Below are 60,000 nucleotides of genomic sequence, written 5' to 3' on the forward strand. Positions count from 1 at the left end.
ATGTATTGTTAATAATTCGTTACAGTCAGGTGCTGTACCATTTTCAAAGTTGCACATGTCAAACCCCTTTTGAAAAAACCTGATCTAGATAAAGATAACTTAAAAAACTATCGCCCTGTCTCTAATCTTCCTTTTCTCTCTAAGATCTTAGAAAAGCTTGTTTTGAAACAATTACTGTCTCATCTTAAAAATAATTGTCTTGAAGAAAAATTTCATTCTGCTTATAGGCAACATCATTCGACGGAAACCGCACTTGTTAGGGTTGTTAATGATCTCCTCTCTGTTATAGACAATGGTTCATGTTCTTTGCTGAATTTGCTTGACCTATCGTCTGCTTTTGATACTATTGATCACAATCTTCTTCTCAAACGTCTTGAAATTACTTATGGCGTGTCTGGTGCAGCGCTTGATTGGTTTAGGTCATATTTGTTTAATCGTAAACAGATTATTACCGTGGATGAATATAGATCGGAGGAAATATTTCTTGATTGTGGGGTTCCCCAGGGTTCAGTACTTGGACCCGTTCTTTTTGTTCTATACGTTGGTCCTCTGTCTAAAATCATCAGAAGTTTCGGTCTGTCTTACCATCAATACGCTGTTGATACGCAATTGTACTGCGTCTCCAATACGAGAAATTTACAAGAAATATCAGTCGATAGTAAAAATTGTATCCAAAGTGTTAAGAAATGGATGAATGAGAACAGACTGAAACTGAATGATGATAAGACGGAGGTGCTGTATGTGGGGAACAGGAAGTGGAAAAGTGAAACAGATTTGAAGTTGGGGGATGCCTCCATTCAAATTGTTGACAAAGTGAAAAACCTTGGCACATTCTTAGACTCTGGACTGTCGATGGAGCATCAGGTTGATAATTTGGTTAGATCTCTCTTTGTCCAACTAAAAAAGATTGCTTCCATTAGACGGTTCATATCTGAGGATGTGACCTAGCACCTGGTTGTGTCCCTCGTACTATCGAAATTGGATTATTGTAATGCTCTGTGGTTTGGCGTTTCGCAATATAATCTGAGACGTCTTCAGATTGTCCAAAACAGCGCTGCCAGACTAGTATTCATGAAGCGTAGGTGCGACTCTGCCGGACCTCTGCTTCATGACTTGCACTGGCTGCCTGTTGAGAAAAGGATTAAATTCAAAGCTTGTGTTTTAGTGTATCGTTGTCTTGAAGGTACTGCCCCTTCCTACCTTTCGGAACTTATTGAAAGATATTCAAAACCCGGCCCCTTACATTCGGCCAGTGATTCCACAAAACTAGTCGTCCCTCGAATTCGGAAAAATGCTGGAATGAGATCCTTTTCTCATTTCGGACCCTCTGTTTGGAACGCCTTACCACAGAGCATACGTGAAAAAGAATCTTTGTCTATTTTTAAACGTTCGCTTAAAACATATCTGTTTCGATTTTAGTAGATGGTATGAGAAGCAAGATAGGTTTAGTTTGTGTTGTGTGTTGTTTGTGTGTGTGTGTGTGTGTGTGTGTGTGTGTGTGTGTGTGTGTATGTGTGTGCTTGTGTGTGTGTGAATGATTATGTTTCAGCCAAAGTAAATTTGTAATTTAAGCGCTTAGAGTCTTGGTATCTCGGAGTTATAGCGCTATATAAGTTTTCAGCATTATTATTATTATTATTATTATTATTATTATTATTATTATTATTATTATTATTATTATTATTATTATTATTATTATTATTATTATTAGTATTATTATTATTATTATTATTATTATTATTATCTTCATATCTCTTTCATTCCATACCCAAAACAATACCATGTTGACTCGTTAGACACATCCAACCAAGTCTGATTATTCATTGTTAATTTCCCGATTTCAAAATTCTATGCCAGGCAACCATTAGGTGTTAATTTCCCTATTTCAAAATTCTATGCCAGGCAGACCATTAGGTGTTAATTTCCCTATTTCAAAATTCTATGCCAGGCAGACCATTAGGTGTTAATTTCCTTATTTCAAAATAAAATGCCAGGCAGACCATTAGGTGTTAATTTCCTTATTTCAAAATACTATGCCAGGCAGACCATTAGGTGTTAATTTCCTTATTTCAAAATTCTATGCAGGCAGACCATTAGGTGTTAATTTCCTTATTTCAAAATTCTATGCCAGGCAGACCATTAGCTGTTAATTTTCCTATTTCAAAATTATTCTATCACAGGCAGATCATTAGGTGTTAATTTTCCTATTTCAAAATTCTATGACAAGAAGACCATTAGTTGTTAATTTCCTTATTTCAAATTCTATGCCAGGCAGACCATTAGGTGTTAATTTCCTTACTTCAAAATTCTATGCCAGGCACACCTTTGGGGCTTAATTTTCATATTTCAAAATTATTCTATGCTAGGCAGACCTTAAGGTGTTATTTTCCGTATTTCAAAATTCTATGCTTGGCAGACCGTTAGGTGTTAATTTTCCTATTTCAAAATTATTCTATCCTAGGCAGACCATTAGGTGTTCATTTCCCTATTTCAAGTTCTATCACCGGCAGACTATTAGGTGTTAATTTTCCTATTTCAAAATTCTATGCCAGGCAGACCATTAGGTGTTAATTTCCTTATTTCGCTTTTCCAGGCTTTGCTGAGGAACACCATTAAGTGATAATTGTCATATTTCCCTATTCTAGACTTGGCAGACCATTAAGCGACAATTTTCCTATTTTCTTTTTCCAGGCTTTGCAGACCACACTGAGTATTAACATTTCTAGTCCCCCACTCGAGGTTAGGAACACCATTAAGTGATAATGTTTATATTTCCCTATTCAAAGCTTGTCAGTTCATTAGGTGTTAACATTCCTATTTCCCTCTTCCAGGCACGACGGACGCATTATACACATGCCCTCTTGCTTTTTCTGAGGACAGCAATGTCCAGGTTTTTGGCACCAACTGTTACCAGTTCATTGTCTACGAACTCAGAGACTTTTCAGGCGCGCAGGACGTCTGCAGACAAAATGGAGGAACTCTTGCGATTGTCAGAAATGATGACATTAACAATTTTATTTGTGATACACTTCAGAGTACCTACAGAATGTATCACCCCGATATCTGGATTGGGTTAAAATATCATCCACAAGAACAAATTTACAAATGGATGGATGGTTCGAAACTTGGAAATTTCCAGAAATTTGAGTCAAGACGCTCATATCATGATGACGTTTGCGTGGCCTTGAATCCTCGAACGAGGTTGTGGCATCAATACAATTGTCATTCTGGATACATTGCACCATTTAGCTTTACGACAAGAAACATATTTATCTGTGAATACCCAGCTATACCTGTCACTAAGATTACCGCCCCGCCGGTCAATCCGCCAAACAAAGGGGCGATAACTACCGATGACTGTCCTAAACTAGTTCTTAGGGACAAATATCTTCAGGTATACCGTGGCATATGTTACTTGTTTGTATTAAACGATTTGAAAACCTTCGACGAGGCGGATGCAAGTTGTCAACGCGATGGTGGACGATTGGCGTCCGTTGATTCTCAAGAACTTGACATTTACATCCAAGAAAATTTACATCACACGTACGGACTAAGAAATCATGCAGCCTGGATTGGTCTGAAATACAATTCCCGTCGTGGTGGATTTATGTGGCTGGTCAGAAGTAAACGTCCATTTACTAATTTCAAGTTCAATTACTTTTATTATTCTGACAAATGTGGGGCCATAGATGTGGACGATGGAAAATGGTTGACAAAGAAATGTTCAGAGGAGCGCCTACCCTACATTTGTCAATTTGTATCAAACCCAAATCCCATCCGGACTAAAAGTCTCCCTACCATTTCCACAACAACTAATCTGAAAACCAAAACACATGTAAGGAAAGAGGACTGCCCTGTACAGCCTATTGGCAAAAATAACCTTCAGATTTACGGTGGCTTGTGCTACTTGTTTGTATTAAACAATTTGAAAACCTTCGACGAGGCGGATTCAAGTTGTCAACGCGATGGTGGACGATTGGCGTCCGTTGATTCTCAAGAACTTGACATTTACCTCCAAGAAAATTTATATCACACGTACGGACTAAGAAATTATGCAGCCTGGATTGGTCTGAAATACAATTCCCGTCGTGGTGGATTTATGTGGCTGGCCAGAAGTAAAAGTCCATTTACTAATTTCAAGTTCAATTACTTTTATTATTCTGACAAATGTGGGGCCATAGATGTGGACGATGGAAAATGGTTGACAAAGAAATGTTCAGAGGAGCGCCTGCCCTACATTTGTCAATTTGTATCAAACCCAAATCCCACCCGGACTAAAATTCTCCCTACCATTTCCACAACAACTAATCTGAATACCAAAAAACATGTAAGAAAAGAGGACTGCCCTGTACAGCCTATTGACAAAAATAACCTTCAGGTCTTCGATCACAAATGTTACTATTTCTTTTTACATTTTGAACAAACATTTCAAGACGCTGAACACACTTGCGAATTACTTGGAGGAAGTTTAGCATTGGTAAAATCAAAAAAAATAAATTCATTTCTGCACAAACATCTCTTCATTACACACCTTAAATATTCTCTTTTCGACGAATATTGGATTGGATTAAGATATGACTTTAAAGAAAGACAATATTATTGGGTTGACGGTACGCCACTGACAAATCCTAATTTTGCATTTCTAAATAAAGGCGAGTGTGTGACTTTGAATGCTGTAACGGGAATGTGGGAGGAAATGGAATGTCATTCATCGCACTGGGCACCGGCAAAGGCAAAGAAGGGTTTTATATGTGAGGCTGACGTGAAAGCCCCTGTAAATCCTTCACCAACAGCTCCGAGTAAGACAAGAACTACGCCAAAATCTACAACATCCACGTCCACAACCAAAACTACTAAAAGCACACCTACAACCACAAAAACCACATCCACACCTACAACTACCAAAGCCAAACCCAAACCTACCACAACTACACCTACAATTGCCAGACCTTCGATCAAAATCAGAAATACACCCACAACCACAAGAACCACACCGACAACTACCAAATCGACAACCACACACACAACTACCAGAGCTACTACCAAAACTACCAGAATTATGTCCACAATTACTAGAACATCACCTGCAACTAGCAGAACCACACCCACAACTACCAGAACCACCACACCCACAACTACCAGAACCTTATCCACAACTACCAGAGCTTCACCTACAACTACCAGAAGCTCGCCTAAAACTACCAGAACTACAGCCACAACTACTAAAACCACACCCACAACTACCAGGATCTCACCTACAACTACCAGAGCCACAGCTACCAGAACTACGGCCACAACTACTGGAACCACATCCAAAATTACCAGACCCACAGTTTCATCTACCAGAACTCCAGCCACGACTACTATAACCCCATCCACAACTAACCAAACCAAGCTGAAAACCTCCAAAAGCACACCAGAAACTACCAGAAACACACCGACAAATACAGCAGCCGCAGCCAAAACCAGAACCACTCTCACAACTACTAAAACTACACCCACAACTGCCACGACCAGAACCACACCAATAGATACCACAATCATACCAACAACTGGTACAAATACACCTTGTGCTTTCATCATGTGTGAGTTAGACTGCGATTTAAAAGGATATAAAAGTGCCATCAATGGATGTTTGCAATGCATATGCAATTCCTAATCTTTCCAAGCAGATAACATCTTCAATGTTAAGAATTATGTTTGATGCTTTTAATGGTTTTACGGCGCTTGCGACACATATATGTCCTTTCAGCGCCAGTAATAAGGAAGAAAATGGGATAGATAAAAGTTATAGATTTAAAAATTACTAGTGCACGAGAAAGGGTTAGGACAAAGAAGAATGGTTCAAATATGGAACATTTGTAAATTTTAAGAGCGCACTATCAGTGTATTTAGTATGAGATCACCTAAACGTCTCATCCAGACACAAGCACGGGTCCCCACTAATAGGAATACAGTCAAATGTTTACAAACCATTATAAAACAAAAATGAAACAATACATAACAGAGAGATGATTCACAATGAAAAAAAATACCATCTTCCAAAACCACAGCTCTACATTTGGCTGTTTCCCTATCTGTCAAGGGATCCGGCCTGGGCTAGGACAAAATCAAGTAAATCTATTTCCAAGACAAAGACAGACAGCAAACTCAGAAAAAGAGAAATAGGGGTATAGAAGATAGGAAGGGACATCCCTGCCCACTATGGGAGATATCAGGGAGACCATCAGTTATTATGTCAGGAATGAGTGGTCGCCCTTTCTCTATTTCAACAAAAACAGAGACACCGAAAATCTCTTCTGCCGTCCTGTATTAGGCTTTATAACAACAAGCAATGTCCACTTCATATAATTATTTCGATTTTTTTACTTTCAAATAATGTAAATATTAATTTATTGAATAATTTGTTTTGCAATCTTTTCAATTTTCAATTTATAGTGACAGTTTTAACTATTTTACATTGTTGAAATTATTCATATTAAGCGCGGCTATGGTTGTGGAACTGCTCCTTGTAAATATGTTTATATATACATCATATTTCTATTATCTTTTTATCGTATTGTATAAATTATAACACGTCTGTACATAAAAAATCCTTCTTGGGATGCAATAAAGTATTGTTATTATATTATTATTATTATATTATTATTATTATTATTATTATTATTATTATTATTATTATTATTATTATTATTATTATTATTATTATTATTATTATTATTATTGATTATCAGAAAATATCACATTAAAAAATTAAGGAGCAAGCACCAGTGTAAGACAAAGATCTGAACAAGTGTGTATGAAAGGTGCCAGACAAAGCAAGAAAGAAAAATACAAGAAAAAAAAACCATCCCAAAAAATCAGTCTTTCTCGACTGGGGATCGAACCTCAGATCTTCTGAATATCGGTCAGACGTGCTACCATGTCTACCATGGTCACATACACAATTCCAAGGATTTAGAAACCAGAAAAGTAGACGGTGCGACTTTTCTTCCCAATTCGGCAGTAGATCACACAGTTACAGTAAACAACACATAGGCCATGTGGTCTTGTGGTATGACACTCGCTTTCGGATCGGAAGGTCCTGGGTTCGAGCCTCGCTCGGCGCATAGATAGTAGTAGTAGCGTATGGCTACACCTCCAGATTATGTTTGTCGATCTATGATGTCAGGTCATCTCCGGCTTCAAAGATTGTTTCGTACCCCCTTCTAATTTTGTTACTGGGCATTGCAGGACCAGATAGGCGCATAGTTCTGTCCTTGGAAAAAGCACTTTACTCACATTCTCTCATCGTACTCAGGTGAAATGAGTACCTGGCCGTTAACAGCGTTGTCGCTGTCGGAAAAAATTCTAATATCCCCTAACAGGCGTCATGTCTTGTTCTGGTACGTGTTGCTGTTGGTCACGGACCTCTTGTAAAGCTCTTTGAGCACGTATATAGTGTTATGATCCACCTTATAACCCAGCATGACAAAATATGTTGTCCTCGGTCTTAGGATCAGACTAACCCAGATCGGAGACTGACTCCGACGACCCGGCACTGCCGTCCTCTGCCGTCTTCCGGATAGAGAAGTCGGGCACAGACAAAATACTAAGAGTAAAGAGAAGACCTACCCAAACCAAGCTAAAAAAAAAAAAAAAAAAAAAAACAAACAAAAAAAACAACAGAATAGGACGTCGGGTGCTTGGTATGGGTCGGTCGAGCGGCTCTTCTCTTTATTTTTAGTATTTTGTCCGTGCCCGACGTCTTTATCCGGAATACGACAGAGGACGGCAGTGTCGGGTGAGTTAGCCCACACTCGACCAATAACAGTGCTAGCCATCACGTGACTGTATTTAGTCAGATCCCGAATGACGACTTGAGTCAGTTGTCATGTGACACAATGGGAAGTGACCGCGACTCCAACACCAGACCAAAACTGACCAGTGGTGTTTTTTTTTTATGTCGCTCGTCCTTTTTTTAAACAATTATTTTATTTCAAGTATAATTATGATCAAATTCTACAATATTCATCACTTCCTGTTTCGAGTATTCGCACTCATCAGGAATGCGAATGCTCGAAACAATATTGTAGAACTTGATCATAATTATACTTGAAATATTTTATAAATAGCTCCTTTGTAGAAGTTGATGATAATTATTGTTGAAATATTTTATAAATAGCTCCTTTTATCAAAAGATTGAGCACTATTATTTGATGGTTTTTGTTTTTATAATTTATATAATTTAAATATTTTATTTATTTATATTTACTAATACTAAAGTCGAGCACTTTTATTTCGTGGTTTTTAATCTATTCCTTTTATATATATATAACATATATAAAAATATATATAAAAAGTACATATGCATACATATATCCGTACACAAACACACACACACACATATATATTCAATATGATTAGAACTACATATATATATATATATATATAATATATATATATATGTAGTTCTAATCATATTGAATTTGTGTGAGCGAGGTGTGTGAGCGAGGTGTGTGACAGTCCTCAATAGAGAGAGATTGTGAGTCAGAAAGTATGAGAGGCAGAGGGTGAGAAAGACAGAGATTAAAAGACAAAAGATATAATTATGAATAAATATGATATACTATGTAAACCCAATAGTTTTATTTCACTGCGTTCCTGCATGTCACTACATTCAGTATTCAGCCGGTACTCTGGAAAAACCCATATTTTAACATTTGGCCAGAAAACTCGTCCTTCAAATATCGATCGATTTAAATGACCCTCCTTTTGCCAAACCTGGAAAAAGTTTTTTTTTTAATTTCTTTTTTTGTTGTTTTTGTTTTTTTGCTAACATGGGGGTCATTTAAATCGATCGATATTTGAAGGACGAGTTTTCTGGCCAAAATTTTAAAATATGTTTTTTTCTCCAGAGTACGGCAGTATCATCGTTGTGTCCATCCTTGATCACCGCATGTTCCAGTTCTTGCCAAGAGCTGATCTGAGATCCACGAACCCCTCCATCCTGAATAGATAAACCGGGATCAGCTCCAATCGATTCGAATCCTTGATCGGGCGATAGACAGGACAGTGGTGGTAAGGATGACATGACAATAGTGATAACGAGAGTAATAGTGATGGTAACAATCTGGTCTGCCAAACTTCATAATTTAGAAAAAATCGTAATAGGGTTCGCCAATCGTGACGTCACTTCCCTCGTAATGACACATAGTAACTTTGCAACTGGTTCTAAACTATCGGAACAATGACGGACGCCCTTATAAAATACTTGTTCGACGAACATAAAAGTGTATCCAGAGGAAGAAAACATTATAAATCGGATCATGCTTTGACTTTTATACATTCTGATCAATGACATGTTAAAAAGTTCTAGCCAACACGAAGAATAAAAAGTACAGATTTTCTTTGTTTCGAACCAAACTGCTTGTTGTTGGGCGGACGTGACATCAGACTATTGAATCCTAATCTTAAAAGATGAAATGTGACCCTACGCCTCGAAGCGGTATTAAGTCGGTATTTGGAAAACGAAGAAAACCGGTTTTAAAGTGGAAATGGTCAAAATGATCAAATTTCAATTTTTCTACATGAAAACATAATAATTCAACATAAGTATTGACGATAAGTTATATATATTTAAAGTTTAAAAAAAACAACTATCAGTGAAACATTCAAAACAAGAGTTGACTTTCTCTCAGAGAGCCACCATTTCCAAGGCTTCACTTGCCAATAATAGCTAGTAACAAATACTTTGACCTCAAACTTTATCCTCGTTGGTTTTTAAAGTTCGTGCTCTCTACTTATCACTTGATGCACTTTTAGCACTATCTCTCTCTCTCTCTCTCTCTCCTCTCTCTCTCTCTCTCTCTCTCAAACACACACACACACACACACACACACACCTATCACCACCACCACCGCATCTTCATCACGACCACAACTACTACAATCACCACCACCACCACATCATCACTGCCACTACTACTTCAACCACCACCACCACATCATTATCACTACTACTACAACCACCACCACCAGATCATCATCACTACCACTACTACTACAACCACCACCACCACATCGTCATTACTACTACAACCAGTACCACTACATCATCACTACTACTACAACCACCACACTCACTCCTACTACAACCACTGCCACTACTACAACCACAGTAACCACCACCACCACCACCATATCATCATCACTACCACTACTACCACTACAACAGCCATTATGACATCATCATCATCATCACTACTACTACTACTACTACTACTACTACTACTACTACTACTACTACTACTACTACTACTACTACTACTGCTACTACTACTGCTACTACTACAACAACAACAACTACTACTACTACTACTACTACTACTACTACTACTACTACTGCTACTACTGCTACTACTACTACGACTACTACTACTACGACTACTACTAGATACTACTACTACAACCACCAACACAACATCATCCTCACTACCATCATTATGTTTTGGTGCTTTTCGTCACTTGAAATAAGGAAACTTTGGGGTTGTATTTGGCAATGTGTTCATATATCAGAAAATATTTGTAATCAGTTATCTATTTAGATCTATACGATATGTAAACACAATACCAAATATCATCCCAATTCCTTTTTTGTGTGTGTGCGGAAATTCCACTTTCGGCATTGAAATTCCTCCGAGTGGTGTCTGAAATTCCTGTGAGTCAAATTGAAAATTGGCGTCTCTGCAAATGTTATTATTCTCGTCAAATCTGAGGAGTTGTCTTTGCCCATTGATTTGATTATGTGTGAAAACGGTGCCTGACTTCAAAGTCGATTTTCTCAAAACTTGGTTTTTACACTCCCTACTTCAAACGGTCATAGTTGGGCAATGAATAATCAAAATTTTATAAATTTGGTATCAAAATTTTAAGCATAATATAAGCTATGATTGGGAACCAAAAACCCAAAATTGAAAAATCCGACTTAATACCGTTTCGAGGCGGAGTGTCACAAATTACTAGTGGCTATAATTAACTCTAAAAATCATCAACAAGGAATAAATGAGTTCCAAAATCCTTAAAATGATAAATTCTGGCATCAACTTTCATTTTCAATAAGTTTTAATGACAAACAGGATGCCCCGGTCTAGACGGATGAGGTTAGACCTCTTGATAGGTGTGGGTTGTAGTGCCTCGATCTGTCGAAGACAGGTCATCAGGTCACAGGGTGCCTAAAGTCAACCCAAGTGCTGTGGCTACCAGTCTTGAGTGGAATTGCACCACCACATCTCAGAAGAGAGGAACAAAACCAAAGGTGGATTCAAAAGGCAGAACAAAACAACGATACCCCTCTATGCGAAATTTACAAAAATGCCCCTACCTGCTCAAGATTAAAATCCAGATCCCCTTTCTACCTCTCAAAGAAAGATTACTACAGCATCACTGATGAATGGAGAAAAGAATGGGCAAATAATACCCCAACAGGAGGCCAAATTATTGAAGACCCTACCAATGAAATTCCTGGCTCACAGCTTGGTAGGAAATACTGGGTGGCTGCAAATAGGCTACGCTCCAGACATGCGAAAACAGCCGCAAAAATGAACAAATGGGGTCTAAACAACTCAACAGAATGCCCCAAATGCCAAACTGACCCCCAAGATGCAGATCACCTTGTGCTCCACTGTCCTGTTACCAAGCTGAGTGGAGGTTATGAAACCATTCACAAATGTGAAGATGAATTCAAGGCTTGGCTCGACGCGACAGATCTGAAAGTGTGACCCCACCATACGATACTACTACTACTACATCAGGATACTATTACTTACTTTATAAAAAGAAAAACAACGCCAATGTTCCAGGCCCTTTTGCTTTTTTTGTTGTTGTTATTTTGAATCTCAATTCACTAATCGTGTACGAAATTGACACATTGCACCTAACAGGCGTCATGTCTCGTACTACATGTACAGTGTTGCTGTTGGTTAGGGAGGGACCCCTTGTAAAGCGCTTTGAGTCAGTTTAGTGGATATATATTGCACGATATAAAAGCTCAATTTTTGAAAAGCTCGTAGAGTGCGATATCGTCATTACTATTATTATTATTATTATTATTATTATTATTATTATTATTATTATTATTATTATTATTATTATTACTATTTATATTATTATTATTACTTTTATTATTATTACTACTATTATCATTTTTATCTTTATCTTTATTATTATTATTATTATTATTATTATTATTATTATTATTATTATTATTATTATTATTATTATTATTATTATTATTATTATTATCAATAATACCGCCTTGACACGGTGGGTGTCCTTGCACCAAAGCCTCAAGGGGTAATTACATTAAGTTATTTGGCATTAAACATACAGGATTTCTATTAATCGATTCATATATACACGCTCAAAAACACACAGACATACACACACACACACACACAGACAGACAGACACACAAATACATAGACTGTATACATATAATATACATCCATTGAAGATACCGGACCTAAATATTAAAAGAAAAAATGAGAAAAGACAAGCAACAACAGCTATTACACAAAAACACAGAAGAAGAAAATTAAAATAAAAATAAAACATAACCAAAAACCAAAACAAAATTAAACTAAAAAAAAACACACACAAAAAAACACAACAATATAATTTATATAAGATAAGATAAGATGAACTTTTTAAAATCCACTTCTGGAAATTTACACTGGGTATTGCCATCTTCTTCTTCTTCTTCAAGTACCAAGTCTGTGCCAGACATCAGTGATCATGGGACGCCATTCATCTCTCTGATCAGATAACCTCAGAAAACTAATATAACTCTTCTCTTTCTTTGTCACCCAGCTGTTCAAACTATTCAAATATGTTTTTCTTTACTCTTTTTACCTTCTATCTTTCCTGTGAGAGCAAGATGTTCAATACATTTATGTCGATTTAGGTGCATTTGTCCTTTTCTTATTGTACGAATTAATAACCTTTTAGTTTCAGCTTGCTCTAATACTTCTTCATTAGTTTTCTTCTCTGTCCATGAGATTCTTAACATCCTTCTAAGAAACCACATTTCTGCTGCCTCCAGTTTCTTTCTAATGTCTTCTGTAATTGTCCAGCTTTCGCAGCCATATAATAATACTGACCATACATAGGCCTTCAAAACCCTATGTTTTGTTGTCATTGAGATATTGTGGTTTTTAAAAATTAGACTCATTTTATTAAAACTATCTTTAGCTATTGCGATTCTTCGTTTTATTTCTGTGCTACATCTGCCATCTGAAGTTATTATGTATCCAAGATATCTAAATGTCTGAACTTGTTTTATAGTTTCTCTTTTGCTTATTAAGTTACATGTTGGGTATCTTTCTCTCCTTGATACAACCATGCATTCTGTCTTTTTACATTTAAATATAACCCCATACGTCCACTCTCTGTAACTCCTGTCCTTTATTAAGGAGTAATTGTAAATTTGCTTTTGAGTCTGAAATTAGTGCTGTGTCATCTTCATATCTTATATTCTCACCATTGATCTTAATGCCTGGACTATCTCCTAAAGTTCTGATGATTGTTTCGCTGAAGATATTGAAAAGGTCTGGTGACAAAACACATCCTTGTCTAACACCTCGTTTTATTTGTATATATTTACTTATTTCTCCTTCAATCCTGACGGCTGCAGGGTATTGCCATAGACTGATGAATTTATGAAAATAATTTCTAAGTAAATAAATAATATAAAGGAAATGCAGTAACATAGAAGTAAACCGACAAAAAGCTGAACAAAACTAAACACATCTCTCATACCTCCCAATTTCTCTCTCTCTCTCTCTCTCTCTCTCTCTCTCTCTCTCTCTCTCTCTCTCTGTCTCTCTCTTTCTTTAAAAAGATAGCCTCATATAAATATAAGAAAAAAATATGAACGCTGTTGTTATCATCCGGCAAGTCAATCTATAAACTTTAACTAAAACGGGAGTTTTTATACAGCGCAATATCCACTAAACGTGCTCAAAGCGCTTTAAAAAAGGCATCTGACCAACAGCAACACGTAACACGTAGAACGAGACACGACGCCTTGTTAGGCGATATTACAATAATTGTGTCCGACAAAGACAACACTGTTGTGGGCCAGGTACTCATTTTACATCTGAGTACGGTGAGAGAATGTGAGTAAAAAGCCTTTTCCAAGGACTCAACCATACGCTGATCCAGACTCGAACCTAGGACCTTTCTATCCGAAAAAGCGAGTGTCATACCACAAGACCACATAGCCGCACACCAAAAAAAAATGCAATGAAGAATGCAATGAACCCTTCGAATATTAAAGAGTTAGTTCTCATGTTTATATTAGTAGGCCTTTGCCGCCAGACATTATGAATAAGATTAGATTCTCCAATGAACAAACTGCAACAGATTAAATGGATTACAGTACTCGCTTGATTATAGGACGCTCTCGGAAGATGCCAAGATGCGTGGTTTAATCCGAGCCTCTCGAAATCCGATTCACATGGGAGTTAACCAAAAAATACTCTGTACTTCAAGTAGTATTTACTGCTTTATTTCCCTTATACCGATACCGCTTGTTGGGGATGAAGGACTGGGTTTCATGCATAGAAACACACAAACACACACATACACACACAAAGACACACACACACACCAAACACATACACACACAAACACAGTGCTCATTCAAAACCAGGTACAACCATGTACAAACAGCATACGGCTTCCTTCAAAAACATACACAAACGGCATTCTACTACACTAAGCAAACACATTGGGAGCCTCAAAGAAAATAACATACGATCTAAAAAAAGAGCTTCTATATAGCCCAATATCAACTAAACGTGCTCAACTCACTTTAGAAAGGGTCCCCCCGACCAACAGCAAATGTAACATAAATAAGTAGACAAGACGCCTGTTAGGCGATAATACATTGCTTTCCGACAGAGACAACGCTGTTCACGGCCAGATACTCATTTTACACATGAGAACGGTGAGGGAATTTGAGTAAAGAGCCTTCTCCAAAGACTCAACTATGCGCCGAGCGAAGCTCGAACCCAGGACCTTCCGACCCTAAAGAAGGTGCCATACCACAAGACCTTATAGCCGCTAGATCTAGATGCTATTCAGAAGGAAGACTTCTTAAAAGACTTAACTGCGCATCCCGACAGCTGGACTGGAACCAGGCACTTGCCGATCACATGCTGGGTATACTCTTTGCACAAGGTCACCAAACCTCAGACACATCGTTAATTTTTTTTTTTTCGTCCTTTGTGCGACTATGTGGTCTTGTGATATAATTTATAATACTCGTTTTCGAAGCGGAAGATCCTGGGTTCGAGTCTTGCTCGGCGCAAAGTTGAGTCCTTAGAAAAGGCTCTTTACTCACATTCTCTCAATGTACTCAGGTGTAAAATAAGAACCTGATCGGTAACAGCGTTGTCGCTGTCGGAAAAAAAGTTTTAATATCGCCTAATAGGCAACATGTCTTGTCCTACATGTTAAGTGCTGCTGTTGGTCAGGGACCCCCCTGTAAAGCGCTTTTATCACGTTTAGTGGATATTGCACTATATAAAAGCTCAGTTTTTTTAGAGCCCTTAGGCCAATGGCGATTGGGGAGTTTATCCCGGTTTCTATAGCGTGAAACGGACAATAGTAATTGCTTGCTACCCTTTGGATAAGCCGGGGGTCTATCGCATAGTACTTTTTGCCAGATCTAACAGACCCAGCTTTTTTAGCCAGCCATTTTATATGTACTCCTCAATCGATTTTATCAACAATCAGACTATAAACGTAAAAGGTTACACATAGTTTTGTTTGTTGGTTCGATATATCCGTCTGGCGGATATTGTGAGTAATTTGACTAAGCACAAAGTATCAATTGTCTGATTAATAGTGAGAACAACTTATAAAAAATGGCTGGCTAAAAACAATAATAAAGTGCTCAGCCATCATCGTTAACAGAAAGCCTAACACAAGAACCCTCTAGGACTTACAGTTTGACGTCATGTTTAAGGTTTGTACAGCGTCTAGTGAGTTGTCGTTAGTAGAGCTCAAGGAATCAAGAGATGCGTTATTTTTTGGTGTCCGGCTATAAGTTCACGATGGCTACGGTTCTTGTGGCTATAAGTTAGCGATGGCGACGGTTCAAGTGTCAGGATATAAGTTAACGGTGACTACGGTTCTAGTGTCAGGCTATAAGTTCACGATGATTACGATTCTAGTGTCAGGCTATAAGTTAACGATGGCTTCGGTTCTAGTGTCAGGCTATAAGTTAACGATGACTGACTACAGTTCTCGTGTCCGGCTATTAGTTAAAGATGGCTACGGCCTGCTAGCACTGAGCCAATCCCCGAGATCCCCACTGGTCCTGTCCGGTGTTATTCTGAGGGCCACCTTGGGAGGACAGACCTCTCTGCTTTAGGTCCCTCTCTATGGTACGCCTCCGTGTCTCCTTGGGGCAGCATCTCTTCCTTTTTTCATTATAATATAGTAATACTGAAAACTTATATAGCGCTATAACTCCGAGACACCAGGCTCTAAGCGCTTAAATTACAAATTACTTTGGCTGAAACGTACTCGTTCACACACACAAGCATACACACACACACACACACACACACACACACAACACTTACAACACAAACCAGACAGACATATCTTGATTCTTATACTATCTACTAAAGACGAAACAGATATGTTTTAAGCGAATGTTTAAAAATAGGCAAAGATTTTTTTTTCATGAATGCTCTGTGGTAAGGCGTTCCAAACAAAGGGTCCGAAATGAGAAAAGGATTTCATTCCAGCATTTTTCCGTATTCGAGGGACAACTAGTTTGGTGGAATCACTGGCCGAACGTAAGGGGCGGAGTTTTGAATATCTTTCAATTAGTTCCGAAAGGTAGGAAAGAGCAGTACCTTCAAGACAACGATACACTAAAGCACAGACTTTGAATTTAACCCATTTCTCAACAGACAGCCAATGCAGGTCATGAATACTAGTCTGGCAGCGCTGTCTTGGACAATCTGAAGACGTCTCAGATTATATTGCGAAACGCCAAACACAGAGCATTACATTACAATAATATCCGTCAATGACTATAGCAAGGTACTCATTCACACATGAATCGAATGTGAATGTGAATTTTATGTGATAATGTGCGCAAAATCAGTTTATTTAATAGGGCGCAGCATCGGCACCAGAGTTTTTCTACGAGCACTGTCCCCTATTAGGAAACTGACACGTTTAACATCGTTTGAATTTACTGACGAAATGAGACATCGGACCGTTGAGCAACCGAGCCAAAAACAAAACAAAACAAAGCTAGTTACGTACTGGTTTCGTGTTAAAGGATCATGACGTAAATATATATGTTTCTGTGTCAACGACCATGTTGGTGAAGCTGCTCATTCTCATCATCTGCGTGTCTGTCGTAGGTAAGCAGAATTTAAATAGACGAAAACCTTTTGTTTAAAAGTAACCTTACTCTGACACATCACACCCGAAATATCGTTTTAAAAGAGCGTTTACAAATTAGCCTTGAATTCAGAAAAACACTGGAGACTTTGTTAGTAGAATATAGAATTTATTTAATCAACAAAATGTAACACTTTAATCTAAACATCAAATAGGAAATAATGAAATAAAATAGGAAAATGAGAAGACAACAAAATGTATGTAACGCTCGAATTCAATCTAAATGGATATAAGCAAATGAAAAAGAAAACGAGAAGACATTGAAACATTTAAGTTGAAACTACAAATCTAAATAGAAATAAAGAAATGAAAAGGAAAACGAAAAGGCAACAGAATGAAACACTTGAGTTTAATCTACAAATCAAAATGGAAATAAGGAAATGAAAAGGAAAAGAAGAGGTAACAGAATGAAAAACTTGAATTTCATCTACAAATCCAAATGGAAATTGAAATGAAAAGGATAACGAGAAGGCAATAGATGAAACATTTAAGCTTCACCTAAAAATCTAAAGAGAAAAAAGGAAAGGGAAAAGGAAAGAATGGCGTCACAAATCACACTGGCATTTTAGACAACCGGTAAAGGCATCTAACTTGTACCCGTCCAAGCCACATTCTAAATTACACATGATAAAAGGACAAGGGTGGGTTGTTGGTGGCGTTGTTGTTCTTGTTGTTGTTGATGATGATGATGATGATGATGTTGTTGTTGTTGTAGGTGTTGTTGTTGTTGCAAATGTTGTTGTTGCTGATGAATTTGTTGTAAGTGTTGTTTTTGTTGTTGCTGCTGTTGTAGATGTTGTTTTTGTTTTTGTTGATGATGCTGTTGTAGGTATTGTTGTTGTTATTACTGTTGTTGTTGTTGTTGCTGACGATGCTGTTGTAGGTGTTGTTGTTGTTGTTTTTGTTCCTAATGATGGTGTTGTATGTGGTGTTGTTGTTCTTGTTGTTGACAATGATGATAGTGGTGAATGCGTTAGAGCAGTGGTTTTAGAAGTTGAATGTTGAGTGGTCTCAAACTCACAAACATAGGGCAGTCTTTGGGAAGCACAATCCATATTCAACCAATGTCCATCTGATGAGCTAATAGCAACACATTTGTGAGACGATTTAAAATTTCCGAACCGGAAGTTGACGAAGCCAATGGGGCTTCCATCCAACGACAAATGGACATTTCTTGACTGGCTGTATCTGAGACCAATCCAGGCCGGGTGCTGACGTAATCCATACGTGTGATACAATTCTTCCTCGATAAATGTGTTCAGGTCTTGAGAATCAATAATCGCTAAAGTTCCTCCAAAACTTTGACATGACGATTTTGCCTGGTTGAAGGTTTTGAAAGATTTTGAATGAAATGTGTAACATTTTGTACCATAAACTCTAAAATGCTTATCATTGGGAACAGTGTTGGGACAGTCATTAACAGTTATTACCTTCTGTTTTGGTATCATGGTGGTTGGTTCAGCGTCAGTTGTGAAAGGAATAGCTGGATATTCACAAACGAACATTTTTTTTATTTGATAAAAAAAATCAAGGAAACCTTTAGCACATTTGTAATGACTCCATTTTTTTGTTTTTGTAATCATAGCCACGCAGTTCTCTCCCTTTACTGGAACTCTCATCATGAAATTACTGTATTCACCTATTTCCGACCCATCCATCCATTTGTGGTAACCTGAAGAATGTCGTAGGCCAATCCAAGCTGAGGCATCTCCCACATAGTGATAGGTCTCAAGTACCTTGCCAATGAAATCGTTTACTTCTGCACTCTTGATTATTGCGAGATTCCCTCCAAAACTCTTGCAGTATTCTTGGGCATCTGAGAATTCCATCAAACGATGAACCATGAATTGATAACAGCGTGACCCAAAAATCCGGACATTTGTATCTTTGGAGATTTGTGGTGGACATTTGTAAGACGAACCTGCTAAGCCTGAAATCAAAAAATGAATAAAGAAACAGCATTGATATGCAAAATTCGATTATTCAAATCCAGGACAATCCGATCCGAAAGTAGTGTCATAACATTAGACCACATAGCGGTATATATATCTACGGCTATGTGGTCTAGTGGTATGACACTACTTTCCCCAAGACCTTATTACATATATATATATATATATATATATATATATATATATATATATATACATTCATACATATATATATATATAATAATATATATATATATTATACATTCATACATATATATATATATATATATATATATATATATATATATATATATATATATATATATATAATATACGGCTATGTGGTCTAGTGGCATGACACTACTTTTGGATCGGAAGGTCCTGGGTTCAATACTCGATTGGCGCATAATTGAGTCCTTGGAAAAGGCTCTGTACTCACATCCGCTCACAGAAATCAGGTTAAAATGAGTACCTGGTCGTTAACAGCGTTGTCTCTGTCCGCAAAAATGGTAATATCGCCTAACAGACGTCATGTCCCGTCCTACATGTTAAGTGATGCTGTTGGTCAGGGACCCCTTGTAAAGCGCTTTGGGCACGTTTAGTGGATTTGCCCTGTATAAAAGCTCATTTTTAAAATATATCCTTATAAGCATATAAGGATTTTATTTTTGAGGTTATAGAAAGTAAAGAGCAAAGTTAGAGTGAATTGCTCTGCTTAATGAATGTGCCTATTAAACTTGAGCTTTTATAATATAGCGCAAGATCTACTAAACGTTCGCAATCGCTTAACAAAGTATCCCTGACCAACAGTAACGCGTTACTTGTGGAACGAGATATGACGCCTACTAGGTGATATTATAATTATTTTTTTCCGTCAAGCTAACACTGTTCACGGCCAGGTACTCATTTTACACCTGCGTACGATGAGAGAATGTACGTAAAGAGCCTTTTCCAAGGACTCAACAATGCGCCGAGCGAGGCTCGAACCCAGGACCTTCCGCTCCGAAAACGTGACCACATAGCAGCATGTCTCATTCAGCTCCGACAATGCTTGTGATAAGCATGCCTCAATATATGAATTCTCAACTGTTGTTGGTTGCAAGTTTAATGACATTAATTCTGACCTATCAGGAAGGTCCTGGGTTCGAGTCCCACTCTGAATGGCGCATTGGTGATTCCTATGAACAGTCTTCAACAGTCGTGACATCACTTCCCTCATAATGACGCATAGTATCTTACTAACGGGTTCTAAACTATCGGAACAATTGCGGACGCCCTTATGAAATACTTCTCCGACGAGCATAAAAGTGTATCCAGAGGAGAAAAACATTAGAAATCTGATCATGTTTTGACTTTTATACATTCTGATCACATGGCGTGTGAAAAGGGTTCTAGCAAGCATGAATGATAAAAATTACCGATTTTCTTTGTTTAGAAACAAGCTGCTGGTTGCTGGGCGGACATGACATCACAGACTAATGAATTCTGTTGCATAATGAATGTATCCAGTCCACGGGAAGAGTGTTTTTTTTAAACTTCCAATGACAAAGAAACCAGTGGTTGTTTTTTTCCTCACACTTTTCTTCACTTTTGGGGATTCATGGTTGCGCATGTTTGCAGCGGGAATACCCAATTTTTAAAATTTGATTGCACATCTAGACATCTGACTCTAGTCGTGCAAGTGCGAAAAAAGTGTTTTTGAGAAAAAAATACTTAACATAATTTGTATTTCGATCACTTGAATAATCTGTCCAATAAAGGGATTGTGATAATAATAAATACCATCTCTATAGATAGAATGCGCTTGGCTAAGCTCAAAACATTGCCATCCGGAAGTATAACGGGCCAACACTCAAAACTATATGTAACCATGAACTTTTAAAGCCCGGTTATTACAGTTTAGTGAGAAGTACTCCTAAACGTGGATGGCAAAAAAAAAACAATAACAAAGACATGAGTGACGTCATCTTCGTTCTATCTATAGCACATAATCATGACGATATTGAGCTCTATGCCCCGCTGGCAGACGTTGAAAGTAATTTACTTAACCGCATAGTATAAATATCGTGATCATTACTCACTAACTGCCAAGTCACTAAGTACAGATAGTATGCGCTTGGCTAAGACGCTCGCAACATTGTCATCCGGAAGTATAACGGACCAACCCACAAAACTATGTGTAACCATGAACTTTTATAGTCTGGTTTAGTGAGAAGTACTCACAAACGTGGATGGCAAAAACTAATAATCAGACCTTCGAACTATATATAACTAAGTGCCGAGACATCGATCTATACATAGAATGAAGTTGACGTCACTCAGGTCTTTATTATTGCTTTTTGCCATCCGCGTTTATGAGTAATTCTCATTAAACTGTTTTAACCAGACTATAAAAGTTCAAGGTTACACATAATTTAGTGTGTTGATCCGTTATACTTCCGGATGGCAATGTCGTGAATTTCTTAGCCAAGCGCATACTATCTATAAAAGTTTAAGGTTACGCATTGTCTTGTGTGTTGGTATGTTATATCTGGCTAGCGGAATGTTATGAATTTATTTTAACTAAACGCACTGCATCAGTAAGCTAAAAGTTTGTGTTCTTTTACGCGCTTCACGGTTAAGAATCGGATCATAGCGTAGCCATCGATAACTTACACTAAGTCCACTAAGACCTATATTTTGACGTCATTTGTAGGTTTGTGGACCGCCTAGTGAGTTGTCTTTAGTAGTGGTCAAGAAACAAGGGATCCCATTGGTTGATCTGTTGAATACAACTCACAATTTCTTTTCTTTTGTGGCCAAAGACTTGTCTTTTGACGTCATTTGGGGGTTAGTATCAGGCCATGAGTTTACAAAAGGCTACGGTCGGACCGTAGCCATCGTCATTTTTAAGTCATTTTTAAGGTTTGTGCGGCGCCTTTTGAGTTGTCGTTAGTAGTGCTCAATGAAACACGTTTTCGTATTGGTTGGACTCCTGAATACAACTCACGATTTGTTTTCTTTTGTGGCCAAAGACTTGACTTTTGAGGTCTTTTTTTTGGTCAGAGTCAGGCCGCAGCCATCGTTAACTTATAGCCTGACACTAGAACCATATAAGACTTAAAGTTTGACATATTTTTAGGTTTGTGGAGTGTCTGGTGAGATGTCCTTAGCAGAGCTCAAGGAAACAAGTGGTATCATTGGTTGAACTATTGAAAACAACTCACGATTTTTCTTTTGTGGCCAAAGACTTGTCTTTTGACGTAATTTTTTGGTCAGTGTCAGGCTATACGTTTACGATAGCAACGGACAGGCTATAAGTTTACGATGGCTACAGTTCTTGTGTCAGGCTGTGTGTTAACGATGGCTATGGTTAGTGTCAGGCCATGAGTTTACATAAGGCCACGGTCGGACCGTAGCCATCGTCAAATGACACTAGGACTTATATTTTGACGTCATTTTAAAGGTTTGATCAGCGCCTCGTGAGTTGTCTTAAGTAGTGCTCAATGAAACAAATGATCCCATTGATTGGACTATTGAACCCAACTCACGATTTGTTTTCTTTTGTGGCCAAAGACTTGTCTTTTGTCATCATTTGGAAGTTAGTATCAGGCCCTGAGTTTAGGAAGGCATGGTCGGACGCTCTTACAAAGTTTGTTGGTTTTTTTTTTGTGTAGGAAAGTGCGAAAAAAGTGTTTTTGAGAAAAGAATACTTGATATAGCTAATTTGTATTACGATCACTTCACTAATATGCCCAATAAAGGGATTGTGATAATAATAAATAACTATTATGTAGCGCATGACCATGACGACGCCGTGGTCTATGCGCTTAAAACTTGAGTTTGTATTTCTTCTTCTTCAAGTACAAGTCTGTCCCAGACATCGGTTATCATGTACGCCATTCATCTCTCTGATCAGATAACCTCAGAAACTAATATTACTCTTTCTTTCTTTGTCACCCAGCTGTTCAAACTATTCAAACATGTTTTTCTCGACCACTGTCGGACCGTAGCCATCGTTACTTTATAGCCTGACACTGCCCAAAAATGACGTCAAAAGACAAGTCTACAAGTAAACAAATCGTGAGTTGTATTCAATAGTTCAACCAATGGGATCACTTGTTTCCTTGAGCACTACTAACAGCAACTCACTAGACGCTTCATAAACCTAAAAAAATGACGTCAAACTATACATCCTAGAGAGTTCTAATGTCAGGCTATATTGTGTTAACGATGGTCGGACGCCCTTACATAGTCTTTTTTTGTGGAGGGAAGATTGATCTGGCGAGCAGAAATTCTGAGAATTCTACTTAAACGCATATTATCAATATATCTACTCACCAACTGCGGACACACAGGCCAAAAGCAGCAATTGAGACAATAGGGTGAAGGGTATAGACTTCTTCATTCTCTAACGAGCACGCCAAATGATTATAAACTACACACTTTCTGGCTCTAAGAAACAGTGAATTGTCAACATGTTCTGAGCACCCTTTATCTTTTAACTAGGTAACGCCATACCCTGGAAAAGCATATACAGCCCACTCCGGATAATCGCAACCCCTTGGGATCAACAAAAATGTTGCGATTACCCGAGGTTGCAATTAACCGAAGTTGAGTTTCCTGTTCACAATACGCTTCAACAGTTGTGACTTCACTTCCCTCGTAATGACGCATGGTAACTTAGTAACTGGCTCTTATGAAATAATTCTCCGACGTGTATAAAAGCGTATCCAGAGGGAAAAAATACATTATAAATCTGATCATGTTTTGAGTTTTACACATTCTGATCACAAGATATATGAAACGTTCTAGCCAGTATGAAGAATAAAAAGTACCGATTTTCTTTGATTAGAACCACGATGATCGCCGTTGCTGGGCGACGTGACATCAAACTATTGAATCCTATTGCAACATGTTATACATATAAGGTAAACTCAAACCAGATGGTGTAGACATTGTTCCTAGTCAACAGAGACTGAGGAATTTGATTGAATCAAAAACAATATGGCAGGTCTGTATAGATTTGTCAAGCAAAAGTAGCTTTGATGCAAGCTGACATTTTATTCAGATTTGATTAACATTCTCTCTTTTGTTCTCAATATTTGTTGGAGTCAAAGAGATAAGCCGTGATGAGAGACAATAAGCTCTCACCAATCATAACACAAAGGATATCGCTCAGTCTCTCTTTACAATCATTACCTACCTGCTGTCAAGACTATGCCCAGCTCCCTCGCCTCCTATCTAATGGTCACAGAAGACCTCACAAACCCATACTGCAAAGTCCCGCCCTCTTTTGTCTCTAATAGCGTGGTGACACATCCGTGTAGTATTAAACCCTGCCCACTCTCGATTCTTCAAACTGACATGATTTCACCAATGATACAGTTTAATAATGGAAATTTGTTTGTTTGATATTTTGAATTTGCCACTTTTTGAGGTAAAAAATTTGTTGCAATTAACCAGTGACTTTTATATAGAATTAATTCTGTTTCTTGGGAAATGTTGCGATTAAACGAGTTGCGTATATCCGGAGTGGACTGAATTTAGAAATTTGGTCAGGAAAACTCGTCTTTCGAATATCTATCGATTTAAATGATCCTCATCTTGGCAAAAATCCCTCAAACCTGGGACAAATGAAAGACCTCGCGAGGTCCCAGGTTTCAGAGTCTTTGCCAAGACGGGGGCCATTTAAATCGATCGATATTTAGAGAACGAGTTTTCTGGCCAAATGTTAAAATACGTCTTTTTCCAGAGTACGGAGTGAACTGGATAAGGAAAATTGTTGTTTTCACTGAATATTCCATCTGTCCCCTTCTCAGCACTTAAAGACGTGAACTTTGATATGGAGCAATATCCACTGCTACTTGTGGGTTGACAATCGCTTTCGGTTAGGAAGGTTCTGGGTTCGAGCCTCGCTCGGCGCATAGTTTAGTCATTGGAAACGGCTCTTTACTCACATTCTCTCACCGTACTCAGGTGTAAAGTGAGTACCTGGCTGTTAACAGCGTTGTCTCTGTCGGAAAACTAAATTGTACTATCGCCTACCAGGCGTCATTTCTCATTCTCGTTCCCTTGTAAAGCGCTTTGGGCACTTAAGTGAATATTGCGCTAAATAAAAGCTTAAGTTTTTAAAAATTAACTTTTCCGTCCTCGGTAAGGAAATTGAAAAAGAAAATTCATAAAATAATTTTTTTTTTAATTCCCTTTATTCATCCCATAGGAGAAATTTGTCCCTAGGTCTATTCCAAGGGACGACTGGAATGACCCAGGCGAAAGCAAGCAGTGCTGCGGCGCAAATTGAGCTAGGGCGAGGTGACTTTCTCTCACATCCAAACAAGAAACAAGAGGACTCACATATTGTTCATTTAAAACCAGATACAACCTGCATAAAGCTTGCTTCAAAAACATACGCAAACTACATTCTACTACACCAAGCGAACACATTTCTAACCTCGAAGAAAATAACATACAACACAGCATTACGTGGAAAACTATCTCCAGAGCACAGTCATACTCCCCTCATCTAAGTGCAGTTATGTGGTCTTGTTGTATGACACTCACTTTCGGATCGGAAGGCCCAGGGTTCGAGCCTAGCTCGGCGCCTAGTTGAGTCCTTGTAAAAGGCTCTTTACTCACATTCTATCTACGCACCCAGGTGTAAAATGAGTACCTAGTCGTAAACAGCGTTTTCTCTATCCGAAAACATTGTGATATCGACTTACAGGCGTCATGTCCCGTCCTACATGTTAACCGTGTTGCTGTTGTCCTGGGAACCTCTTGTAAAGAGCTTTGAGCACGTTTAGTGGATATTGCGCTATATAAAAGCTCTTTAAAAAAATCTCAAATCTAAAACTTTGCAAAAACTTGAAATCTTTTAAGGTCCCAGGTTTGAGAGTTTTTGCCTAGATGAGGGTTATTTAAATCACGATATTTGAAGGATGGGTTTTCTGGCCAAATTTTAATATCTTGTGTGTTTTTTCCCCAAGAGTGCGACCGCCAGTCGAGTTGGTTTAGCGGCATGTTAATTTTGTCACAACTTACGAAACATTTGCTGTTTATTTCCTAATGTTCAAAAATAAATATCTATGTGTCAGTGCATGAAGGAAGGTGAAAATTTAGGATTTGCAATTTTTTTTTGCATTTTATGAAAGAATATGCTCACCATGGCATTTTAATTTTTATTTGAAGTAAATCGGGTGATTTTTCATAAAGTTATGGACAGATGTCTGGGAATGGTATCCAGCAACTTTTCTCAAATTCCATGTTTTTTCAACTTGACTAGCTGTAAAATATATTTAGAAGTGAAATTAAGCGCTGATATTTCCCGAAGATGTACAAAAACGGTTGTTGTAATCATTTATTATGACGAGAACTCATTTTTTATAACAATTGACCTTCTAATACTTCTAAATAAACTTGGCAATATCTCAGTTCAAACCTTTTCACCATCCGACTGATTATGTCATTCACTGTAACACATAACAGCTTTTAAAAAAAGAGCAAAGTGCTAAACACAGAACGTTAACTTGAGCTTTTTTCTAATTTGAGCTTTTATATAGGGCAACATCCACTAAACATGCTCAAAGCGCTTTACAAAGGTTACCTAACCAACAGCAACACTTAACATGTAGAACGAGACATGACGCCTGTTAGGCGATATTACAATTCGTTTTTCGGACAGAGACAACGCTGTTAACGGCCAGGTACACATTTTACACTTGGGTATGGTGAGAAAATGTGAGTAAAGAGTCTTTTCCAAACTATGCGCCGAGCGAGGCTTGAACCCAGAACCTTCCGATCCGAAAGCGAGTGATAATGGTTTCAAGCTAACTCTCTCCTTGCCAGATATTTCTATAATTTGCCCCGAAAATTCACTCCCACCCAACACAAAAATAGACTTTTCTTACTCAAACAAAAAAGTAACAAATGAGCTCTACAACACAGTGTTTAGTATTTATAGTGTAATCAAAGTATTTCTTTACATTTTGTGACGTACAAGAGAAATCAGAATGGGGCAATTGTCGGTAGTGTCGTAACGAATATGACGATTTTCCTACGGTTGGTAAAGAGGGGGTTAAAGGAAAATGATATATCTGGTAATAATCTGATGTGTTTTTTGGTTTGTTTTTTGGTGTTTTTTAATTTTTATTTTTATTTTTATTTTCGTTATTTGCTGGAGAAGGATTTTCAGCCCAAAACGTTTCGCGTTTAGAATTCCGTCATTTAAAAAGCTGTTATATTATTTATATTCGAACAAATTTTTTAATAGTCCACGCCTTCTGTCAGCTTAGTATGGAATAAGTCTACTTCGTGCTATCTGCTTAATCATTACACTGGCATTCCACACAGCCAGTCTCCGAGTTTTGGTGATAGCCATCAAGATCGCAATCCAGCTCGCATGTGATCAAAGGGCAGGTTGCGGTTGCAAGCGGCTGGTTGGATGTGGGTGTGGTTTTTGCAGTTACAAGATTGGTTGCTGCTGCCGTTTGTGGAATTGTAGTAGGTGTATTATTAGGTTCGGCTGAAGTAGTCGTTTTTGAGATTGGTTTTGTAGATATAGACGTATTTCGAGTTAATATGTTTCTTGGTGTAATAGCTGTGGGCGTGGCTTTAGTAGTTGTGGGTGTGGTTGTTTTGACATTTGGCGTAACTGTGGTGGTTGTAGGCGTGGTTGTAATAGTTTTAGGCGTAGATAAGGTGGTTGAGTGGGGATTAGCGGTAACTATTGAAGAAAAAGCTTTGTTTGTATCAAATTCACAAATAAAACCAAACTTTCTCTGGACACCCAACGTGAAACAAGACACTCCTCCTCCCACCATTTTCCAGTGACGGCATTCAAAGTAACGCACTCTTTGGCCCTCTGATGTTCAAAGTTACTAAATTCCAGTGGCGTTCCGTCAACCCAGTAGTATCCAGCTGGGCTCCACCCTGGTCTGTACTTCAACCCAATCCAATATGCGTCAAAGGGAGAATTTCTGTTGATTGTTTTGACAAGATGCTCTTGTAGAAATGAATTGATCTCCTTTGATTTAACCACTGCTAACGACCCTCCATTCAGTTCACAAAACGTTTCTGCGTTTTGAAAATATTGCTTATCTTCAGTGTAAAAAACATAGCATTTGTTTTCATTAACTTGAAGATTTTTACTGTCAATAGGTTGAACAGGGCAATCTCGTTTCGATATTCGTGGTTTAGAATCGATACCAGTTGTTTTAGGAGAGCTTTTTGGCAAAGATCTCGTTGTTGATAGAATATGGCTGGATTTTGTTGACGTTTTCGTAGTTGACATTTCAACACCAGTTGTCTTACTTATAGCAGTTATTTTTTCTCCTGGACGTTCAGTGGTTGTGATGGTTGTCGTTGCCCTCAGTATTGCTTGATATTCACAAACAAAATGGTGACGATTGTTTACCTTGTATAAATCAACCGTTCCACTGTACGTCGACTTGCATACTAAGTCCTTCCAAATTCTTGTTTTTGGGATAATCGCAACGCAGAGGTCATGTTTATTGACAGGTGTATCCAGGAAGTTGTGATACTGTTGATTGTTGGCTTTCGAACCGTCTACCCACATGTAAACTTTGTCTTGAGGTAAATAATACAGGCCAATCCAAAAGGGCGACGTGTGAAGACGATATGTTCTTTCAATCGTCTCAGCAAGAAAGTTGTTTGTTTCTTGGTTTCTTACCATGGCCAAATTCCCTCCAAATAGTTGGCAATAATTCTTTGCGTCCATGAAATCTCTCGGGATGTTAATTACAAACTGGTAACACTTGTCTCGGTACTGGTGTACATTTCTGAGATTGGAGACCTCACCTGGACATCTGTAGGCCGCATCTGCTGAAAGTAACATTATAGTAAACATATTTTATCCAGCCTAGAGGCCTTAACCTCATTATATGTTGGATGGTCTTATAATATTCTAATAGAAATATGTTTTATTAAATATTACCATCCTTTTATATTTTGAAAAAAAAGAACAAAATACGATTTTTTTACTGGGATTAGTTATTATTCTATTTCTTTCCTGGAGATGGGAAAATCATCATTTTAGGGAAGGTATGTCAGTTTGTACATTTGTATTTCACAGGTACATATTATCTACAAATGAATGCAATCCACAGTGAATATATATTGCATTAAAAATAATAATTTAGATAATATTAATAGTAGTAGTAGTAGTAGTAGTAGTAGTAGTAGTAGTAGTAGTAGTAGTAGTAGTAGTAGTAGTAGTAGTAGTAGTAGCAGCAGCAGCAGTAGTTGTTGTAGTAGAAGTTAGTAGTAGTAGTAGTAGTAGTAGTAGTAGTAGTAGTAGTAGTAGTAGTAGTAGTAGTAGTAGTAGTAGTAGTAGTAATAATATTCATAATAATAATAATATAATAATAATAATAATAATAATAATAATAATAATAATAATAATAATAGTAATAATAATAATAATATTGATAATGATGATGATAATAATAATAATAATAATAATAATAATAATATAATAATAATAATAATAATAATAATAATAATAATAATAATAATAATAATAATAATATAGGAAATAATGATATCATAAAATTTATCTTCCCAAGAAAGAAGGCAGTTTTTTTTTCTGAATTCAAAGCTAATTTTATGGCAAATTTGTTGGACTAAAGAACATATGGCAAATTACTGCTGTAAACGATCTTTTAAAATAACATTTAGGGTGTGCTGAGTCAGCGTAAGGTTACTTTGAAACAAAAGGTCTTCGTCTATTTGAATTCTGCTTACCTACGACAGACACGCAGATGATGAGAATGAGCTGCTTCACCAGCATGGTCGTTAACACAGAGGCAATACTATTCAGACTAAATAACAAGACAATCGGTTGTAGCAATACCTTACCATTGAGATACACACCACTCATAACACACAAGTCTATTGTGCTACTAGGGCCAGTAATTAGTGAATAGTTAGCTTTCTTATCTTATAGATAGAATGCGCTTGGCCAAGGAGTTCACAACATTGCCATCCGGAAGTATAACGGACCAACACACAAACTCTGTGTAACCATGAACTTTTATAGTCTGGTTAATACAGTTTAGTGAGAACAACTCACAAACGCGGATGGCAAAAACAATAACAAAGGCCTGAGTGACGTCATCTTCGAACTATCTATAGCAGTTCAATATATATATATATATATATATATATATATATTACAGTGGAATCTCATTATTGCGCATCTTGCTATAACGTCATGATCCTTTAACACGAAGCCAGTACGTAACTAGCTTTGTTTTGTTTTGTTCTTTGCTCAACGGTTAGTGTCTCATTTTGTCAGAAAAAAATGCAAACAATGTTAAACATGGTCAGGTTTCGGATAGGAGACATTGCTCGTGGAAAACTCTTGTGCCGGTGCTGGATCCTATTGGATAAACTGATTTTGCGCACATTATCACATTCAATTCATATTCACATTCGATTCATGTGTGAACGAGTACCTTGCTATAGTAATTGTCGGATATTATAATTGGAACGAGGAAGAGAAGCCGCCCCAAGGAGATCTGGAGACGTAACATAGAGTGGGACCTAAAGCAGAGAGGTCTGTCCTCCCAAGGTGACCCACAGAATAGCAACTAACAGGACCAGGTGGGGATCCCTAGGATCGACTCAAGTGTTAGCAACACGTAGTCTTCGTGAGCTTATAGCCTGACACTTGAACCGTAGTCATCGTTAATGTACAGCCTGACACTAATACCGTAGCCATCGTTAACATACAGCCTGAAACTAATACCATAGCCATCGTTAACTTATAGCCTGGCAGTAGAACCGTAGCCATCGTTAACGTTCAGCCTTACACTAGAACCGTAGCCATCGTTAACGTATAGCCTGACAGTAGAACCGTAGCCATCGTTAACGTATAGCCTGACACTAGAAGCGTAGCCATCGTTAACGTATAGCCTGACACTAGAAGCGTAGCCATCGTTAACGTATAGCCTGACAGTAGAACAGTAGCCATCGTTAACGTATAGCCTGACACTAGAAGCGTAGCCATCGTTAACGTACAGCCTGACACTAGAACCGTAGCCATCGTTAACGTATAGCCTGACAGTAGAACCGTAGCGATCGTTAACGTATAGCCTGACAGTAGAACCGTAGCCATCGTTAACGTATAGCCTGACACTAGAACAGCAGCCTTCGTTAACTTATAGCCGGACTCTAGAACAGTAGCCATCGTTGACTTATATCCGGACACTACAACCGTAGCCATCGTGAACTTATAGCCGGACTCTAGAACAGTAGCCATCGTTGACTTATAGCCTGACACTAGAACCATAGCCATCGCTAACTTATAGCCTGATGCTGACCAATAAATGACGTCAAATGACAGGTCTTTGGCCGCAAAAGAAACTTAAATCAATCTTGAGTTGAATTCAACAGTTCAACCAATGGAATCACTTGTTTCCTTGAGCTCTACTAACGACAACATAACTCACTACGGGAAATAATCTTTTTTTAAAAATAGCATACACGAATTCGTCGTATCCCATATTTTGCCTTGAATTTTGGCCACGACGAGACCGAAACGGGGCTAAAGATTTCTGTGATTCGGCATTGCCTAATGTAAGCAACACAAAAGTCTTTGACTTTGTCCATAGATTCAATTGTGAGAAAATGGCGTCACTCCGACATAAAACCGCACTCTGAGGCACAGGGTCGCAATGTTTCCAATGGTCAACTTGTGGATTAGTATTATTTTTTTTTCGTGTATATAATATATGTCTCAGAAGTCGCGCACCATATAGATTTGTATGGTAATAGATATGAATCGCAATTTTATTAATAATCATATTGTTCAGTTTCTGTATTAATACACGCATAAAACTGTTTCTCTGAAACTTTAATCAAACAGTAGTATAGCGCTGTGGCTTTTCCCCTCTCAGGATGAGAATGGTTGAATTATTCAGCCATAGAGTGGTGTGTTGACCCATTTTTTTTCAAAACATTAAATCTAATTTAACTCTTTCTTGTATCACAAGATTTTTATCCAAATCCGGAACATAAAAAACAAGTATATATATATATATATATATATATATATATATATATATATATATATATATATATATTGAATCGTGTTTGGTACAAATATGGTACGGATAGTGCTCGACATGTTTAGTTTATTAGCACCAGTATTGCTAACATTGTTGTATGAATTGTTTCGTCCCACTTTCACGAATTGGGTATGGTCTGTTAAAAATTCTGAGATCCCCGCATCAATGAATTTATTCATTTTAGATCTAACAAACCAAACTCATGTAACACACAGTCCTGACGATGGCTGAAAAGGCCTGAAACATCGATGTAGACTGACTCCAACATTGTGGTAAATATTTAAAAATAATATATATATATATATATATATATTTTATATATATATATATTAATATCAACGATTTGACCATTTAAAAACATTGTGGCCCTCTGCCTCAGAGGGATTTTATGAGGGGGTGACGTCGTATTCTCTAAATTTAGATCTATGTACAACGATAGAGACTTTTGTGTAGCTTACATGCTTTAATTGAACTCAACCTAAATGCTTTAACCAAGAAGGCAATGTGATAAGATAAGAAAAGATAAGATATACTTTATTGATCCTTGTGTGGAAAATGTAAGTTTGTATCACAAAACAATTCGGTAATATTATATATAAAAGAAACATCAAATGTTAATAAATTAAATAAAAATTGGTAAAAAATATTAAAAAGTCTTAAAAAGTACAATGGAACAACAAGCGTATATATTATGGTGACTATTTGTCGATTATACTTATAATAAAGTTCTTATCCAATACAAATAAATAATCAAATGATTATGAAGGTACTTTATAAACTGTTAAAGGTTAAATGATATTATACTAAAAAGGAGAGAGGGATAGAACATAAAAATCGTGTTATTGCGATTGCGTAAATATTTCATCTGATGGCGAGCTTTCGTAAATTGACCTTGTCTCGATATGTACCATAATTGTTTTTTTCTATGTTCGTCTTTTCAATTTCAACAAGAGATGCCAATGAAATATATCTTTTACAATTAAGATTGATAATAAGTCATAAACTCTTTAACTTGGGTATTTGGAGCCAGCAAGTTAGTGTAAAGTTAAATTTGCTCCCGCTCGTAAAAGGTTAAGCAATTAAAAAAAAATTAACAGATAAATGCAATTTAGGTCACCTGCCAAATCCTTTTTAGACGCAACTAGAGTGTATATCGTGAAAGTCTTTTGGGAATCTGACAGTTGCTTTAGGTTGTCCTGTTAGCATTGAAGTCTGACACAATTGTGTTTGATAGTCCGTGCTTTGGTGTCTGATAGTTGTATTAGCCTGTACTTGGTTTTTGATAATTGTGTTAGGAAGTCTGTGCCTTGTGTAATAATGTTACAAAAATGTTGACACAACTACTGGTTGTAGTGTGTCTGGTCGGTGTGGGTGAGTATACGATTCTTTCATCACTTTGTATTTATTAAACGAGTTATTTTTATCATGCCAAATGACACACCCAATAGCACACCGAGCTTGCGATTATTATGTATGGTACTAGTACTTCTATTCACCATAATTTGTATCTTTCTTTTTTTGGTATCTTTCTCCTTCTGCTTGAATGACAATTTGACCCAAAACTATAAACGATGGATCAAAAAAATTCTGAGACCGCTGGATGGTATTGGAAGCAGATGAAAAATCCACAAGCAGGACTCTACAGTAACTTTTAGCTCGATCCAAGTGCTTATAGGCATTGTTTGTGAATACACGCAGTGCATCATCAACGCTTTCATAAACAAAGCATCATGTTTACATTTGTTCAGAAATGTCCAATCGTTGGACAGCAACAAATCACGTGATTGATGAGTCGAAAACATGAATTTAGATCGCTCCCGTTGATCAGAGTATTTCATAATAATAAAAGTGAGCGCCACAAGTCTCAGGTCAGTCATTGTTGAAATGCGTGACTTTTTAGGGGTAGGAATGACACAAGACGTCTTCCATATGGAAAGAGTGATGGTGGAAAATAAAGAGAGGTTGAATATATATAATAAACACACTCCATTCGTACGTTCAAAACAGTCACACATTCTCTCATTCCAAACACGCACACATTTCTTAATTGGCTTAACACGGCTTTCGACAGGTTTGTAAATAGGAATTGAAAATAGCATGTTATGGTCAGAGGCACCGATTGTATAGCAAGCAATTGCTATTGTCCGTTTCACGTTATAGAAATGAAGATAAACTCCGGATGCATGAGCATCTGAAGGACTGCTTTTAAAATAAAATCTGGTTTGAAAGGATAGGCTACATATCATGACAATTAGCGACCCAACAATCCATCTATGTGTATGGCGTAGGTATAAACCTGGTGTTCAAGACCGATTCTAGAGTTTTATAGAAACCAAAAAAACTTGAGTTTGAACTTTTATATAGTGCAATGTCCACAAACGTGCTCAAAACACTTTTCAAGTGATGCCTGCCCAGTATGTAGGACGTGACATGACGCCTGTTAGGCGATATTAAAATATTTTTTGGTGAGAAACAAAGCTGTTAACGGCCAGGTGCTCATTTTACACCTGAGTACGGTAAGAGAATGTGAATAAAGAGCCTTTTCCATGGACTCAACTATGCGCCGAGCGAGGCTCGAACCCATGATCTTTCGATCCGAAAATGAGTGTCATACCACAAGACCACATAGCCGCACTAAAATCTAAGTATGTAGTTTTGTCTCATTCAGAAATTGTATACAATGCTATCCCAAAAAAAATAAATTCTATAAACTTGACCTTACTTCTGTTTAAAAAAATGTCACTTTGGTTGTGCGGCTATATGGTCTTGTGGTATGCCACTCGCTTTGATTTTTACCAAAAGCGTTGAAATCTTAATGCAGTGGCAGTTTGATTGAAAATAAAAGCAGATCTGCAATCATAACGGCATTTTCCATTCTCTTTATTTTTTCAGGCTTAACAGAAACTGCTTATAAATGCCCACCTGAAGTTTCAGGCATACGTTACGCGAAGCTCCACGTTTTTGGTAAAAAATGTTACCAAATTGTGATTAATCTTTCAAAAGATTTCCAGGACGCCCAGAATTATTGCCAGATATTAGGTGGAAATTTGGCAATGATTCGAAACGAAAAGGAAAATAATTTTTTGGCTGAAACGATCGATAAAATATACCAGTTTCGTTACATTGCTTTTTGGATCGGCCTTTACTACTCACCTCAGGAGAAGACTTACATGTGGGTCAACGGGTTGAAGGCCACTAATGAGCAATACCATAACCTCGAGAAGAGTCAGGGGCGTAAAAATGAACTTTGCGTTGCAATGATTCCGAAAACTAGATTGTGGAAGGATTATTACTGTGACACCGACAGAAATTTTCTTATCAACGCTAAGAAAGGTTATATCTGTGAGTACCCAGCCGTTCTAAATGTTCCCACAACGACCCAACGGTCCACCAGCCTGCCAACCCAGAATGCAATAACAACCCATGTTACTTCAACAACAAATAAAATCACTAATCAACCAATAACAAGAAAAAGGTGTCCTATTAAACATTCACACAATAAAGATTATAAGGTTTTTGAAAATAAATGCTATGTGTTTTATACTCTAATCAAGTCCACTTTTGATATGGCTAGGGAGTATTGTAGCTCCCTCAGAGGTTCGTTAGCAATGGTGAAATCAAAACAGATCAACACATTTCTCCAACTTACTGCCGCCAAGGTACTCAATAACAATTCTATCTCTGACTCGTTTTGGATTGGGTTGAAATACAGGCCAGGGTGGAGCTCGGCTGGATATTACTGGGTTGATGGAACGCCACTGGATTTTAGTAACTTTGAACATGCCAGGGCTAAAGAGTGCGTTACGTTTAACCCAGTCACTGGAAAATGGTCGGATCAAGAATGTCTTGTTTCACGTTGGTTATCAAGAGTGAATAAATTTAGTTTTATTTGCGAATTTAAGGCAATAGAATCATAGGCGTCACCAACTAAAGAGTTGAACAAACCAAAAGAGCGAAATAATGAAACTATAGCAAGTAGAATCTATTCTGACGTATTCTGAAAAAAATAACACATTTTAAGACTTTAGGTAAAAAAAACTGACTTGTCAAATATCGAGATGGCCTTCATCTGTTCAAAAACTTGTATTTTGATCAAGTCCCGGGTTTGAGATAATTTGACAAGAGGAGGGATATTTGAATCAGTCAATTTTAAAGGACGAGATTTCTGGCCAACCTGTTTCAATTGTTTCTGCAGACCACGGCAGACCCACTAACTCATGCAATAACTTCAGATAATTTTACAAATAATGCAGGATCATAATGAAATTTATTTATATTGCGCCCAACCTCTAAACAATAAAGCTCTACGCATAACAAAAGCATCAATCCATTCAAATTTCCCCCCCCCCCCCCTCTCTCTCTCTCTCTCTCTCTCTCTCTCTCTCTCTCTCTCTCTCTCTCTCTCTTTCTCTGTCTCTCTATCTATCTATCTGTCTATCTCTCAATCATACTCTCTCTATCTATCTATCTGTCTTTATCTCTCTCACCCTGTCTCTCCGTCTCTTTCTCTCTTTCTCTCTGTCTCTATCTCTCTCTCTCTCTCCCTCTCTCTCTCTCTCTCGCTAAATACACACACACACACACACACACACATACACACATAATGCAGTATCATGGTAATCAAACTAGAAAAAATAGTTAAACGAATTTTCATAATAAATTACTACAATAATTTAAACAATTTCAAAGACCCCCTCTATGTGCGGCTATGTGGTCTTGTGGTATGACACTCTCTTTCGGATCGGAAAGTCCTGGAATCGAGCGAGCCTCGCTCAGCGCATAGTTGAGTCCTTGGAAAAGACTCTTTACTCACATTCTCTCACGGTACTCATGTGAAAAATGATACCTGACCGTTAACAGCGTTGTCTCTGTCCGAAATAAACTGTAATATCGCCTAACAGGCGTCATGCCACGTCCTACATATTAAGTGTTGCTGTTGGTCAGGGACCCCTTGTAAAGTGCTTTGAGCACGTTTAGTGGATATTGCACTATATAAAAGCTCACATTCAAAATCGCATCTAGGTTTACCACAGCCGTATCAAACTAAAAAAAGTCAAGTTAGTAGATAAAACAAATGTATAAATAAGATACTAAACAGATATCTCTTTCTTTTGCCAAAATATTGTCATTCTTAAAAATCAATCACTTCGTAGAAAGTTGATCAGTAACAATGAAAAAACAGTTTAAAATGAAATGAAATTGAAATAATCTTCCGCAAATCAACTCAATGACAAAATATACAAAAGAATAATAAACGTTTCCCCAAACCAATGCATCTTTTCCTTGTTAATTTATTTTTGGTTATCTTCAATCCCGGGGTATCCCGATAGCTCAGTTGGTAGGGCACTCGCTTAACAAAGCAAAGGGACCGGCTTAATTTTGCCTGTCGAATTGAGCATTTGAATTCCTCATTGATGTCAAGCTATTGATGATGTTCAGTTGGATCTTGAAAACTGAGTTTAACTCTTTCAGCGCCATTGACAGCAATGTGCGGCCAGAGCATAATCTGTTCTACTGGCCAATGGCCGCACAGGCAAAGACAATAATGTAATCCAATCCTACTTTCTACTATATCTAAAGAGCTTTGAGGTTCGAAAGGCCCTATTATTATTATTATTATTATTATTATTATTATTATTATTATTATTATTATTATTATTATTATTATTATTATATTATTATCATTATTATTATTATTATTATTATTATTATTATTATTATTATTATTATTATTATTATATTATTATTATTATTATTATTATTATCATCATCATTATTATTATTATTATTATTATTATTATTATTATTATTATTATTATTATTATTATTATTATTATTATTATTATATATATTAATTGAACCAATGGTATCATTTCTTTCATCAGAACATTCCATTGGTCCTAGTGGGAATTTTAATTGAGATTTTGCGCCGAATTCGAATGTCGCTTTGTCTCAATAAGATACTGGAATTGGAATATTTCCCCTTGATATGGAGTCAGGGTAGAATTGTGCCGATTTTTTAAAAGGGAGATGAAAGAGATGTGAACAATTATAGAGGGATAACAATAATGAGTTGTATAGGAAAACTGTTTACAAGAGTGATGAATGAAAGACTAAATGTATGGGTGGAGGAGAGAATGTGTTAAACGAGGTTCAATATGGATTTAGAAAGGGAAGGAGCACAACAGATTGCCATTTTATTTTACATAGAATTATCGAGATATTGCTATCTAAAGGGAAGAAGCTACATTGTGCGTTTATCGACTATGAAAAAGCATATGACCTTATTGACAGATCCGCATTATTTACAAAATTGATCAAATCCGGTGTGAGCTCAAAATTTGTCAAGCTATTTAGAAACATGTATTCAAAGGTTGAGCTGGCCACAGGAGGTAAAGGTCAACAACAATTTTTTTAAATCAAACAGCGGATTATTACAGGGCGAAAGCACTTCGCCACTTTTGTTTTCGCTGTTTGTTAATGATCTTGAAAGTAAATTAAGTGACGATTCCATAGGATTACAAATACAGGATATTACAATTAAATTGCTCATGTTTACAGACGATATGACAATAATCAGTGAAACAAAAGAGGGTTTGCAGAACGGTTTAGACTCTTTACAAGAATATTGTATGCAATGGGGAATTAAGGTAAATATCAGTAAAACAAAAATCGTAGTATTTAAAAAGGGAGGGAAAACTGGGCAACAAGACAAATGGTCATATCAGGGTAAAAGTATTGAAGTAATCTCGTCATTCAAGTATCTAGGCTGTCATTTTAGCGCATCGGGATCTCTTATAAAATGTACACAAGAAGTAACAAACTCAGCCAGGAGAGCACTATTTTCACTTAGAAAGTATTTTAACACTAACACAGAAATTTTACCACAGATGCAAATGAAACTTTTCAATAGTACTATCTTACCAATACTGAATTATGGGGCAGAAATATGGGGTTTAAGAAGAGCTGATCCAATTGAAAGATATCACCTCGGTTTTCTTAAATCCATTCTATGTGTTAAGCACAGCACACCAAACTGTTTTGTTTATGGGGAATTGTGGGTGTATCCTTTGCATATTGAAAGAAAAATGAAAGTTATTAAGTATTGGTTGAAACTTATTCGCCCAGGAAGTAATGATTGCTCATTCACTCATGCAGTATACAAAGAACTTGTGCAATTGAATATTAATGAACCAAACACAACAACTTGGGTAAGCCTGGTGAAGCAGTTGCTGGATAGGAGTGGAATGGGCCATTATTGGGTTAAACAAAATGTGAAAAATGAAAATTACTTTCTGGCGGTTTTAAAACAACGCTTGAATGATATGTTTCTACAAGAGTGGCACCCTGAGATGTCGATGACGACGTCTGGACGGCTGTATAAACACATTAAAGACACCTTTGAGTTAGAACCATATATGAAACTGTGTAATAAATCTTACAGAGTTGGCATCTAAAAAATCAGATTGAGTTCTCATTTGTTTTATATAGAAAGGGGTAGATGGGGCACAAGAAAAGTAGATAGAAATGATCGTAAATGTCCTACTTGTGACGTAATAGAAGACGAATACCATTGTCTAATTGAATGTTCGAGGTATACGCATGAGAGAAGAAATTGCCTGCCGGAAAAAATGAAAAATAGACCAAGTATGTTTGAATTTATCAAATTTTTGAAATGCAGAGACAGTAGACAGCAAGGTGATTTAGGTAGACTTTGCTTTAAGGTACAGATCGAACACAAGAAATATTTACAAGTATAATTGTGGTTTCCACGGCAAGGAAAACTTATTAAAATTGATGATAGAGGGAATAATGCGATTGTTTGTTTGTCTTCATTTGTTTTTGTCTTTTTAGTAATTGCAGTTCTGATACTAAGATGTGGTATATTCTACAAAATATGATATGTTATATATATATATATATATATATATATATATATATATATATATGTGTGTGTGTGTGTGTGTATATGTGTGTATGTATGTGTGTGTGTGTGTGAGTGTGTATTTGTGTGAGAAAGTGGGGTGGGGGTGGGGGGGGGGATTGGGCATTGATATTAAAATATTGTATTATAGTTTACCATGATAAAGATTAGTTGCGATTGCGCAATTGGCTTATTGTTATTACTATCACTATTATTATTATTACTATTATTATTATTATTATTTTATTATTATTATTATTATTATTATTATATATATTATTATTATTATTATTATTATTATTATTATTATTATTATTATTAATATTATTATTATTATTGTTGCTGTTGTTGTTGTTATTATTATTATTATTATCAGCATTGATATCATAACCAGTGTTATTATCTTATCTTATTTTGTTTAAGCTGAATAAGAGTTGTTCTTTGAATACGTTATTTAATGATAGCACATAAAACATATCTCAAATAGCTTGTACGAGTATTATCTTTTGAACGTAATGAACATATATCATATGGCAATGTAAAATCCAAAATAACTGGTATAAACTATAAACTATTGAATATACACACACACACACACACACACACACACACATAATATATATATATATATAATATATATATATATATATATATATATATATATATATTAAAACTTCGCCTTTAGTATACTTAAACAATTTTGATGGCATTACGTTATTTAATTTATAAATTATCTTTCAGAGACGTAACGATTCTTCTGTATTTGATACTAGATAGAATAATGAAAACTAAACGCTCGTTATGATATGACATATCCTTGAGTTCGAGAAAACATTACTGTCGCTCGTCTTTGATACTGGACTTCTGACACTGCTCCCGAACATAAGAATATGTCTTATGATACCTTTAAAGAAACAATAGAGACATGTTTTTGGTCAAATAAATAAAAGAAGTGTAAATGAGTCCCAACGAGCGAGCGCCTTTAGTCCTAAAATATAGACGTGCACATTGATATCCAAACAAGACTTTCAATTGTGAGAAGCCTCTCATTATGTGATTCAAAATAAAATATCAATACATTGGCCATCACCAATCATGCTATAAGAATAATGGACAGGATATCACTTGCTGTGTTTTTGTCCCCTTATATGTTGTCCGAATGATCTGTTATCTCTGTCTCGGAATTAGATCAATTGATTTGTCCTGACACTGGTCGGAGTCATTGCCTACGGGGAAACAGTCAGATGTATAGTCTTAGTTTTAGCAGTATATGTTTATTATTAATTTTTATGTCTTCCATTGTAAAATAATCTCTCAATAATGAATTGTAATACTTTTATTTATTTTATTTAATATATATATATATATATATATATATATATATATATATATAAATATATATATTTTTTTCTTGGTTCTTCTGTTTTGATATGATTTGTAAAAGAAGTGTTGTATTTCACTTGTTAGGACCCTTTGCTTGTGTCTTTGACTTCTAAGCGATTTCAATCTAAGTACACCGAGGGGTGCTCTTGGTGCCTTATCCGCACCATTTACCTTTGCCTTATTTATCCGCAGGTGCCTTTGAGAAAAGTATACTTTTAGACTACCTTATACATTTTCTGATCTTTCAATGCGTCACAAACGCCGTAAAATTCTTAAAAACAAAGAAACCAACCCTTGACATGGAATAATTGAAGTACGCAAACTTGTTTCGCTCTAGACTATATCAGTACAGAAAATTACTTAAATGTTTGTGATATTCTAAAAGATTCAATTATTTGTCTTTGGGAATTAATTCTGTAATTCTACCAAACAATACGTTAAACTAATATGTCTGTAACTTCTAGGCAATGTTCGCAAAATCCCATTCTTCTAGAACTTTAATCAACGATAAAAATGTTTTAAATAAGTGGTGGGCTATTTATTTTGTTGGAATTTCCCCGAATTTAAATATCACCCAGACCAAAGCATTTTGGAGCACCTAGTATTACTAAAAGTCAATAACTTTTATTATCCAAAACAGAATTACCATGATATAATCCCTATCTTCTTAATTGTCAACGAATGGGATATAAGCGTGGTCCTCATTTACAAATACAATACTAGATATTGCTGTGGCGCTTCTGTTATTTTTCCAATTATTATTATTATTATTATTATTATTATTATATTATTATTATTATATTATTATTATATTATTATTATTATTATTATTATTATTATTATTATTATTGTAAGTTTTGGTGGTATTACAATGTTGTATTTTTATGATTATTTATGGTATCATTTTATGCTTTGGTTTCATTTACCTTTTTTTCTCACTTTCATGCCTGTTGTCATCAAATTGTATGGATTATTGATTAAAATCAAAGTTATTTTTGTTTGTCTTATTTTGACTATGGAACTGATACTTATCATAGCAGACCTGCCTACTTGAAATAGGAAAATGTAATAAGTAGTTTTCATGGTAAATAACATCGTTGACATTTTAACTACCCTTAAAAATCACCAGTTTGTCCTTATAATGCGTGGGAAAAAATATTTTTAACTCTATGTGATAGCTCTGGCACCAGAACTTCGTTTTCAAGAAATGACATTTAATCAAAAACCTTTATTATATCCAGCTCGGGATTTAGCCGCAGTACAACTATGGAGGGGCCTCGGGTTGTTTTTTTTTCTTTTTTTTTTTGCCTTTGGTTTTCGTTTTTAAATTGGTTTTTGTTTTTGTTTTGTTTATAATTTTTTCGGTTTGTTTTTATTATTTATGTTTTGTTTTGTTTTTTAATAATATGTTTGCCTACTTGTGCATAGATGCAGGACTGACATCCAAACCTCCTTATGGGCCAATTTTAACATTATTGTTATGGATAATATTTTGCGTCATTTTTGTTGTTGTAGATTTCCATTACAACAATGAACTCGTAAGATTTTGGGTTAATAGACCTGCAAGTAAGTGCATGTCGGTTTTTGCAATTTTGAGAAATCGTTATTGTCTACAACTAATGTAATTGAACCTCCGGTATCTCACAAAATAATTTCGTGACTATGAATTCCAATCTTAACAGCTAGAGATGATAAAAGCCACGATTATAGATGTATTTTCTTTTTTTTTAAAGAGAAGAAAAAAAACTTGAGCTTTTATATAGTGCAATATCCACTAAACGTGCTCAAAGCTGTTTACAAGGGGGCCCTGGCCAACAGCAAAACTTAACATGTAGGACGTACATGACGCCTGTTAGGCTATATTACAATCATCTTTTTCTGACAGAGACAACGCTGTTAACGGCCAGTTACTCATTTTGCACCTGAGTATACGGTAAGAGAATGTGAGTAAAGCAGAGCCTTTTACAAGGACTCAACTATGCGCTCGAATCCAGGACCTTCCGATCCGAAAGCGAGTGTCATACCACTAGACTACATAGCCGCACATTTGTTGTAGTAGTCGCGGTGTGAAAAGAACAGGTGGTGGTTTGAATACATACAGTATTGATTTAAAAAACAAACGTTATCTATGGTAAGATGGAAGATAGAAGACACAAAAAAAGTCATGGGAGATAACTCCGAAGGTCGACGTTTTCATAATATAAACTCGAAATAGGCTTCAACAGTCGTCATGTCACTTCCCTCGTATTGACGCATTGTAACTTAGCAACTGTTTCTAAACTATCGGAACAATGGCGGACGCCCTTATGAAATACTTCTCAGACGAGCATAAAAATGTATCCAGAGGAGAAAAACATTATAAACCTGATCATGTTTTGACTTTTATACATTCTGATCACATGACATGTGAAAAAGTTCTAGCCAGCATGAAGAATAAAAAGTACCGATTTTCTTTGTTTAGAACCAAGCTGCTCGTTGCTAGACAGACGTGACATCAGACTGTTGAATCCTATTATACTCAAAATTTAAGATCATCTCAGTCCCAACTTTTATTGGTGACCACCTCAAAATCCACTTTTGGTAAAAAAAAAAAAAAAAAGAAAAAAAAAAGTCTTTTCATTCATTGCTCCTTGCCTATGGAACGCACTTTGATTTAGTTTCTGCATTCATGCTTATTATGTAATGTGATATTTTTCTTCCTTTTTTTTAAAATGTAAAGCACCGCAGAGCACGATTAACGTGGATGTTTAGGCGCTAAATAAATTCATTATTTCTCATTCTTATTTATATATATATATATATAATATATATATATATATATATATATATATATATATATATATATGCAAATAAGTGCACGTGGCCGTACGTACAATTTTTGATGTTGTGGGTCATAGTAATAGACTAAAAAGGAAAACACATTTATTTTTTGTTTGTTTTGTGTTGTTTTTTAATTATATTCTTTTTAGCCACCGACCCGCAGACACACCGAGCCAGCGACACACTGAGCCACCTACACAACGAGCCACCGACACATTAAGCCACCGAGCCAAGGCAAACCCAGCTTCCAAGACACCGACACACCGAGCCACCGACACACCGAGCTACCGACACATGGAGTCACCGGCATACCGAGCCACCAACACACAGAGCAACAGAGCCACCCGAACTAGCCGAGCCACCAGGCTACCCGAGCCAACGAGCCATCTTAGCCACCGGGCCACCAACACACAGAGCCACCCGAGCAAACCCAAGCCACCAAGCTACCCGAGCCACACGAGCCAAAGAACGACCCTAGCCACCCGAGTCACGGAGCCGAAGAGATGATGGATGAAAATGTCGGCGGTAAAACAAAGATAAAAAACACGGACCATTGAGCACCATAAAAACATGAACAAAGTGGATATAATGAATGAGTTACACACTCGTTATAAATGGAATAGGACGTGTTTATGAGTGTTGTAAATAAAACACGAAACCACCCAACACTGCAATGACAAAAAGCCTCTTTCAATTTTGGCAAAAAAGCCCCCCCCCCCCCCCCCCCCCCCCCCCAAAAAAAAAAAAAAAAAAAAAAAAGAAGTAAAAAAAAAAAAAACTAAGAAAGAAACAAAAAAAAAAACCCCAAAACAAACCGAATAAGAAACAACAAAAAGGGATCAGAAGAAAAAAATCTCAAATTTACGATCGAGCAGTAGTAAAACAGAATCTGACCGTCGCCACCGTTAACTTTTCGCCTGACACTGACCAAAAAATTACGTCAAAAGACAAGTCTTTGGCCACAACAAAAAACAAATTGTGCGTTGTTTCGTAGCCATCGTTATGGTATATAGCCTGACACTGAAATCCAAAAGGACTGGCAGTTTGACGTCATTAGTGAGTTGTCGTTAGTAGAGCTCATGGAAACAAGTCATTTCATTGGTTGAACTATTGAATTGAACTCTCGATTTGTTTTCTTTTGTAGCAAAAGACTGGCATTTTGACGTCATTTTTTGGTCAGTGTCAGGGCATAACTTTTCGAAGGCCACGGTTGTATTCAATAGTTAAACCAATGAAAAATCACTTGTTTCGAAAACCAGTCCCTTTGCATGTGAAACGAATGCTCTATAGATAGAACGAAGTTGACGTCCCTCAGGTATGTGTTACTGTTTTTTTTTTGTCATCCATGTTCATGAATAATTCTCACTAAAATGTATTAACCAGACTACAAACGTTCAAGGTTACACATAGTTTTGTGTGTTGGTCCGTTATATTTCCGGATGGCAGTCTAAAAACAATAAATAGTAAAGCAAGTTCGTTAAATGAATGAAGATGACGAATGAAAGAAGGCGATGACACTCAGCTTGTCGCCATCGTTAACATATTGCATGGCACTAGAACCCTCCAGGACTTATAGTTTGACGTCATTTTTTAGTTTTGTTCAGCATCTAGTGAGTTGTTTTAATAGTGCTCAAGGAGACAAGTGATCCCATTGGTTGAACTATTGAATACAACTCACAAATTGTTTTCGTTTGTGGCCAAAACCTTGTCTTTTGACGTCATTGTTTGGTCATTGTCAGGCTATAAGTTTACAATGGCTACGCTCAGCTCTACCATTGTATGAATCAAACATTTTCTGGCTAAATTTTAAAATTGCGTTTTGTCAGTTTATGGCCATGTGGCCAAAAAGGTAATTCGTTCTTGGCAGGGAGTAATAACCATTATTGTTCTTAGTATTGATGAGATAGCTGGACAACAGACTGACGGTGATCAATGAATGTAAATCGATTATTTCTGATTAAATTGATAGCTGGACAACAGACTGACGGTGATCAATGAATGTAAATCGATTATTTCTGATTGAATGAAAGATCAATGGCTTCATTAATTGATTAATTGCTTATGGCCGTTGTGTGACCTTCAGAAAAGTTATAGTAGTACGCATGCGCGGCGTGTGCTGTCAATGCTTGTTTCTGTTTCCAGCGCATTTGACAGAGGGAAAAAATTGACGTCACTCAGCTTTTTGCAATTGTTTTCAGCCAGCCTTTTTATGAGTAATAGGATTCAGTCATGACGTCACTTCCCTCGTAATGACACATAGTAACTTAGCAACTGGTTCTAAACTATCGGAACAATGGCGTACGCCCTTATGAAACTCTCCGACGAGCATAAAAGTGTATCCAGAGGAGAAAAACATTATAAATCAGAACATTTTTTGACTTTCATAACTTCTGATCACATGAAATGTAAAAAAGTTCTAGCCACCATGAAAAATAAAAAGTACCGATTTTCTTTGTTTAGAACCAAGCTGCTGGTTGCTGGGCGGTCGTGACATCAGACTATTGAATCCTATTAAATTCGATCGAGACGAATCTTATGAGTCAACAGCGAATGATATCGGTCCGATAATAAAATCTGTAGGTGCACGCAAATAAATCTGGCAACAGTGTGGCCCGATGGCGATTCCCAACACCAATTAATTGACCAATCATAATTTTGTCCTTGCAGATTATTTTTAAAATTACTTGATTCAGCCGATGACAGAATACCCTTATTGAAGAAAAATGTCTGCAAGTTCGTCGTATATCAAACCAAAAATCAGTTAAAGATAGAATGAAGTTGACATCACTCGGGTCTTTGAAATTGTTTTTTGCCATCCATGTTTATAGATAATTCTCACTTAACTGCATTAACCAGACTATAAACGTTCACGGTTACACATAGTTTTGTATGTTGGTCCGTGAAATTTCCAGATGGCAATGTTATGAGTTTCTGCTTAGCCAAGCGTACTATCTATAATATAAGATTTTGATTCACCAATAATTCCGTACTCGTTACCAAAATATTAACATGGGCTGTAATGATGTAGATGGTATGCGCTTGGCAAAGAAACTCACAACATTGCCATCGGGAAGTATAACGGACCAACACACAAAACTGTGCGTTACGTTGAACGTTTATTGTCTGGTTAATACATTTAAGTGAGAATTGCTCACAAACATGGATGGCAACCCCCCCCCCCCCAAAAAAAAAAAAAAGAAATCACAAAGACCCGAGTGACGTCAGCTTCATTCTATCTATAAAAGTTTTTGATTTGCCAATAATTCTGTACTCGTTAGCAAAACGTTAAACACTGGCTGTATTAATATACCGTCAGTGTATTATAAATTAGTTATGGTTGATTGATGTCACCGCCATCAACATGACCAAGTAATTCCATTATTACTATTACACTGACCACCAATCAAGTCCATCCACTCTCCCCTCACTACCATTTAAACCAATATTCCCAGACCACACCACCTATCGCCATCCTCTGAAAAAAAAAACCCCAAACAAATTTAAACAATTTTGGCCAGAAATCTCTTTATCAACACAACCATTTTACTGCAGAACTCACTTGCAAAAAAAAAAACAAAAAACATCTCAAACCTGGGACATCGCGATGTTCCAGGTTTGAGAGTTTTTGCCAAGTTGAGGGTCATTTTAATCGATCGATATTTGAAGGACGAGTTTTCTGGCCAAATTTCTAAATACGAGTCTTTCTGGAGTACGGCAGTTAACTGGTAAAAATAGCGGCCGATTAAAATGATCACCATCGTGCCAAAAACTTCCAAACTTCAGATTTCAAGGAAGAATTCTGGAAAGTCCCGAGGTTGTTTTTTTTTTCTGGTCTTTTCTTTTGTTTGTTTGTTGTTTTTTTATGTTTTGTTTTGTTTTGTTTTTTTAATTTTTTAATTTTTTTTTTTGTTGGGGGGGGGGGGGGGAGGGGGAGGAATTTTCCACCAAAAGTGCTCGGAAGCGCTTATACATATTATATGCACATGTAATCCTCGTATATCATTCAATAAAATCAATAAAATTACTCACAGAAAAAGTACAGTGTACGGCAGCAGTAGGCCCAGACGTATCAATCCAAAGTGTTCTAATATTCTATCGTCATTGATTCTCTTGACAGTTTGTCGGACAGTTTGGTGTGACAGTTCTCTACAAGTCATTCAACAGTTAGGTATTTGGACTCCATTTCATCCTCTCTTTATTGTTTACAATAATGTGAGTGATTGTGTTGGGGGTTTTGTCTATTGGAATGTGTGTTTTGATTTAGTGCGGCTACGTGGTCTTGTGGTATGGCACTAGCTTACGGTTCGTAAGGTCCTGGATTCGAGCCTTATCGCCGGGCGCATAGTTGAGTTCCTGGAAAAGGCTCTTTACTCACATTCTCTCACCGTACTCAGGTGTTAAATAAGTACCCGGCCTTTAACAGCGCTGTCTCTATTGTACAAAAAATGTAATATCGCCTCACAGGCGTTATGTCTCGTTTTATATGTTACGTGTTGCTGTTGGTCAGGGGCCCTTTCTGAAGCGCTTTGAGCACTTTTAGTGGGTGTTTGCTCTATATAAAAGCTCAAGAAAGTCGAGTATTCTGGCCAAATATTGTTTAATGTTCTTCTTTTTGTTCAGAGTACGACAGGGCAAGGCCCAGACCTGTCAATCCAAGATATTCTCATTTTCTATCGTCATTGATTGTTTGGAGAGATTGTCGGACAGTTTGGTGTAACAGTTCTCTACAAGTCATTCAACAGTTAGGTAGGATATGGAATTCATTTCATCATGTCTTGATTGTTGACAATAATGTGAGTGATTGTGTCGGGGGTTTTGTTTATTGGAATGTGTGTTTTGATTCAGTGCGGCTACTATGTGGTCTTGTGGTATAATATAAATATATCATTCAATTATTCATCCCCATGGGGAAATTTGTCACTCGCTTTTGGATTTTATGTCCTGGTTTCGAGCCTCGCTCGTTAAATCCTTGGAAAAAGCTCTTTACTCACATTCCCTCCCTGTACTCAGATGCATAATGAGTACCTGGCCGTCAACAGCGTTGTCTCTGTAAAAAACATTGTAATATCGCTTAACAGGCGTTATGTCTCGTTCTACATGTTACGTGTTGCTGTTGGTCAGGGACCCTTTGTAAAGCGCTTTGATCACGTATAGTGGGTGTTTGTTGCCCTGTATAAAAGCTTAAGAAAGTCGAATTTTCTGGCCAAAAGTTTTAAAATGTTTTTGCGCTTTGAGCACGTTTAGTGGATAATGCGTTATATATAAAAGCTCAATTATTATTATTATTATTATTATTATTATTATTATTATTATTATTATTATTATTATTATTATTATTGTTGTTGTTGTTGTTGTTATTGTTGATTAATAATACCTAATTATAAACTATAACCAGGAATCTTGTAAAAATGTCATTGAATTTGTTAATCATGGTAAAGTTTTTGTCGCTGACAAAAGTATGGGGGGTCATTTAATTCTGATAAGGTGTGTATCGACGTGCACTTATTTTCAAGTCTGATATATATATATTTATATATATATATATATATATATATATATATATATATATATATATATATATATATGTATAATATTTTATTTAAGAGAATACATTCAATGCATATCAATATTTTCTATACCTTTATTGACTCATTTAAAAAAAAAAAAAGGCTTGAGCTTTTATATAGATCTATATCCTCTAAACGTGCTCAAAGCGCTTTACAAAGGGTCCCTGACCAACAGCAACACGTAACATGTAGATCGAAACATGACGCTTGTTTGGCTATATTGCAATTTTTTTCCGACAGAGATAACGCTGTTATCAAACAGGTACTCGTTTTACACCTGAGTATGGTGAGAGAATGTGAGCAAAGATCCGTTTCCAAGGACTCAACTATGCGTCGGGTGAGGCTTGAGCCCAGGACTTTCCGATCCAAAAGCGAGTGTCATTAGAGGTCATACCCGCATTTAGGCACGTTTAGACTTTGGTATCAATCTCCATCGTGTGAAAAATTAATTTTTAATAAAATGTGTGTGCTACTGCTACTACTACTACTACTACTACTACTACTACTACTACTACTACTACTACTACTACTACTACTACTAGTAGTACTACTACTACTACTACTACTACTACTACTACTACTACTACTACTATTGCTACTGCTACTACTACTACTACTACTACTACTACTACTACTACTACTACTACTACTACTATACTACTACTACTACTACTACTACTACTACTACTACTACTACTACTACTACTACTACTACTACTACTACTACTACTACTACTACTACTACTACTCTACTACTACTACTACTACTACTATATACTACTACTACTACTACTTCTACTACTACTACTACTACTACTACTACTACTACTACTACTACTACTACTACTACTACTACTGCTGCTGCTGCTACAACTACTACTACTACTACCGCTACTATAACTACTACTACTACTTCTACTACTACTACTACTACTACTACTACTACTACTACTACAACTACTACTACTACTACTACTACTACTACCACTACTACTATATTTCTACTACTACAGCTGCTCCTACCACTACTACCAATGACCAGTAACCATACCTTATCGCCATTATTCTCTCATCATCTGTCACCATATCATAAACTGGATTAATCAAAAGACATATTTAACGTTAATGCGTTTCTTAACCTGTAAATACATTTTTAATGGTGACATTACGGTTATCGACCCGACCTATGTTTCCTAGTTACAGTTATAGGTAATAAAGAAGACAATGACAATTCTTTTAGTCTTTTCATTGATTCTATCTCCTTTCATTATAATATAGCATTAACCATGTGAGGCATTTGAGAAGATTTTATATTCAGGGACAGGGGACGGGATTCATACACAGGAAGTAGGAATAATTCTAAGCAAGTTTGCCCAGAAGTCACTGAGAGGATGGGAATGGAGGGGGATTGGACATACGCTTAGAAAAAATGGCTCCACTGTAACAAAGAAAATATTGGACTGGAACCCTCAGGACAGAATATCAAGGGGAGGGCCACGAGGAACATGGAGAAGAATTAAAGAAGCTGATATACAGACAAGTGATAAGACATGGTACGAGATAAAAAAAAAAGTTAGCTCGGGACAGAGAAGGATGGAAACTGATTGTCTGTGGCCTATACCCTGACCCAGGGTGAAAAAGGCAATGATGATGATGATGATGATGATGATGATGATGATGATGATGATGATGATGATGATGATGATGATGATGATTAAAGGAACATGGGTGGAGAAGAGACAGAATAGAAAATTTGGTGATTTCTGGGATGATCGAAGGAAAGAGAGCTAGAGGAAGACAAAGAATTACATTTCTAAATAATCCAAGCATGGCGAAAAGTGATTTTAAAAGCAACACAGATTCCACGCGCATCGCAGAGGATCGTGATTCGTGGAGACAGCTGACCGGCAACGTGCTCAAGAGTACAAGCCACGATGAATGAGGATTAAAGGAACTACCAATCGTGACATCACTTCCCTTTTCTTCCGGTTCTAAGCTCTCAATGAAACAATGGCGGGCAGTAAACAACTCGAAATAGTCATACATTTGAAATAACGAATCAATGACATTTTCTAACCATGCATTAGTATCTAAGAGTCAATAAAATGCATGAAATTTTGCTAGGATTCTAAAGAAATTTTTGAGAAATTAAGTTTCAGTTGAGAAGAATAGCTGTCCGCAAATGAACGGTGTCCGATCAATGAGCTTGATAACAAGTCGAGCAACTCAACTAAAATTCAATTGCTGAATACAAGTTAAAATATATTTCTATTGATAGACAATGCATTTTTCGCCTTCTTAAGAAAACTCTACAAAGCTTTATATTTGGGAACTGAGAGATATATTCTGCATTTAATATTTCATCTATTTCACTCACTAATCGTAGAATTCTTTCCTAATTTTAAGAACGGAAAATGGTTCATATAGATTTTAAGTAATTGATTGTATTCAAACTAATGAAAGGATTCACTTCCTGGTATCGATTCAATGCAAGAACTCCAACCTAATTGTCATACTCGCTAACCGGAAGGTTGTCACGCGTTTACCACGTGCTAAAATGATGGCGTTTGTTTTCGGTGGGATTTTTCGATAAAATCATCACGATGTCTAATCAATCTCAGAACACATGCGAACCATCTTCATGTCAATTGAAAACACCATGCAAATAGGGCTCAACAGTCATGATGTCACTTCCCTCATAATGACGATAGTGACTTAGTAACTGGTTCTAAACTATCGGGACAATGTAGGACGCCCTTATGAAATACTTCTTCGACGAGCATAAAAGTCTATCCAGAGGAGAAAAACATTATAAATCTTATCATGTTTTGACTTTTATACATTCTGATCATATTACATGTGAAAAAGTTCTAGCCAGCATGAATAATATAAAGTGCCGATTTTCTTTGTTTAGAACCAAGCTGCTCGTTGCTGGGCGGACGATTTGGTGACGATTGGTCCAGTTGTTTTGTAGTCTTATTGTTACCAAAAAAAAACCCACCAATTTGCTAAATATAATATAATAAGATACGATTCAAATGTTTTAAATTCTTGAAATTTTATGTTTTCTTTGCGCAAATTTTTCTTCATTTTCAGACATCATAAAGAATGGTGGACAACTAAGATGGCTACACCGCACAATCTCCAACTCATGACGTCATGGAAACTTGCCAACTACGTCACAATATTCTGCCGTTTGGTTCATATACTCCTAGTTTTGACGCCGTCCTTTACATGTGACTCCTCAAACTGGGCCACGTACACTCAGGACCAAGGTCGAGTCCTTGACATCACCTCCAATTTGTTTGTGGGCGGGGAAGGTTCTAAGTCGATAACGTTTGAGACTGACAGTTTGGCCAAGTGTGTTATGATATGTTACATGAATGCGTCGTGTGCTAGCATGTCTTACAATATGATGAACGGAACGTGTTACAGCAACTCGAACACGGCATCCAGTATCAATGTTATAGCACGCTATGACATCGAATACGTGTATACAGAAATTCCAGAGCGTAAGTACAATATGTGGCCAACCATCTCCAACAGGTGTTATGTCGGGGTGAACGAAATGTCAATAAGCAGACCTGCCAAATTGAAAAATTAAAAATTCGTAGTTTTTTGTTGTTTTTTTTGAGATAAGAATTATAGTCGCTATAGTTGAGTTGAATTTTTAAAAGTCAATTTTATTCTCACAATAATGAAATAACACTTCAAAATCATTAAAACTTACATTTAAGTTTTTAAGTTTTAATGACTTTAGCGATGCGCATAAAGTTCTGAAATTGGAGCCAAAATGTCGTAATTCTCCGAATGTTTCCTACTGGTAGTCAGGACTGCAACAAGGAATCTGACCTATTGCCTCAAAATGGTTTTATATCGGGTAAATAAAAATTGTTTAAAGCCTCGACGTTTTATTTTGAAGAGAAATTTATGATCTTTAATAATGCAAACATTCAGAGCAGTTAAGAAAAGTTGAGCCTAAAATGGGTTTTTTCATTTAAAATCTAGAGTATTCTGTATTGCACACTTTATAATAAAATGTAAAATGGGAAATGTTTATGTATTGGCACACCTTTATAACCACAAAATGTAAACGAATGGATACTGCAAGCGATATCATTTGTCGAGTGTATGCCAATTAAAAGTCCAACAAAATTATGTGTCACCTTCGTAAAAAACAGGGAAATAGAAAAAAAATTGCTAGTCACCTAAACAATATGTCGGATATAATCACATTTGTTTAGACAATTTTATTTTCATTTCCTATATTTTTTCAAGCAAACTTTTAGTTGTTGTCATCAGTTGTAGTGAGAAAATGTTAAAACTTCACACAGTTTGAACAAAAAACGTTTCATACAGTTTGGACATAAATTTCGACCATAAAAATGTTACTGTACATCATTCCGTCGGAAAACTTTCAATTCAAACATTTCGGCTATAAAACTTTTATTTCGGACATTTTGATTAGAAAACTTTTATTTCATAGATTTTGGCCAGAAAACATTGACTTAACACCAGAAAATCTTTTATTGTACACGTGCTGACCAGAAAAAAAAAATTCATTTATTTTAGTCAGAAAATAACCAGAAAAAGGTTTACTTCAGACATTTTTGACAGTAAGAGTATTATTTCACTCAATTCGACATGAAAACGTTTATTTCATATATTTGGATTAGATGCCGTTTACTTTGTATATTTTGGAACAAAAGAAGAAAAAAAGGAACCAAAGCAAGAGCAAGAAACCTTATATCTCATACATTTTGGCCAGAAACCTAATATTTCACACATTTTGGCCAGAAATCTAATATTTCACACATTTTGGCCAGAAATCTAATATTTCACACATTTTGGCCAGAAATCTTATATTTCACATATTTGAACCAGAAACCTTATATTTCATACATTTTGGTCATAAACCTTATATTGCATACATTTTTGCCAGAAACCCTATATTTCACACATTTTATCCCTTTATTGATCCCATAGGGGGAAATTGTCTCTAGGGTCTATTTTAAGGTAAGACTGAAATAACCTAGGCGTCAGCCGCAGTGCAGCGCTGCAAATTGAACTAGGGCGAGGTGACTTGCTCAAGGCCACACAGCGCAGCGGCGGGTGATAGAACTCGGGTACGCTTTGGGTACGAAGCAAAGACCATATCGCTGAGCCACGCTGCCCTGGTCAGAAAGCTTATATTTCATACATTTTGGTGAGAAACCGTATATTTCATACATTTTGGTGAGAAACCGTATTTTCATACATCTTGACCAGAAAACTTTCATTTCCTAAATTTTGGCCAGAAAAGTTTTATTTCACAGGGTTTTTGCTTTGTTTTTTGGGGGTTTTTTTTTACTGCCATTTTAGATAACACATTCTGGTCCATAAAACTTTTACTTCACACATTTTGACTTGAATCTTCTACATCGTACATTTTAGCCAGAAAATGTTTACTTCATATACTTTGGCTATAAAACGTTTATTTTGTACTCATTTTCAAGCAAGCGTTTATTTCTTGTAATTTACTCAAAAATCTACTACTTCATACATTTGGCCAGAAATATAAAGTTTCATATAATATTATTTGAACAGATAAATATTCCTTTCATAAATTTTGGCCAGAAAAGTTTTACTTTGCACATTTTGGTCAGTAAACTTTTGCTTTTTACTCGACACTTTATTTTTTTTTACCCCAAAACTTTTATTTCACACATTTGGGTAAAAAATAGCAACAAGAGATGATATGAGTAGAAAAGTGCCAGAAGACAATAGAGAATAAAAAATTTTCGCGGCGGTAATGGGGGTTTGAACCCGCGACCTTATAGATAGTTCGAAGATGACGTCACTTAGGTCTTTGTTTTTGTTTTTTGCCATCCGGGTTTATGAGTAATGCTCACTGAACTGTATTAACCCGACTATAAACGTTCATGGATACACACAGTTTTGTGTGTTGGTCCGTTATACTTCCGGATGACAATGTTATGAGCTCTTTAGCCAAGCGCATACTATTGGTACGACAACTCCGCCTGGCCGGTGAGAGCGTGACTCTACCGTATGAGCTATCCACGAACCCAAAAAAAGTCGTATCAAACTCAGGTCATTACTAGAGCTCTCTCTCTCACCGACTACTGGAGATCGCGCACCAACAACACACAACCTCCGCCAAGTCAGTTGGCCAGCAATTAAGCTTAATAGGCAATATTCTCAACACAAACATATAACATAGAAACACTTGAGACATTGAGTATATGCGGTGAATTTTTAATTCAGAAAAGTGAGTGGAGCAGGCACTTATGTTGATAACAACAAGAGATGAAGTGAGTAGAAAAGTGCCAGAAGACAATAGAGAATAAAAAAAAACTTTTGCTTTACACATTTTGACCAGACACTTTTACTTTTACTTACTATTTAGGCCAAAGAAAATTTACTTTTATACATTTTGGTCATATCAGAGAATTTGTAATTCATACGTATTGACGTGAAAACGTTTACTTCAAAACTGTTGGTAAAGAAAACTTTTATTTCACACAATTTGACCAGAAAACTTTCACTTCACATTTTTATTCTTGCCAAAAACTTTTACTTCAAGTGTTTTGGCTAGAGACATTTCATTTGATACATTTTGACCAGAAAACTTTGATTTCGAACATTATTGCTCTCAAGCTTAACTTTTATAGATTTTAGCCATAACACTTTTACTTCACACATTTTGGCGATAAAAATTACATTTCTTACGATCATTTGATGACAATCTGTCCTCAAAACTTTTGTTTCATAGATTTTAACCCTCTTGTAAATCGCCAATAAGGGATTTCTACGCATTTGACAGATGTTTTTGTATGATATGCACTACTACCTAAAAGACTGCACATCTTACATATTGGGTGTTACTGATCAGTTGGGATATTATCTTTTTTTTTTAAGCAGCTGATATGACGTTTCATTGGATTAAAAATAGATTATCACTTGAGATTGATAAACTTTAAGGGAAAAAACATGTGATCTGATCTAAAAGTGTTGTGAAATAAAAGATCTATCAATCTCGATCATGTCACTGGAGAAGTCAAGTACTGCAAATATGATGTTAAACCCTGAAATGTGCGTTAAAAGCATTCGTGGTCTAAAGTCATAAATAGAGATAAAGTCTTCCTGGTTCAAAAACGTGATTATGAAAACTATTCATGAACAAATTTTTTTGTTCCATTATGAATTGACTCAATTAGGATTTGTCTTGGAATGATAACCTAAATATAGGTAATGGGGTGATGGAATTGTTTAGTAGATATTTTATAATCAAAATCAATTTCATGAAGTAAGTAAATTAGCAAGGACATATTTTTGTATTGATTTATTGACCTATTTTGACTATAAATTCAATTTTTAACATAAAAACCACCCGGAAATATACCGTTTTGAGGCATTATGCTACATCAGAAAAAGAATGTATAAAATTTACTTAATTTAATTATTTAAATCAGAAAAAAATGGTGGTAGACACATTACAAGCAAATACGTAAGGTTTGTGTGCCCCAGGAAGATCTTAAGAATGCAGTGATATGTCGGATGGACTTGTTAGAACTACGGTGAGGTGTGTGATGGGCTTATTAGAACTACGGTGAGGTGTGTGATGGGCTTATTAGAACTACGGTGAGGTGTGTGGTGGACTTGTTAGAACTACGGTGGGGTGTGTGATGGGCTTATTAGAACTACGGTGAGGTGTGTGATGGGTTTATTAGAACTACAGTGGGGTGTGTGATGGACTTATTAGAACTACGGTGGGGTGTATGATGGGTTTATTAGAACTATGGTGGATGTGTGAGATGGACTTATTAGAACTACGGTGGGGGTGTGATGGGCCTATTAGAACTACGGTGAGTTGTGTGATGGGCTTGTTAGAACTACGGTGGTGTGTTTGATGGGCGTATTAGAACTACGGTGATGTGTTTGATAGGCGTATTAGAACTACCGTGATGTGTGTGATGGGCTTGTTAGAACTACGGTGATGTGTTTGATGGGCGTATTAGAACTACGGTGAGGTGTGTGATGGGCTAAGAAGAGTTAAAATCACTCCCACATAATTCCGTTTTAAGGCGATATTATTATTGAGCTTTATAAATAAAAATATTGAGTTTTTTATATAGCACACTATCCACTAAACGTGCTCAAAGCGCTTTACAAGTGGTCCCTGGCCAACAGCAACACTTAACATGTAGGACGGGATCTGACGCCTGTTAGGCGATAGTACATTTCATTTTCGGACAGAGACAACGCTGTCAACGACCAGGTACTCATTTTAACCTGAGTACGGTGAGAGAATGTGAGTGAGTAAAGAGCCTTTTCCAAGGACTCAACTATGCGCCGCGCCGAGCGAGCATGTCTCCAACCTACTACCTTCCTATCCGAAAGCGAGTGTCATACAAACAAAGACCACATAGCCGCACAAGGTAGGTCATAATCGTTCACCAATAGTTGCTTCACTTGACTCATTTCTTCTTCTTCAGGCCATGATGGATGGTATCTGGTTTTCCGAGCCACCCAAGGAATCGGCCAAAGCGTGTACGACGCTTGGAATAATCTAGGTCACTCTGATGACGTCACAAGCGTGTCGGCCAATGACTACGGGTGTTTGACGATCAACGGAGACTTGCCGTGCGACAAACACTTCCGACATTGGAGGATGAATTATTGGGAAGGGGTTTCCCGGGTTAGTGCACGAAGTTGGTCTTGATTTCACCATTTTCCAAAAGAAAAAAAGGGAAAAAGAATTAACGAAATAAAGAAAAAATCTGGAACCAAATAACCGCAAAGTTGGGTCCAGATTTAAAAATCGCTTAAAATTAAATCTCTTGTAAAATGAAATGTTCTTCCGGTCTCTTAATTTCGATTTCATTATATTTGTTCTTTTTTTTTCTTGTAATGTTTTGTTTGTTAATTTTTGTTTAGTTTTATCTGTTTTTAAAAGGTTTTTTTCGTTTGTTTGTTTTTTGTTGTTGTTTTGTAACGTATGGCATTTCATTGATCACCGCTTTTAAGAAATGAAATTAATTCAAAACTTCATTTTTTTAGGCAAAATTTCAATTTCTAATATCTAGTCCATCCCAAAATAATACTGAGTTTAGAAGATGGAGCAAAACGATGGTCGGCGGATCAAACCTCTGAAGTCTCGATTTTCACAGTCGGTGGATCAAAACTCTGAAGTCTACTTACGAGCTTTGTGCACCATGTTTTATTTAATTTTAGTCGTCATCATTTTGATGTGACCAGAGGTCTGATCCGTCCCAAATTCGTATGTAGACTTCAGTTTTGATCGGATGAAAATCGAGATCAGGTATTTGGTCGTGGCCTTCGTAAACTCATGGCCTGATACTAACCCCCAAATAACGTCAAAAGACAAGTCTTTGGCCACAAAAGAAAACAAATCGTGAGTTGTATTCAACAGTGCAACCAATGCGAGCCCTTGTTTCCTTGACCACTACTAAAGATAACTCACTGGGCGGTACACAAAACTAAAAATGACGTCAAAATATGGGTCTCAGTGGGTTTTAATGGCAGGCTATACGTTAACGATGGCTACGGTTTGATCCACCGACCATCGATAATTTAGATCTGAATCTTAATGCCGACTCAATTCTGAGTATTTGCATTCGAGGGCGGAAAAAGTTGTTGAATGTGGCAGTCATCGTTGGTGTTTAGGCTGAAGAATTTTGATAATGTTTGCTTAAAGGTGTCTCTAAATCTGTTCTGTTCACACATGGTTCCGAAAGAAGAGCGTTCCACAGTTTTTGATGGTACGGGGTGCAAATGAATACTTGAAAATGTTTGAATTTGCAGATTGGTGT

General features: G+C 36.7%; 5 protein-coding genes across 6 annotated transcripts in view; 3 read left to right on the forward strand and 2 right to left on the reverse strand.

Annotated features, from left to right (window-relative positions):
* The first annotated feature begins 2,033 nt into the window (after positions 1-2,033).
* On the forward strand, positions 2,034-6,635 carry LOC144975861 (macrophage mannose receptor 1-like). Its single transcript, XM_078920045.1, has 2 exons — positions 2,034-2,145; positions 2,832-6,635. The coding sequence occupies exons 1-2, from the start codon at positions 2,034-2,036 to the stop codon at positions 5,657-5,659; spliced, it is 2,940 nt and encodes a 979-aa protein (XP_078776171.1). The 3' UTR covers positions 5,660-6,635.
* A 10,925-nt stretch (positions 6,636-17,560) lies between these two features.
* LOC144975696 (macrophage mannose receptor 1-like) lies at positions 17,561-23,864 on the reverse strand. The gene is made up of 2 exons (XM_078919888.1): positions 23,724-23,864; positions 17,561-19,402 (listed from the first exon to the last, which is right to left on the reverse strand). Exons 1-2 carry the CDS (start codon positions 23,788-23,790, stop codon positions 18,018-18,020), a joined length of 1,452 nt encoding a protein of 483 aa, XP_078776014.1. The 5' UTR covers positions 23,791-23,864; the 3' UTR covers positions 17,561-18,017.
* A 3,455-nt stretch (positions 23,865-27,319) lies between these two features.
* On the reverse strand, positions 27,320-30,305 carry LOC144975084 (macrophage mannose receptor 1-like). 2 transcript variants are annotated; one of them, XM_078918792.1, is made up of 2 exons: positions 30,147-30,305; positions 27,320-29,225 (listed from the first exon to the last, which is right to left on the reverse strand). In XM_078918792.1, the coding sequence occupies exons 1-2, from the start codon at positions 30,280-30,282 to the stop codon at positions 28,108-28,110; spliced, it is 1,254 nt and encodes a 417-aa protein (XP_078774918.1). In that variant the 5' UTR covers positions 30,283-30,305; the 3' UTR covers positions 27,320-28,107. The 2 variants fall into 2 exon arrangements, with proteins under 2 accessions (XP_078774918.1, XP_078774919.1); XM_078918793.1 differs by having other exon boundaries at positions 27,320-29,222; positions 30,147-30,304.
* A 3,309-nt stretch (positions 30,306-33,614) lies between these two features.
* Positions 33,615-37,744, forward strand: LOC144975085 (macrophage mannose receptor 1-like). Its single transcript, XM_078918794.1, has 2 exons — positions 33,615-33,844; positions 35,366-37,744. Exons 1-2 carry the CDS (start codon positions 33,802-33,804, stop codon positions 36,388-36,390), a joined length of 1,068 nt encoding a protein of 355 aa, XP_078774920.1. The 5' UTR covers positions 33,615-33,801; the 3' UTR covers positions 36,391-37,744.
* Positions 37,745-48,548: 10,804 nt separating this feature from the next.
* The window catches only part of LOC144975697 (uncharacterized), a 15,132-nt gene continuing 3,680 nt past the window's right edge, over positions 48,549-60,000 (forward strand). Inside the window, exons 1-4 of the mRNA XM_078919889.1 lie at positions 48,549-48,768; positions 49,221-49,346; positions 53,264-53,679; positions 58,663-58,865. Of these exons, the coding sequence (XP_078776015.1) occupies positions 53,292-53,679; positions 58,663-58,865 (591 nt within the window). The 5' untranslated portion in view covers positions 48,549-48,768; positions 49,221-49,346; positions 53,264-53,291. The remainder of the gene's footprint in view (positions 48,769-49,220; positions 49,347-53,263; positions 53,680-58,662; positions 58,866-60,000) is intronic.

The sequence above is a fragment of the Berghia stephanieae genome, chromosome 6 (assembly GCF_034508935.2).
Source record: "Berghia stephanieae isolate SIO BIC M18660-M18661 chromosome 6, UCSD_Bste_1.3, whole genome shotgun sequence".
In the NCBI taxonomy this organism is placed as follows: Eukaryota; Metazoa; Mollusca; class Gastropoda; order Nudibranchia; family Aeolidiidae; genus Berghia; species Berghia stephanieae.

Coding starts and splice junctions, on each gene's coding strand:
- LOC144975085 (XM_078918794.1), top strand. CDS start 33,802: ATGTTGACACAACTACTGGTTGTAGTGTGTCTGGTCGGTGTGG. Junction 33,845..35,365: donor AGTGTGTCTGGTCGGTGTGG/GTGAGTATACGA, acceptor TTATTTTTTCAG/GCTTAACAGAAACTGCTTAT.
- LOC144975861 (XM_078920045.1), top strand. CDS start 2,034: ATGCCAGGCAGACCATTAGGTGTTAATTTCCTTATTTCAAAATTCTAT. Junction 2,146..2,831: donor TGCCAGGCAGACCATTAGCT/GTTAATTTTCCT, acceptor TCCCTCTTCCAG/GCACGACGGACGCATTATAC.
- LOC144975084 (XM_078918792.1), bottom strand. CDS start 30,282: ATGAGTGGTGTGTATCTCAATGGTAAGGTATTGCTACAACCGATTGTC. Junction 29,226..30,146: donor CATCTGCGTGTCTGTCGTAG/GTAAGCAGAATT, acceptor TGTTACTTTCAG/CAGATGCGGCCTACAGATGT.
- LOC144975696 (XM_078919888.1), bottom strand. CDS start 23,790: ATGAAGAAGTCTATACCCTTCACCCTATTGTCTCAATTGCTGCTTTTG. Junction 19,403..23,723: donor GGCCTGTGTGTCCGCAGTTG/GTGAGTAGATAT, acceptor TTTTGATTTCAG/GCTTAGCAGGTTCGTCTTAC.